The sequence below is a fragment of the Antechinus flavipes genome, chromosome 1 (assembly GCF_016432865.1).
Source record: "Antechinus flavipes isolate AdamAnt ecotype Samford, QLD, Australia chromosome 1, AdamAnt_v2, whole genome shotgun sequence".
NCBI lineage: Eukaryota > Metazoa > Chordata > Mammalia > Dasyuromorphia > Dasyuridae > Antechinus > Antechinus flavipes.
In genome coordinates this window covers 333,771,141-333,843,229 of record NC_067398.1, presented here as the reverse complement: position 1 = coordinate 333,843,229, position 72,089 = coordinate 333,771,141, and the positions used below count along the sequence as shown (strand labels likewise).

General features: G+C 35.0%; 1 protein-coding gene and 1 pseudogene across 2 annotated transcripts; both read right to left on the bottom strand.

Moving 5' to 3' along the window:
• Positions 1-31,708: 31,708 nt before the first annotated feature.
• LOC127542456 (voltage-dependent anion-selective channel protein 2-like) lies at positions 31,709-38,218 on the bottom strand (annotated as a pseudogene).
• Positions 38,219-38,309: 91 nt separating this feature from the next.
• ZNF200 (zinc finger protein 200) lies at positions 38,310-69,019 on the bottom strand. 2 transcript variants are annotated; one of them, XM_051968051.1, is made up of 5 exons: positions 66,697-69,019; positions 61,630-61,989; positions 60,793-60,881; positions 60,356-60,485; positions 38,310-40,184 (listed from the first exon to the last, which is right to left on the bottom strand). In XM_051968051.1, exons 2-5 carry the CDS (start codon positions 61,877-61,879, stop codon positions 39,442-39,444), a joined length of 1,212 nt encoding a protein of 403 aa, XP_051824011.1. In that variant the 5' UTR covers positions 61,880-61,989; positions 66,697-69,019; the 3' UTR covers positions 38,310-39,441. The 2 variants fall into 2 exon arrangements, with proteins under 2 accessions (XP_051824011.1, XP_051824001.1); XM_051968041.1 differs by having other exon boundaries at positions 38,310-40,187; positions 66,697-69,017.
• Between the last annotated feature and the right edge of the window lie 3,070 nt (positions 69,020-72,089).

The following is a 72,089-nucleotide window of genomic DNA, read 5'->3' as shown; positions in this document are numbered from 1 at the left end:
TTAAATAAAGAAACTTCATAGCCCTGGGTGAGGGGGATAAAGCCTCAGCTGCTGCATCTGGCCCGCGGGCGTAGTTTGAGGACTATAGAATCTATAGCGTGCCACTCTCCCTCTCCCCTCCCCAAAATATCTCCTAATTTCTGTCTAAACTCATGTTGCTTTGCTTCCATGATAGTATCCATGTCATCCTCTCCTGGTCTCTTTTCCTCTTGCCTTCAATCTTTTTCAACACCAGAATCTTTTCCAATTTGTCCTGTTTTCTCATTATGTGGCCAAAGTATTTAAGCTTCAGCTTCAGTATTTGACCTTTCAATGAGTAGTCAAATAAAGTATTGATTGATTTCATTTCCTTGCTGTCCAAGACTTTCAAAAGTCTCTTCCAGTATCACAATTTAAAAGCATCAGTTCTGTAGCAATCAGCTTTCCTTGTAGTCTAACTCTCAAAACTGTGCATTACTACTGGAAAAACCATAGCTTTGATACTATGGATCTTTGTCAGCAAGGAGATATCTCTACTTTTTAGTATATTGTCCAGATTTGCCATACCTTTCCTTCCCTTGAGCAAGGATTTTTAAATTTTATGGGTACAGCCATCATTATGGTTACAGCCAATTTATGACAATAGCTAGTTATAGCTAGCATCATCAAGTGGTTAACCTTGAGCTCAAAAATATAAAATCTGACATTGCTCCCATTTCTTCTTCCTCTAATTTGCCAGGAAGTAATGGGACCAGTGGCCAAGATCTTAGATTTTGTTTTATTTTTATGTTAAGCTTCAAGCCAGTTTTTAAAATCTTCTCTTTTACCCTCATCAAGAGACTTTTTAATTCTTTTTTTTCAGTTTTTGCCATCAAACTGGCATTATTTGTATATCTGAGATTGTTGATATTTTTCCCAGTAATCTTAATTCTATTTTGATTCATCCAGCTTGATATTTGTATATGAGGCAGCTAGATGACACAGTGGATAGAGCACTGGGCTTGGAATTAGGAAAATTCATTTTCTGAATTTAAATCTGTTCTCAGACACTTATTAACTGTGTGACCCTAGGTAAGTCATTTACTCTTTTTGACTCAACTCCTCATTTGTGAAATGAGTTGAAGAAGGAAATGGTAAACTACTCCATTATTTTTGCCAAGAAAACTCCAAATAGAGTCATGAAGAGTCTGAAACAACTAAACAACAACAACAAAACACTAGGCATACAAGGTAAATAAGGTCATGATATATAGCTTTATTGTACTTCTTTTCCGATCTTAAATAAGCCAGTTGTCCATGTTTGGTACTAACCATTCTATCTTAATTCACTTACAGGTACCTTAAGAGACAAGTAAGATGATATAGTACTCCATCTCTTTGAAGATTTGCCACATTTTGTTGTGATCCACAGTTAAAGGCTGCAATGTCATGAAGGAAACAGAAGTAGATGGTTGTTTTTGTTTTTGTTTTCTAGAAGCTTGCTTTCTTCATTATCCAGTGAATTTGGCAATTGGTTTCTAGTTCCTCTACCTCTTTTGAAAAAACAAAACAAAACAGCTTTTATAATGTTAATTAGTCTATGCCTAGTTTTTGCCAAATCACTTTTCAGTTTTCTCAGCAACTTTTATCAAAAGGTATATTCTTACCCCCAAAATCTTGAATCTTTTGGTTTATCAAATACTAGATTACTATGGTTATTTACTATTTTATACTGTATACCTCACCTGTTCCACTGTTCTTCCATTTTATTTCCTTTTTTTTTCTGCTGAGGTAACTGGGGTTAAGTGACTTTCCCAGGGTCACACAGCTAGGAAGTGTTAAGTATCTGAGGTCATAATTGAACTCAGGTTCCTCCTGACTTCCGGGCTGGTGCTCTATCCACTGCCCCACCAAGATGATCCTCCATTTTATTTCTTAACCATGATGATTACCACTTGATAACATGGTTTGAAATCTGGTACATGTATCAAATTGTGCATACCCTTTGATCCAGCAGTGTTTCTACTGGGCTTATACCCCAAAGAGATACTAAAGAAGGGAAAGGGACCTGTATGTGCCAAAATGTTTGTGGCAGCCCTGTTTGTAGTGGCTAGAAGCTGGAAAATGAATGGATGCCCATCAATTGGAGAATGGTTGAGTAAATTGTGGTATATGAATGTTATGGAATATTATTGTTCTGTAAGAAATGACCAGTGGGATGAATACAGAGAAGCTTGGAGAGACCTACATGAACTGATGCTAAGTGAAATGAGCAGAACCAGGAGATCATTATACACTTCAACAACAATACTGTATGAGGATGTATTCTGATGGAAGTGGATCTCTTCGACAAAGAGATCTAACTCAGTTTCAATTGATCAATGATGTACAGAAGCTGCTACACCCAAAGAAAGAACACTGGGAGATGAATATAAACTGCTTGCATTCTTGTTTTTCTTCCTGGATTATTTATACCTTCTGAATTCAATTCTCCCTGTGCAACAAGAGAACTGTTCGGTTCTGCACACGTATATTGTATCCAGGATATACTGTAACCTATTCAACATGTAAAGGATTGCTTGCCATCTGGGGGAGGGGGTGGAAGGAGGGAGGGGAAAAATCGGAACAGAAGTGAATGCAAGGGATAATGTTGTAAAAAATTACCCTGGCATGAGTTCTATCAATAAAAAGTTATTAAAAAAAAAAAAAAGAAATCTGGTACATGGTAGGCCACTTTACTTCACATTTAAAAAATTGATTCTTTTGAGTCAATGAAATACTGTTGGGTTTTGTTGGTGGTATATAGAAATGCTGATGATTTATGTGGTTTTATTTTTATATCCTGCAACTTTGATAAAGTTCACAATATTCACACTATTGAATAATAATAGTGATAATGGACATCTTTGCTTCACCCCTAACTGTATTAAAAACACTTTTAGTTTTATCTCCATTACAGATAATGCTTGCTCTTAGGTTTAGAAAGCTACTACTTATCATTTTTAGAAAAGCTCCACTTTGCTTTTTAGTTTTTGTAATAGGAATTGATTTTGTAGTTTGTCAAAAGCTTCATCTTTTATATAAAAATAACATCTATTGTTTTGGTCAATTAAAGTTTTCTTAATATTGATTCTTAAAATAAATCCAGCTCAGTCATAATATCTTTGGTATATGTTGTTGAAATTTCCTTTTTTGTATTTTATTTAAGTGGCTATGTGCCATGATAATATATGTTCCTGGGTGAAGGTAAAGTAACTTGAAGAGTCTTAGCCCTTCTCTGCAGCAATGAAAACCTAGCTGAATGCTGAATGAAAGAGTGCTTCATTGACTCAAGGACGCAGATAGCCGCTGTGCTAAGTGCTTTCCTTGGTGCAAGAAGCAGTGTTGAGTCTAGTCTCGGAGAACACTGAGTTCTTTGGCGCTACCACAAGCTCTGAGTACTTCTACCTAGTGCTGGAGCATGAGCTCTCTTACGCGGCTGCTGCAGAACCAAGTCCCCAGACAATGACTACCAACTGGCGTGCTGGGATTGCCTCAGGGGAGCCCCTGGAGGAGGAGGTGCTAGAAGTTGAGGCAGTAGGGAAACATCCTCGGAAGAAAAAATCCACCACCATCCCCCCAGTGACCTCGGTGTCCAAAGTGAAGTTTGAGAAGATGGATGAAGAGGACAAGAAGGAAGGTGTATGAGGTGTCTTTGCCAGCCTACGGAAGAGGTCAGTTGTGAGGACATGGTATAGGGTAGCTCAAGATGATGGACCTCAGCATCTTCTGACGAAAGTCCCTGCATTCCCTGCACCTGTGGTAGGTTCCCCAGCAAGAGCTGAATGGGGCAGCATACAACCCCTATTTCCCAGATCCCATTCGGATGGCTATGCTGAATCTAATATGGTGCTGACCCAGGCTAAATCTGAAGCCCTGCATCAAGAGCACATTTGAATGATGCTGAGGCACCTGGTCCTGAGCCGCAGGAGCCCATAAAAAACAAGCAGGGCTTAGTGTGGCAGGACCTCGGGGAGTTTGAGGTTGACCCAGTCAGCTTCCTGTGGATCACCATAAGAAAGGACCAGCTGGATATCAATGTCCAGATCAACGATCCCTACCTGCTATTTTTCAAATAGGTTATCTAATATTGGAATTAATTGTTCTTTAAATATTTGGTAGAATGCACTCATAAATCCATCTGGTTCTAGGGTTGTTTTCTTTTTTACCTTAGGAACTCATTTATGACTTGTTAAATTTCTTTTTCTGAGATAGAATTAAATATTCCATTCATTTTCTGTTAATCTGAGTAATTAATATTTGCATAAACATTCATCCATTTAATTTAGATCGTCAATTTTATTGACATATAATTGGGCAAAATAGCTTCTAATAATTGCTTTAATTTCATTGTCATGGGTTGTATATTCGCTCTTTTCATTTTTTAATATTCCTAGTTTTGTTTTCTTCTTTAAAAAAAATTAAAAGTAGGAGCAGCTAAGTGGTTCAGTGGAAAGAGGACCAGCCCTGAAGTCAGGAAGACCTGAGTTCAAATCCAGAGCAAGTCACTTAACCCCAATTGCCTCAGCAAAAAAACTAATTAATTAATTAATTAAAGTCACCAATGGTTTATCATATTCTATTGTGTTTTTTAAAAATAGCTCCTAGTTTTATTTATTACTTCAATGGGATTTTTAAACTTTCAATTTTATTAAACTCTTCTTTGATTTTCTGGATTTCAATTTTGGTGTTTAATTTGGGATTTTTAATTTGCTCTTTTTCAAGGTTTTTTGAGGGGAAGAGGGTAAGGGAGATTGCATATCCCATTCATTCATCTTCTCTTTCTCTCTTTTATTGATATATAAACATTTAGAGATATACATATTCCCCTAAGTACTGCTTTGACTATACCCTATAAACTTTGGTATGTCATCTCATTGTTGTCATTAACTTTAATGACATTTAATGTCATTAACTTTAATGAAATTATTTCTGTGACTTGTTCTTTGACCCACTCATTCTTTAAGATTTGATTATTTAGTTCCTAATTAATTTTAATCTCTTCTTCCAAAGCCCTTTAATGAATGTGATTTTTGTTGCATTGAAAACAATGCATTCTGAAATAACGCATTCATTATTTCTGCTGAGGTCACATCCATTGTCTGAAAAGACATGCATTCAATATTTCTGCTTTTCTGTATTTGTTTGCATGGTTTTTATGCCTTAATAGATGAGTCAATTTTTAAAAAATAGGTGCTCTGCTTTTATGTTCTACTGTTTTCATAATTAAATAATGAAAGTTTTTGGTGATTCCATGATGGTGGATCATGCTCCAATCCTTACCCATATAACCACAATTCCTCTCATATTTGGAACATCTACCAGTAATCAGGAAGGGCCTCTGCTCCTTAGTGACTATAAATGTTCTCCTTTCCATCTTGAAACTGTAACCTGGAATTGGATAATGGACAGTAGAAGTGCTAAAAGTCAGAGTGACCTAAAAGTCAGAGAAGTTTGGCCGAAAGTAATACCCCCTTTCTTTAATCTTTCACAATTCTCTTTGGACTTTTCGTGTACTTAGCATAATGTAGAATTATAATAATTTTATGTAAATTATAAGTTATTTGGGTCCTAGCCACTATTATAATAGACAGATATAGTTTGGGGAAGTTTTTCTCTCTGTCTGTCTGTCTGTCACACACACACACACACACACACACACACACACACACAGACACACACACACACCCCAGAAAATTGCAGACCTCCAGTGAGGGGAATTCAATCCCTCCTGAGATAGTCTACTCGACTTTAAGGTAGCTTTAATTATTAGGGAAAGAACTTTTCCCCCTGAAATTGAATGTCAATTTGCCCCTTGAAAATTTTTATCTATTGCTTCCAGTTCTTCCCTCTGGATTCAAAGAGAAAAAGGTGAATCTCTCTTTCACATGACAGTCTCTCAGATACTCAAAGGTAGGTCTTCTGTCCCTGTCCAGGTCTTCCATTTTCCATGATAAATACCTCCACTTTCTTCAGTTGATTCTCACAGAACAAAGATGAGAGGCTCTTCAGGCTCCTGGATGCCTTCCTAAATATGCTTCCTAAAATGTGGTACTCAGAACTGAAAAGAATACTCTGGTTATGATCTGATCATTGCAGAAGACAATATGATTATCTTTGTGTCTAGGTGACTAGATGAAAGGAAAGATTCTTTGCCTCAATTGCTAACTAGCTTTAATCCCTGAATGGATGTGATCTCAATCAAATAGACCAGTTTAAGTTAGCTTAAAAGGCTAAGGTCTCCCACTGCATCCGGGGCCATCTCTGGTCGTCCTGACCACTACATTTGGCCACTGGAAGGGAAGGAGAGGCAGGTGATCCTGCTCAGCTCTCCCTCCCTTCATGGCATTATCCCCCTGGTGTCATGGTCCTCTTTGAGAACAGAGGGCAAACAACGAGCACTTCCCTCTCCTCCCTTCCCTGCCAGAATGCAATATTCAGTGCTTCAGACACAGGCAGGCAACAGTTATGATGTGGTCACTCAATACCTCATGATCAATGGTTAATCTATTATCCAGATCATCTGAATTTCTGCTATTTCCCTGAGACTTTCAAAGCTGGAATAATAGAAAGAAAAGGGGTAAATACTAAATTGAGGCCCCTCCACCTTGACTAGTCTCCCTCAGACTTAGATACCTTAGCAGTATTTTTCAATGGTGTACCCTAAATTGTCTTTCTCAACTCTTGGATTTTGACCAAGCATTTCTCCACATGGATTGATCTCTGGTACCAATTATACAGCTGAACCTGGTAGATGGGGCTTTATGGAGTTCAGTTTCTTAACTTTCCTATGTTCTTAACCTCTTTGGTAGAAAGCCTAACTGCTGGCTCTCCACCAGCTATCTCATGTTTTCCTGTTTATCCATGTTTTCTAAGATTTTATAATAGATCTCAATTTCCTACCTATAGTTCTAAGATCGAACTTATACAATGTAAGCACCCTTCCTGGGTTACTCTCAGCTTACACTCAGAGACTGTGTTCCTATGGGAGTGACTATTCTCAGAGTTCCAGGATAACCTTGTGGAATTATATAGCTCATGAGCCTGCACTCGTATGTTTCCCATGAACTATCAGCCAATAGACACAATAAGATCTTAGCAAAGAAATGGCAGAGTAAAAAACAAATCAGAACAAAAGAATAGTTACAAGATATTCTCTCCATAAAATTGTGTATACTTTCCCACAAATACCCTCCTAGAAATAGTGGGCTTAAATTTAAAGTAATATGATGATGAGGAAACATGTAAGAAATATATAGGATATATAGGAGGCAATCACAAAAGCACAGCTCCAGCACTTCAAAGACTCTTCTTCAGAGAGACCTCACATAGCTTCCCTTGAGTGAGACATCTCTTTTCAGCTGATTGCTCAGCTGAGTTCCCAGCGTTTACTTCTTTCCTAGTCGGTTTTCTTCTTTGATGCCAGGTTTTATTCCTTGATGCTACTCCATCCATCAAGTGACTCCTTTTCAAAATATATACATGTATAATTTTTGACATTCACAACTACAAAACCCTGTGTTATATTTTTCCCCCCTCCCTTCCTCCCTTCCTCCCATCTTCTCCCCAAGTCGGCAAGTGATCCAATATATGTTAAACATGTGCAATTCCTCTATACATATTTCCACAAACAGCATCTATTTTCTAAGATGGCAATGTAAAAATAATAGGTATGAAAATCTCCAATAAACTAGGAATACACTCTTTCTCAAACACTAGAATATAATATTTTCTGGAAGAATGGGATCAGACATAAAGCACAATAATAGTGAGATATATGATAGACATGTATGACAAAGTCAACACAGTTCTTGGTATCTCAAGGCCAGGTAGAGCTTTCCTCATTCATCCAGTTCCCTTTGGGTGCAGTGTTATTCTGCTGTGCTCCTGGGGTCTAGTCTTCTCATTTGCCAAGGCTAGTCCTTGAAACTGCTTCCTTCCTCAATGTGACTCACTTTTGTTATCCATTGTAGTTTAGGGTATATATTTCTGCTCTTCATTTTTTGCAACTTCTCCCACCCATCCAGGAATTAACCTGTCAATGCTATATGGCTGATGTACTAATGGAAACATTCCCTCTCCCCTCTCTGCAATGATGTCTTATACATGCAGCTCCTGGCCTGCAGAAGAACTCAAATTGTCCAAGTGCTGGGTGACTTATTTTCATATGGGACCAAAAGGGCATGAAAGATTTACTTAGTCCCTCACTAGATGTTTCTTTAACCCAATGGCCAAGGCCCAATCTCAAATTGATTAAATATTTTCACATAATGTCATCAGGTTTTCCTTCTTAGTCTTTTTTTTTTTTTTTTAACTTTGTATTTATATTCTGGGCCTTCTGTGACTATAACTAAAATGTGTTGTGTAGAATGGGAGAAAATCTCCTTTATGACTCTATTGCTTGTTCCTTTTTGTGTCCTCTAAGTTGATGCCATAACTAGATGACTGACATCCCTCAACTGTTCTGGTGATGAACTCATGATGTACTAATAATAATTAGTCTCTAGAGGTTCTTTACCCTCAGAGACTCAAAAGCATTCAGTAGGTAGTCTGGTCCTCCAGTCAGGTTTCAATGTCCTTTGTTTTCAGCAGAGCAGAGTCAAGTGATTCTAGGTGAAGATCTTTTTGCAGGTTATATGGCATAATTCTAGATTTTTTTTTTTGCATACAGTTTCTTTTATTTTTAAATTTTGACTATGAATATACAAATTAACAATAAAGGATATATAAAGAACACTATCTGCATCCGGAGGAAAAAACCTGATAAATAGAAATATGTTTAGAGCAATTATATATATATATTCACATATACACACGCCTATTTGTGTCTAATGGTAGCCATTCTAGAGTAGGGGGAAAGAAGAGGAGGAAAAATAAATTTTTTTATTTTTTCTTGTACATTTGGAAGGAATAGCAGATTGTACATGGCAGATTTGTAACTTCATGTGCAATCATCTTTTTAATTATACATGTCATGGAAATGCTTGTTTTGTTCTGTAAATTTATATTTTTAATACAATTATACTCTGACTTAATATAATACATAATACTATTATATGATATATATCATGTAATAATTTAAAATTTCAGTTTATACTGAATGCAAGATGTTAATTTCATAGACTTTGACTTAACCTTATTTTTCTCAGTTCTTAATCTATAAAATGAGCTGGAGAAAAAAAAGGCAAACCATTCTAGTACCTTTGCCAAAAAAAAAAAAAAAAAACCCAAAAACCCAAAACATCAAATGGAGCCATAGAGTGTCAAACGTGACTGAAACAAATGAACATCAATTCACGTATTTAGATCGTCTTATCCACATGCTTTCAGCTACCATGTGTAGACAATTTTAAATGTGGTTATCAAACCATAATTCTAGATTTTAAGAACTGTTAGCATGAGTGTCACCTTTTGTGATTTCAAAATTTTGACTTTGGTCAAAATGAAATCTGATAAAGAAGCTGAGAAACAACTCTCCATATGGATGCTTTCCCCATAAAGTTTGACCACTGTGAAAGCCCTCTAGTGTTGATTGGGTGAACCTATGTATACCAGGTGGAATGGTCTGATATCACTATATTTTTCTGATTCCATTCCAATCTATGCATACCAGGTCTAAAGGATGGCAGCTGCACAGTTTGTGAAGGTAAATAGCTTAAGTTGCATTTTCCTTTGCACATTTTAGGCAGAGATATACTTCTTGCATACCTATACCATCATGTGTGGCCAGCAGTATTCAATTCTAGTCAGATGCTTTTCTTTGTCCATGTGTCCAAAATCATTTTTATCAATTAACTTACATTTAGTAAGAGCTAAATTCTAGGAATACAAATTTTATAAAGATAGCTTCTGCTCTCAAAGAAGTTTATATTCTTCTGGATTTAATAAAACTGCAGATCTCTATCATATAAAGCTTGCTTTTCAAGTATATGTCATTCAATGTGTAGTTTTCAGAATTTTCCTGCTTATCTATGCTTCTTTTTGATATTCCTTCTGTTTTCTTTTCCCCTGGATTTTAATAAAAGAAGTTTTAATAATGATTCTTTTTCTTTTTCTTTTTCTTTTTTTGGCCAGCCTATCACTGCTTTCCCATCAACCTCCCATATCCATCCCCATTATAAAAGGGGAAAATAAATAAATCTTTTGTAATACATATGTATGGCCAAGTAAAACAAGTTCTCATATTGTCTGTGTCCAAAAATACATGTTTTATTGACATTACTTTGAATTTTTTATCATGAGATGGGTAGCATGTAGCAAGTTTTATTACCAGTCTTCTGGAATCATAAGCACTAATCTAAGTCTAAAGTCTTTCGAAGTTGTTTGCTTTACAATGTTTTTAATTATTGAATAAATTATAGTTCTGCTCATTTCCATTTGAATAATTTTGTGCAGGTCTTCAAAGGTTTCTCTGAAACTGTCCATTTCATCATTTCTTAGGGCTCAATATTGTTCTTAAAACATTATTTGTTTTAATAAGTCAAGATCTACCACCCCTAATTATGAATATGAGAAAAACAAAATCTACTACAAAAAAAATATATAGTAAATCAAAACAGATTTCCACATTAGCTATATATAAAAAAAGTCTCATTCTATATTTTGAGTCCTTCACCTCTCTATGAGGGATAGGAGCATATTTCATTATGAAGTCTCTTGAACTCTTGTTAGTCATTATGCAGCCATGAGTTCAGTAAAATGGTATTCCAACACATTTATATTTAACTTATATATAAAACTTGATACATATATCTGTATATCTATATAACTTATATAACTTGTTTATAGCCATTCCCCAAATTATAGATAGATGCCCATTCTCTGCCACCTCAAAAAGTTACATTCTTAGACTTTGCTTTACTTGAGACTACTCCCTCCCATAATTTACCTTTCCTCTAATTCCCCTCCTCCCTTCTCCCTTTCTCTTTCTGTTTTCTTGTTTAGTGAAATGGATCTCAATTCTCAACTTTGTGTGTCTAGTCTCTCTTTTTTGGACCTGATGAAGATGAGGTTCACATGTCAAACTCTACTCCCCATCTTTTCCTTCATGTTTGTATAGATGTTTATTTTTGCACCCTGATTATATAAATATAAATATTATATATTTATAAGCATAAACATATTTATATAAATAAATATAAATATGATTATGTTTTCTCTAACCTTCTTTTCCCTTCTTCATCTACCCCTCAATGTCTTCTTCTTCCCCTCTTTCTTGAGATTATCAGGACAGAATAAAATCTTTTTTAGGCCTTATCTAATTGGATATACAATTCATAAACGGAACCTGAAAATGATAGGGTTCAAGGAGTATACTTGTATTAGCATCTCCCCATATTTCAATTTGAGCAATTTATTCTTGTTTAATCCTTTATAATTATTCATTCATATTGATCTTTTTATATTTTTCTTCAATCTGTGTTTGAAGTTCAGTTTCTCTGCAGCTCTGTTCCTTTCATCAGGAATGCTTGAAAGTTCTCTATTTTATTAAAAGACTATTTTCCCCAGTTGCATTATACTTAATTTTGCAGAGTAACCTGTATTTTTTTTTCTGTATTTTCAGTGTCCTTCCCTCAATTCAATTATGATGATGAGAGTGCAAAAGCCTCTCATCTCATCTAATTTCCTCTCATATCAGAGACCGATGTTAAGGATAGGTCTAACTTAGGTTGGTATCTTGTTGGTTCAGGCTTGATATTAGGACTAAATGAGATAATCATACATCATTCCAAAGTTAACAAAAGGAGTTTATTTGCCATTGAATGAAAGAATATTCAACATGGATATTTAGTTTAGTTAGACCCCACCACTATCTTCATATGGAAACTTGTCTGATCATCAGGAAAGAATGTGGTGACTTGTGTGATCTTGGGATATCCGCTAAATCTGAATGACCCTCACTCCATTTTTTCCCTTGGGAGATTATCCTTAGTTTGGTCAGATGAGATTATTGTCTATTTGTAGTATGTGTCCAAGAAGAGGCACAGAAGAGATCAGCTCTCTGAATTACTCCCCCTAATGCATATTATATTTTGGAAAATAAGCATTCTTTATTCACTTGGCCTTTTTCCCCATGTAGATAAAAATAACAGCTCACATTTACAGAACACTTCACTAGATCAAACTTTTTGAAATATTATACCTGGGAAGATTTACATGAACTGATACAAATTGAAGTGACAAGGAAAATATTGTACATCATAATAGTAATATTATAACAACGATCAACTGTGAAAGCCTTAGCTATTCTGATCAATACAATGATCCAAGATAATTTCAAAGCATCCATGATGAAAAAATGCTACCCACTTCCAGGAAGAGAATTGATTAATTCTGAGGGTAGAGTAAAGCATACTTTTCCCCCCTTTATTTCTCTTGTCCCCTTTTTTGATTAATATGAAAATGTTTTCATTAATTAACATGCATAATTTATTATTTGCCTTCTTGATGGGTCTAGGAATGTCTAGAAAGAGGGTAGAATTTGGAACTTAAAATTAACAAAATGAATGTTAAAATGAATAATAATAAATGAAAAAATGAATAATAATAAAATGAATAATAATTTTAAAACTATTTTTAAAAGATTACAAATCTCATTTAGTAAGATTCTTAATGTTTCAGGGTTTGATACAGTCAATACCATGTCATCTCTAAGCAGAAATATTTGAGAATTCACAATCTATTGTGGGGTTCATAACTCCAGATTTTGTGAAATTGTTTTCAAAAATATTTTGAAAACTGCATTTTTATATAAATGATTTGTTTTTTTTTTTCTACTTTAACCATTAAAAAATTTATTCTGAGAAGTCATAGGCTTATCCAGATTGCCAAAGGGGTTCATGGCCCACTGACCTTCTTTTTCAACTCCATGATGACATTGCATATGACACTGACAAATAACTTTGGTGAACATACATCTCCCTTTTTTATATCTTGGGAGATATTAATAAAGAAGTTTGACAAAATATTCTCTTTTGTTTAGTATTTCAAAGAATCTTAGATTATTTTGATATATGCATAGAAGCTACCTTATTGAAGAGGAGAGGAGAACCTTTAAGGTAATTTTACTCAGCTGAATTAAATGCTTTCAAAAAATATTAACAATAGTCATCTACAGTGGGATCTTGTATTTACTTTTCAATTTGGCCAATTTAGCTAGAAAGGCTAGGAAAATGTGATTTTCTATAGAATATCACTTACCAAACACGCTTATGATTTCAAACCTTCATTAAGGATATCCTTTATATGTGTAATAATAACACCTACTTCACAGAAGATATGGTGAGGATGGGCAGTTTTACTGATTAGGAGCAACACCATGAATATAGCCCCCAGAGACAATACAATTATCAACAAGAATGTTTCAAGGCCTCATTTCCGTCGTTGTAACATTTGCTGGGACCAAAAGAATTTCAGAGTTAAAAACCAGAGAACTCTGGATATTTTGTTATTATCAGGTAATCTGTCTATTGCCTGTCTGTCTAGCCTGAAGAAATGAAGATTTGGTCAATGTACTGATAGATCACGATAAGTTAGAGTGTAATCTGTCACTGTGGAGCCCCAGCCCTGACATCATGTTGGATCAAAGAGAAGACCCTAGAGCTCTACAGAAAGAAAGAGAGGCTTATATCTCTGCAAGGCCATTTGCTGCTTGAAGTAGGGTGAGGTGGAGAAGGTGAAAAACCCTCTTAGTACTGGCAAGGGAAAAAGAATTGGAGAAGCTTCTGCAAATAGCAGGTTAATGATTTCTTAGCAGTCATTCAACATAGTAAATCTTTAAGAATCAGTGATTCTGGGGAGAATAGTAACATGTTCCTTACTATGACAGTGATTTAAATTTATGTCTACTTTCCCTATAAATGCTTTATGTGAAGGACAGAATGCCCTCAGTGAGTAAAATATGATATATGCTTATTCTTGCTTTGTCCTTGAGGTTAAACTGAGGCAACTGGATGATTTAAGGGAAAGCACTCTGGTGAGAGCTCAGAAGTTCCTATAGCCACCCACAGTATTATCTTACAACCCTTAGAGTATAAGTAGCCATCCCCTCTGGGAAATTAATCTCTTATCTAACTAGGTACAAGTTGTGTGAATGTGCTGGGGGGAGAAGGGGAGAGTCTACACAGATATTTTCTTTTTAAAATTTTTTTTCTAAATTTCTAAATTTTCTAAATAAGTAGCTACCCCCTTACAGTCAAACAAGACAAATTTCTGTATTGGTTATAGCTAACAGGAAATATATACAAATATGTGCATGTAAATATACACGTGTATACACATACACACGTCTCATTCTGCACTGAATTCTTTACCTCTTTATTAGAGATTGTATGGATCATCATTGGCATTATGCTGAACAGTAAGTATTTCCAAGTTGTTTGTTTTTACAATATCATTCTCATCATATAAATTGTTCTCTTGGTTCTCTTCACTTCATTCTGTATCTATTCCTACAAAATTTCCCAAGTATCTCTGAAAACAGCCCCTTCATTATTTTTTAAGAGTACAATAGAGTTCCTTCACATTTATATATTATAACTTGTTCAGCCATTTCCCCAACTGATGCGTGTTCCCTTAAATTTCTGTGCTTTGCCATGTCAAAAAAACCTCTACAACCTATTTGTATTTTGAGTTTGTCATATTTAGGACTCATCCTTTCCCTAATTTATTCTTCTATAATTCACCTTCTCCCTTTTCTTGTTAGATACAGGAATATATTTTCTTAAAATGTATTTCTCTTCACAACTATGTAGGTATGTTCTCCTCATTTGAACAGTTCATATGAGAATGAGATTCAAGTGTCAGTTACCCCACCCCATTCCTCTTTATATAGACTTCAACTTGAGCACCAATTCTGTGAGACAATTTCCCCTTACCTTCCTTTATCTTACCCTTACTATTCCCATTCATTAGGATATAATAACTACTTCAAGGCATTATTCTTTTTTTTTATTTTAATTTTATTTTATTTAATAATAACTTTATATTGACAGAATCCATGCCAGGGTAATTTTTTATATAACATTATCCCTTGCACTCACTTATGTTTCGATTTTTCTCCTCCCTCCCTCCACCCCTTCCCCAAGATGGCAAGCAGTCTTATATATGTTAGATATGTTGCAGTATATCCTAGATACAATACATATTTGCAGAACCGAACGGTTCTCCTGTTGCACAGGGAGAATTGGATTCAGAAGGTAAAAATAACTCGGGAAGAAAAACAAAAATGCAAATAGTTCACATTCGTTTCCCAATGTTCCTTCTCTGGGTGTAGCTGTTTCTGTCCATCATTTATTCATTGAAACTCAGGTCTCTTTGTCATAGAAATCCACTTCCATCAGAATACATCCTCATACAGTATTGTTGTCGAAGTGTATAATGATCTCCTGGTTCTGCTCATCTCACTTAGCATCAGTCCATGTAAGTCTCTCCAAGCCTGTCTGTATTCATCCTGCTGGTCATTCCTTACAGAACAATAATATTCCATAACATTCATATACCACAATTTACCCAGCCATTCTCCAATTGATGGGCATCCATTCATTTTCCAGTTTTTAGCCACTACAAACAGGGCTGCCACAAACATTTTGGCACATACAAGTCCCTTTCCCTTCTTTAGTATCTCTTTGGGGTATAAGCCCAGTAGAAACACTGCTGGATCAAAGGGTATGCACAGTTTGATAACTTTTTGGGCATAATTCCAGATTGCTCTCCAGAATGGTTGGGTTCGTTCACAACTCCACCAACAATGCATCAGTGTCCCCGTTTTCCCGCATCCCCTCCAACATTCATCATTATTTTTTCCTGTCATCTTAGCCAATCTGACAGGTGTGTAGTGATATCTCAGAGTTGTCTTAATTTGCATTTCTCTGATCAATAGTGATTTGGAACACTCTTTCATATGAGTGGTAATAGTTTCAATTTCATCATCTGAAAATTGTCTGTTCATATCCTTTGGCCATTTATCAATTGGAGAATGGCTTGGTTTCTTATAAATTAGGGTCAGTTCTCTATATATTTTGGAAATGAGGCCTTTATCAGAACCTTTAACTGTAAAGATGTTTTCCCAGTTTGTTGCTTCCCTACTAATCTTGTTTGCATTCGTTCTGTTTGTACAAAGGCTTTTTAATTTGATATAATCAAAATTTTCTATTTTGTGATCAGTAATGGTCTCTAGTTCATCTTTGGTCACAAATTTCTTTCTCCTCCACAAGTCTGAGAGATAAACTATCCTATGTTCCTCTAATTTATTTATAATCTCGTTCTTTAAAGGCATTATTTTTAATTGTATAAATTGCTCTTCTGGTTCTGCTCACTCCATTCTTTATCATTCCATACTTCCCAGGATTTTCTGAAACTATTTCTTTCATAATTTCTGAAAGGTATAATATTCTATTACATTCACATATTATAATTTATTTAGCAATTCCTCAATTTTTTAAGAGTACTCTAAAGTATGGCCTTAAAGCCTAATTTTTTGCTTTTGTTTTCTTTTTTAAAAATCCCTTTTAATCTTCTACATCAGGATCAGGAAATTTGTTTTGCTTCTGATTATTTCTTCCCCAGTATTATCTTTCCTGTTAATTTTCTACCTCCCCATCCTCATTTGTTTTCTTGTTGAATTTGGTGCATTTCTACACCAAAGTTTGTGATGATGGGAGTGTGTTCAATCCTTTAACCTTTTCAGTGAAGAGTGAAGCTCATTTGGTGTTCATTATTCCTACATTTTCCTCTACATTTGTATAATCTCATACACTCCAATTACAAAAAATAGAAAGTTCCTTCCTCTTCTTCTTTATCCTTTCTACCCTCATATATTACACTGACTCTCCTCTTACTTTCCATTCTCCAAGCCATGAAAACATAACCAACTTAGCTGGGTTTTTTTTAGTACCCTTTGAAGAAATTAATATTCTGAAGGGACACTTGTTTCTTTTCCCACTTTAGAATGTCCTAAAAAATTATTCAAATTATTGTTTTGAGAGAAACCTTCCTAAGTTTCTCTATACTCATGCTTATATTTCAACCTTATTAGTTCTTTTCATAAAACAATTCAAAGTCCTCTAGCCCATTAAAACTCCATCTTTTCCACTATAGGATTAGACTACTTCATAAAATAAGTTATTGGTTGTAAGTCTCTTTTAATTTTTGAAATATTGTATCTCAAAATCTGCTTTAATACAAGTCACTAAGTTTTGTGTACTCTTCACTATGTTCCTCAAAGAAATAGCTGGGACTTTTTATTTTGGTGTTCCTTTCAGGAGGTAAGTGATGAATTCTTTTTATCTTTATTTAGCTTTCTAGTTCTAACAGATTTGGAAGATTTTTATAATTTTTTGACAAATTGTGTTCAGATTTTTATTTTATTTTTAAAAACATTTTATTTACTTTTAAACATTCTTTTTTTTTAAACTTTCAGTTCCAAATTCTCTCCATTCCTTGCAACCCCTCTCCCACATCAAACTTGTGAAATCATGCAAAACACATTTCTGTATTAGTCATATATTTTAAAAAAGCAATAAAAAGAAACTGAGAAAATTATACATCAATTTGTATCCAGAATTCACAAATTCACTCTTTTTCATCATGAGTCCTTTGGGATTGTCCTGAATCATTGTCCTGAATCAGTACTGAATCAGAGTAGTTATGTCTTTCACAGTTGATTATTACAACACTGCTGCTGTACACAATGATCTAGTTCTTCTCACTTCATTTTGTATCAGTTCATATAATTCTTGCCATATTTTTCCCTCTGAAACCACCTCCTTGTCATTTCTCACAGCACAATAGTACTCCATCAACTGATGAATATGCCCTCAATTTCCAATTCTTTATCAGTACACACACACAAAAGCTGGTATAAACATTTTTGTACCTTTGTATCTTTTCCTTTTTCTATGAGCTCTGGTGTACTAGGTTTTTTGCTAGGTCAAAGGATATATGCAATTTTATAACACTTTAGGCAACATTCCAAATTTTTTCCAGAATGATTTGATACTTTCACTATTGTACCAACAAAGTACATCTGTATGTTTGTTTACGTTAGTATAACTATTTTTCTCTGACCCCTTCCAGCATTTATCATCTTTAATAGATGTGAGATGGTACCCAGAATTATTTTAATTTGCATTTATCTAATCAACCATGATTTAGAGCATTTTTTGAAATGACTTTAGATAGGTTTTATTCTTTGACTATTTATCAATTGAGGAATGTCCATTAAAAAAAAAACTACATAAATTCTGACCTAGTTCTATACCCATTATATATCTGAGAAATGACACCTTTATCATAAAAACATGCTATAAGTTTTTAAAAAAATATATTATTCTTCGAACTGTTCAGTTCTGCACACATATATTGTATCTAGGATATACTGTGACATATTTAACATGTATAGGACTGCTTGCCATCTGGGGGAGGAGGTGGAGGGAAAGAGGGGAAAAGTTGGAACAGAAGTGAGTGCAAGGGATAATGTTGCAAAAAATTACCCAGGCATGGGTTCTGTCAATAAAAAGTTATAATTATTTTTTTTAAAAAGGAGAAAAAAGAAAAAAATAATATTACTCTTCATGGTCTATGGTACCTTTTAGAACAATATAGTTTCCCTGACTTCTTTTAATTAGGTCTATTTTTGCTTTACAATTTGATCAATTCTGTATACTTTCGTGAACTTGGGTGAAATCCTGTGCTACTTCCTGTTTTTTTAACTTCAGCAGAAGCATATTAGATTCTGCTCCTGTCCTTTATTTTAACTCTATGTGTATTTTTTGTTTCATTTGTCTCTTATAAACCATGTGTTGTTAGATTCTGCTTTCTAATCCATTCTATTTGTTTTGTTTAATATGTGAGTTCATCCCATTCACACAGTTATGATTCCCATTCTTTTTCTATTTTCTTTGAAGTTTCTTCATCTTTTTTTATCCTGTCTCTCCTCAAGTCTATTTTGTTTCTGACTGCTGTCTCTTTTAATCTACCCTTTCATTTGTTATCTCTCCTTCCCTTTTATCCCCTTTTCCTATTTTCCTATGGGGTAAATTACATTTCTATACACAACTGTGTATGTATGTATTCTTGTTTGAGCTAATTCTAATGAGAGTGAGGTTCAAGCATTGTTCACTATGTACAATCTCTTCTTTATGCACCTTTTATGTGAAAAAATTCGCCTTTTTTTAACTTCTTTTCTTCTAGTGTATCTCTCTTTCCTAATCATTTCAGGGTTTTTTATAATCATCCCAATATAATCAACTCATACCCATGACCTCTTTCTATGTAAATGCCTCTTTTTTTTTTTGGCTGAGGCAATTGAGGTTAAGTGACTTGCCCAGGGTCACACAGCTAGGAAGTATTAAGTGTTTGAGGTCATATTTGAACTCAAGTCCTCTTGACTTCAAAGGCTGGTGCTCTATCTACTGTACCATCTAGCTGTCCCTTAAACTCCTTTTAAGGATCCTAATAATGATAAATCTCTTAAGAGTTACATGTATCATATTCCTACATAGGAATATAAATAGTTTAACTTTATTTTTCCTTTTGGCAAATCTTTCATTTTTACCTTTTAGTGTGTTTTTTGAATTTTGTGTTTGAACATCAAATTTTTTTATTTAATTCTGTTTTCATTAGGAATACTTAGAAGTTCCCAATTTCATTAGATATACATTTTTTCCCAAAATATTATACGTAGATAAGTTATTTTTGGCTGTCACCCTAGTTTGTCTATCTTCTGGAATATCATATTCCTCCACTTATTTAATGTAAAAGCTGCCAAATTTTATGGGATCCTGACTATGGTTCCACAATATTTGAATTATTTATTTATTTTTTGTGAGTACTTGAAAATTTTTCTTTCTTGACCTGGGAGCTTTAGAATTTGGCTATAATATTTCTGGGAGTTTTCCTTTGGGGATCTCTTTCAGGAGGTGATCAATAGATTCTTTCAATTTCTACCTTGCTCTCTAGATCAAAGAAATCAGGAAAGCTTTCCTTGATAATTTCTTCAAATATGATATCTAGGCTCTTTCTTTGATCATGGCTTTCAGGTAGTCCAAAAAGTCTTAAGTTATCTCTCTTCAATCTATTTTCCAGATCAGCTGTTTTTCCAATGAAATATTTCAGATTCTATTTTCTTTTGACTTTGTTTTATTGTTTTTTGTTGTCTCATGGGGTCATTAGCTTCCATTACCCAATTCTAATTTTAAAGGAATTATTTTCTTCAGTAAGATTTTCTACCTCTTACTTCCATTTGGCCAATTCTACTTTTTTAAAGTTCTCAGTGAATTTTTGTGCTTCTTTACTATTTGACCAATTCTTTTTTTAAGATATTATTTTCTACAGGATTGTTTTGTGCTTCTTTAATTAAATTGTTCATTCTCTTTTCATAATTTTTTTTTGCATTGCCCTCATTTCTTTCCCCAGTTTTTCTTTTACCACTTTTATCTCTAATTTTCTATGAATTCTTATTGGATTTGGGTTCAATTAACATTATTCTTTGTGGCTTTTTTGGTAACTAATTTCACATTTTTATCCTCTGAGCTTGGTCTTTCCTGTCACTAAGTAGTTCATGGTCAAATTGTGTATGTGTTTGCTCATTTTTCCAGCCCATTTCTTTACTTTGGATTTTATATTAAAAATTGGGCTCTGTTCACCTAGATTTCTTACTTTTTCATGCTGTTATTTTCAGAGCCAGGAATAAGGGGGTGTCTGTTAGTTTCTAGTGCTTCCAAAGTTCTGTAATCCTGGGGAAAGTATGATTATTATTTTCCTGTTCTGCACTCTGTTCTTTACTCAGAAAGGGCCTTTGGTCACCTGTAGCTTGTTTTGGAACTTTGACCAAGACCCTCGATCTCTTATGACTGACCAACAGGACTCCTTCCCACCCTGTAACTGCAACCTAGAACTGTGTATGGCAACAGAGTTGTCAATCAGAGCCAGCTGAAGCCAGAACCAGCAAAGGGTGCCCTAAAATCTCCTTCTGATCAGTTGTCTGATTTCCATACCATCCCTAAGCTGAGGGCTCCAGAAGCTGCTTCTGCAGATGCTATTGTCACTGTATTATGTGTGTGGGCACAGTCCTTCACCCTGATGCCATAGACTGTTCTTAATCAACTCCCAAGCTTTCTTAGGCTGGGAAAAAATATCTAACCCTGATTTTTTGTTGACTTTGTCATTCCAAGATTTGATTTAAAGCAACATTTTAAAGTTAACTAAAGTGGAATGTTTTGTCAGCAAGGTGGCCGACACTGATTTGCCATCTTGCTTTTGTTTTTTTTAAAGAAAAATCATTCTCCAGAGAGCCCATTGATTTTCAAATGATCTTTTCTTGATTTTTTTTCTAGGTCAGTTGTTTGGTTAGTTGTTTGTTTTGTATTAGATAGTTTATATTTTCTTTCATTTTTTTCAATCTTTTTTGTTTCAATATTTCTTGCTGATTCATAGACATTATAATATTTTGTTGGATGTATTCTAATTTTCAGAGTTTAGTTTAGTTCACTGAAATAAAGTTTAGTATTTTCTCTTCTAAACTACTTATTCCCCTTACAATTCTCTCTTCAGGAGTTTTTAATTTCATCATAAAATCTTGCTTCAAGAAATCAATTTTTTTTTCTTTTGAGAGTTTAAAGTTATTATGAAGTTACTCTCTCCTACTTTGGAGGGGTCTAGATTTTCAATACTTTGTTTTATGTCAGCATTTTCTTTGATTTATTCATGTCTTTAGTTCTTTAATTGGGGCTTTATGATGAGGTTTGACTTCAAATCTTGCTACACTTTTTAGGGGGCAGTCAGCTCTGCTTGGTCTCTCCCCAGATTCCCTAGACTTTTTCATTTACCTCAAACAGTATTAACTCACCCCCCCAACCAATCTTAAAAGTTCAGAATTATGAAACTTCATTGCTCTGTCTGATCTCTCAGATTAGTGTTGGTGACATCAGAGTCTCTGAGTCTTTTTTGTCAATACGTGGAGGAGCACTGCATTGATTATTGTAACTTTCTAGGGTTTACAAGGTCCCCTAAACTAAGGCTTTCTTGCCACCCTGGAGCTTTTTCAGGGGAACTATCCATTCTATCTGGTTACCTATCTGGTCTTTGGTTTCACTGTTAAATAAGCCAGCATTGGTATCAGCTTTGCTGGCACCTTCTTTCCTAAGCAACAAATATTTTATTAAGCCAAAAATAATAGGCTATTGAATGAGTTGAATTCAATACCTATTAAATGCTAGGGATATAAATACAAGCTATAAATACAGTCCTCTGTCTTCAAGAGGCTTATATTCTAAACTGGGAAGACAATAAACAAAAGGGAGCTAAAAAGGAGATAGGGAAAGAATGAACATATCCCAGTCATGGGAAGGTTTAAAAGTCTAAAAAGTCAGAAATACAGCCAGAAGGAGATGAAGTTTGGCTGGCTTGAGCTCCACCCCAAAGGTTCTTAGAGGAATTTACCACTGGGAGAAAGGGGACTACATGCTAAAGGGAAGTTCCATGATGATGATGATGTAAACTGGCTCCCTGATTTTGGGGAGGGAAGGGTTGGAAAGGCCCTTATATAAACTGTGTCCCCTTTAATCTTTGGAGGAAGGATGGTCCTGGGTCTCAAATTCTCCCAGCCTCTCGAAGGGTTCCCCTCCCACCGCCCCCCACCCCCCCACCCCTGTACTCCCAGATAATAATCTCCTATTCCTTTGGGGATCTTAGCCAGGGGCATGATCACCACTCTCTTTTGCAAGGTCCCTAGCTCCAGGCCAAAAACATCTAATATAATTGAACTTTTGCAAAAGTCCTAAGAGGATTTTGCCTGTGAGAAGATATTTTCTCGTCTCAGTGTAATAAACCCATTCTTGCCACAAACCTTGAGCCTGGATTATATTGGGGTTTGCAAATTCTTTCACAAAACCTGCGACTGGACAAAAGGATTTCATTGCTGTCAGGGGATCTCTCAACCCTCATTTCTCACACCTCAACATTTGGTGGCCCATTACCAGGATCCCCAAAATTCTGGCCGAGGTAACCCTTCTTTTGCTGTTGTCTATTCTATAGCTGGGACATCCAACTACCCAGGGAAATTTGAGCTGTCAGGAGCTCCATGCTCCAGCAGAATTCCCTGGCTGGGGATGCCTGGACTCAGAATTCCTGCGTTTCTGACAAAAGTCCCCTTAATCAGGGAACTTGTGTCACCTCTCTCTCTCCCTCTCTAGGGATGCCTAGGAGGACAAGCACAAGAGAATCTGGGAAATATAAGACTTGTGGCAAAATGGGACAATCTACCTCTGTCTCTATCCCTCAGGATTCTCCCTTAAGCTGTTTCTTAAACAGAGACAAATTCGGCTTAAAATACCTTAAAATTAAAAAGCTTAAATTAAAACAGCACTGGAGGATGCTGTTTAAATTTGATGGAGGGAAATCAAAATTAGATATTAACTTTTTAAATAACCCCTTCCTTTCCATTCCTTTAGGAACACAGGATCCCTCTGAATCCCTTTCAAAACCATCTCCTTACCAAAGGCAGGATCTTATGATCAACAATATTTCTTTAACTCTATCCCCTTCCCCTCATGAACCAGATCCTGAGACTTCCCAGCCCCCAATCCTCAATCCCTCTGATACAAGAAGTGGGACCCCTTTTTCTCCTGCTCAGGACACTGATTATAATCTCTACCCCCTGGGAGAAGCAGCAGATTCTCAGGGAAAGACAATCAGAGCAGAGGTGCCTCTTTCGATGTCAAATCTCTCCCAGATTAAGGAAAAACCTGGCCATTGCTCTGAAGACCCCACCCAATTTTCTGAGGAGTCTAAAGCCATTGCCCTCCAATTAGCTTTCCTGGGGAGGTGGTAATATTAAACAATCTGCCCCAGATACACGGAGGAAGCTGCAGAAGTCAGCTTTCAGCTCTCAAACTTCTCCCACTCAGCTGTTAGAAATAGTTGTTGAAGTCTTTAATAATAGAGAGCAAACTGCAGCAGAGGAAAAAGACCGCAGAGTTAAAGTGAGAAATGGAGAATAGTCCCAAATTCTGGCTACTGATATTTCCGGGAAACCTAGGGTTCGTGCTTCAGGTTCATGGACAGGGCCATTGGGCCCGAAAACTGTCCGCTGAAGAAACTCCCCAGTCCTTGTCCTCAGTTCAAGCAGGAGGAACACTAGAGGAGGGACTGCCTACAGGGCCTCCAGCAGGAGTTTAGAGCTTGGTCAAGCTCCACCTTGCGCTACCAAGACAGCCCAACCCCCAACAGCCCAAAACCCTGATGTGGCCAGTAAGACCACTGAATTTCTTTTTGATACAGGACTTCTTCCTTCTAGCTCTGTCACTCTAGTCTCACTTGTCCCTCCCCCCATAGAATGGTAATAGCTGGGGAACTTAAGAATTGTTTGGAGACTTTTCCTCTGCCTTGCCAGGTTGGTAACTTATTATTTAAACACTCGTTTCTTATTATTCCCTCCTATCCTGCTCCCTTATTGGGGTGTTATTTGATGGTGAAATTGGGGACCTAATTTTCTCTTCTCAGACCTCTAGATGGTCTATTTTGTGCTGCTCTCAAAGCCCTCCCATATTCCCTCTAAAATCTGGGAGAAAATAGATTCTTCTGTCAGGATTGAGAAATTTCTTAAGCACAAACTTTTAGCTAAAGAGATAAGAGATTTGGAGCCGCTTAACTGCAATTTTATCTTAATCTGCAATCCCATCTAAGAGGCTTTTCTAGATGCAGCCATTAAAACCCTTAATTTTACCCTAAAAGCCAAACTGACTTCTGCCCCTACCCTGGCTCTATCTGATTAAGAAAAGCCTTTTACTCTAGGCCCTGGGGGTCTTAACTCTGGGACCAGATCCCAGCCCAGTTGCCTATTTCTCAAAGGAACTGGACTCATGCCTTAGAGCAGTGGCTGCTATAGCTCTACTCATTGAAGAAGCCTCAAAACTTACCTTAGGGCACCAGAGCATTTTAGAAATCAAAGGGCATCTGTGGCTTATTAGTGGGAGGCTTACTCTCAATAGCACCCTGGAACACTGACCTCCTAGGACTTCTACTCAAAAGGCTGAACTCACTGTCCTAACCAGAGCTTTGGAATTGGGGAAGAGGATGAGAGTGAACATCTATACTGACTCCAAATATGCTTTTCATATTTTGCATGCTCTTGGAGCTATATGGAAAGAAAGGGGACTTTTGACAGCAAAGAGCTCTCCTATTAAATATGCAGAAGAAATTCTACAGCTACTACAGGCTGGGTTGATAAACCCAGAGAGGTTTCTGTCATGTTTTGTAAAGGACACCAGAAGGGAGATTCACTTCAAGCCAAGGGAAATAGGCTTGCAGATTTAGCTGCTAAAGCTGCTGCTCATTCACCCCTGACAATAGCACATTTAATTTTCCAGCTCCCTGATTCTTACACCCCTTCTTAAAGAACACAGGAACAAACCCTTTCTCCTTCTGGCTGATTTCAAACACCTTCAAGCCAACTGTTAATCCCAGAGGCAAGTCAGTGGAAACTGATTTTTGGTCTTCATCAGGACACACCTGGAAAGAAATGCTCTTCAATCCCTTGTGAAATGCATTTTTAAAAAAATATATAGCTTTTTACTTACAAGTTATATGCATGGGTAATGTTATAGCATTGACAAGTGAAATGCATTTTTACTGGTCACAAGTTGGGAGAAACAATCAGGCAGGTCTGCCCAGGTTACTCCTGAAGGAGCTGTTAGACCTCCCCCTCTCCTGTAGCTCTCAGAGAAGGGACACATATCCAGGGGAAGATTGGCAAATGGACTTTACACACATGCTCCCCTGCAGAGGCTTCAAGTTGCCTTTGGTCTTTGTTGACACCTTTACTAACTGGGTAGAAGCTTTTCCCTGCAGGACTGAGAAGGCTCAGGAGGTATCAAGGCGCTTGCTAAAAGAGATCATACCTCTCCTAAGCCTGCCTAGCTCCTTGCAGCACAACAAATAGTCCAGCTTTTACTTCTCAGGTATTTCAGTATACTCCTATGAGCACTATGGAGAAAAAAGGGTGAAATTGTCTGCATTCTTCTTTCCCTCACTCTTCCTAAGTCTTCTCACTCCAAGGATGAGAACTTTGCTCCTAGCATTTTCTCTTGACTTTCTTTGATGTCATTCTATAGCCCCTGCTAGGGAGCTCTGTGGGCAGTGGGGGTGTTCAGGATTGTTGGGTGGGCCATCAGCACCCTCGAAGCAGCCCACAGATGGGACCTGATGCTTTATTTGTGAAGGCCCCATTCCCAAATGTCACCATCTCCACCCTGGATGCCTCCCCATTTTTAACCTGATTTGTTTCCTCCAGGCTCCAAGCTACAAACTTCCAAATACTCATTCACTCTGAAGATCATGGGACATCTGACTGGGACACTCATTATCCTCTGGATGTTCCTGCTGCCACCTTCACATCAAACTTCCACTCCTGGCCTGAACCCTCATTGAATATAGAAACAACTCTACAACCCTTGTCAGCTTGAAGTAGCTACAGAAGATGAGACCTTCGTCCCTTTGCCCCAAATGAATTTGGGGTGGCTGCTTAAGGGGGTAACTGTCCCCCTGATCTTTGGGGGAAAAGGGTTGGAAAGGCCCTGATGTAAACTGTGTCCCCTTTAATCTTTGGGGGAAGGGTAATCCTGGGTCTCAAACCCTCCCAGCCTCTCGAAGGGTCCCCATCCTCCTGTTCATAGGGAAAACTCCCAGATAGTAATCTCCTATTCAAGTGGAGATCTTGGCCAGGGGCATGATCACTACCCTCTATTTGGAAAGTCCCCAACTCCGGGCCAAGAAAATCTAATATAATTGAACTGTATGCCCAGATCTTTTGCAAAAGTCCTAACAGGATTTTGCCTGCTGATGAAGATATTTTCTCTTCTCAGTGTAATAAACCCATTCTTGCCACAAACCTTGAGCCTGTTTTCATTGGGATTTGTGAATTCTTTCGCAAAACCTGCGACTGGCCAAGGGGATCCCATTGCTATCAGGGGATCTTTCAACCCTCATTTCTCACATCTCAACATTGAGACTGCAAAAAAAGTATGGCATTAAAGTTGTCTGGAAGGTTCTGGATGACTTATGGGGAGAAAATTCTGTGAAAGATGTTCCGTCATTTCTCATTGAATTTTTTCATTCTTAATTAGTTATGTGAGACTAGCAATCTTTTGCCAAAACAAATATGTGGTGCTTGACGCTTTCCCTCCTATTTAGGCAGTTAACATATGTGGGAGTCCTCCTTTGTATTCCCTATATAGCTTGGATATTACTTGAGATGTTAAAATAAAACTAACTTCTGTCAAACTACTTTTCATTTTTCTGAGTTAGTTTTTTTTGAATAGTGAATTTTTATCCAAGCAATTGGAGTCCTCAAGTTTATAATATTACTGTGTTTAATTGCTTCTGGATTTTGTATATCTAATCTGTTCCATTGGTCAACTCTTTTATTTTTTAATTAGCCATAAATAATTTTGAAGATCATAACTTGATACTGTAATTTGAGATCATGTCCTAGATCTTTCCCACTCTTTGTCATTTTTCTTTTGATTTGTGAACTTTTGTTCCTCCAAGTGAATTGCCACTACAAAAAGAGCAGTTTTTCTTTCTTTGATCTCCTTTGGACATAAAAGTAGTCCTAGGTGATGTAGTACAAAGCTTCTTAAACTGTAAATCACAATCCCATGTGGGTTATGAAATTACAATTTGTTATCAATAAATGTTTGACTAAGATACCTATTTTACATATCTACATACTTAGGGCTGCATAAAAATTTCTCATAAGCAGAAAAAGTTTAAGAAGCTCTGATATAATAGATAGAGTATTCAAATCTGGCTTCAGATACTTACTAGTTTTGTAACCCTGGGCAGGTGATCTAAATCAATTCTGTACATTATAAATTGGGAATAATAGCACCTGATGCATAGAGTTGTTGTGATAGAAAATATTTGTGAAGTGCTTAGCACAGTGCTCAATTTTGCTCTTTTTCTCTTTGATTATTTACTTTTTTGATTAAAGTGTTTAGATCAGAGGTATTAAATCTGCAAACTCTCAAGTGAGAACTGAACTAGATTAAAATGTTGGATTTTTTGTTTTGTTTTTTTGATGAGACAATTGGGTTTAAGATTTGAACTCAGATCCTCCTGATTTCAGGGCTAGTATACTATCCACTGTCCCATCTAGCTGCCCCCTGAACCACATTAAAATGTAATTGGGAAATGGCTAACAAAATATTAAAGTACAATAGAACAGAGATAATATCAATTTGTGGTTTGTAGAAGTAAAATATCCTTTTAAAGTATTGCTTTGGCCACATAATAAGAATTTTGGTATATCATTGATGTTATCAATTTTAATGAAATTATTATTTATTCTCTGACTCATCCATTTTTAAGATAGTTTTGTTTCCGATTAACTTTTAAATTCAATATATATTCTGTTTTAAATTCCCTCCCTCCTTCCCCTTTCCCATTCCTTAAAAAAAATGAGAAAAAAAGATCTATATGTAAATACATAAGCAAAACAAATTTCCACATTAGTCATGTCCAAAAAAAATGGGAAAAGGAAAAAAAAAAGAGAGAGAAAAAGAAAGGTAGAAAGGGAGGAAGGAAAAAGATGCTTTAAACTGCTTTCAAAGGACTTCTGTCTGAAGGTGGGCAGCAGGTTTTCATCATGAATCCATTGGAATTGTATCTTTGTATATGTCAAAATTACTAAGTTTTTCAAAGTTGATCAATATTGCTGTTAACAGAATAAATTGTTTTCCTGATTCGTCCACATCACTTTCCATCAGTATTTGTAGGTCTTCCTGAGTTTTTCTGAAATCATTCTTTGCATTTCTTATAACACATTAGTATTCCATTGCATTCATATGCCAGTTTCCAATTCATCACCATCACAAAAAGAGTTGCTATATAGATCATTCCCCCCCCCCCTTTTTTTTGAACTCTTTAGGGTGAAGGCCTAGTAACAGTATTGCTGAGTTAGAGAGTAAGTATGCACAGTTCAATACCTTTGGGGCATGATTCTATAGTCCTTTCCAGAATGGTTGAACTAGTTCACAGTTCTACCAACTGCACTAGTATATCTCTTTTCCAATACCCCTCCAACATATGTCAAATTCCATATTTTTGTCACTTTAGCCAATCCAAGGAGTGTGAGATAGTACCTTAAGAATTGTTTAAATTGGCAATTCTCTAATTATTAGAGATTTTGGAGTTTTTTTTTTAATATGGATATTGATAGTTCTGATTTCTTTCTCTAAAACCTGACTCATCTTTACCTTTTTATGCTTCTCTTGATTCCTGTGGCTGTATACCCAATTTTCTTTTCAGCTTTGATCTTTTCATCAGAAATGTTTGGAAATTTTCAATTTTGTTAAAAGTTCATTTTCCTCTGTAGGATTATATTGTTTTGCTGGCTGGTTTATTTTTGGTTCTAAGTCTAGATTGCTTATCTCTCTTGGGAATATCATTCCAAGCTTATTGTCCTTTATTGTAGTGGTTGCTAAATCATGTCTGGCTACTTGTAGTGATTTTTCTTTGACTTGGAAATTCTGAATACTTTGTTATAATTTCTGGAAATTTTTATTTTGGATTTCTTTCAAGATGAATAGTGCCTTCTTTCAATTTCTACTTCACCTCCAGTTTTAGGTAGTTTTATTTCTTGAAGTTTATTTCTTGAAACATAGCATTTCTGAGTTTGGGAGGTTTTATTTTGGTTATGGCTTTCATTTTTCAAATGATTCTTAAAATATCTTTTCATAATCTATTTTTCAAATGTTTTTGCTAAGAGATCGTTGACATTTCCTTTTTTTCTTCTTAAGTTTTTTGATTTTATTTATTTCTTGATAGATAAGTTATATTTAGTACATTCTCATTCTCAGAGACTTGTTTTCTCGGGCAAAGTTTTATACCTCTTATTTCAAGCTATAAATTTTCTTTTCATATCTTTCTTCCCTATTCCTTGTTTCTTTTTATAAATTCTCAAAATAATTTTTTAGTTTTTTAAAACTTTTGCTTTAACTCTTTCAAGAAACATTATTGGACTTTATATGCAACCCGAATTTTTCTTGTAGCTTGTAAATGTTTTGGGGTCATTCTCTTCCTCTGAATTTGTCTTAAGCTTCTTTGATACCGTAATATTTATTTGTTCTTCCAGCCTACTCCTTTACTTTAGATTTTATCTTAGTGCTGGGTTCTGTATATTTCTGGCGGTGGTGAATATCTGGTCTAAATTTCTGTCCTCCTATATGCCTCTGTTGCTTTTGCAATTCAGGTTGGGGGCCTGTAGGCTTTTAGGGTTCTAAAACTGATGTGACTGGGCAAAAACTATTTACTGACTTCCTATTCTGAGGACTGCAAGTTTCGGAGCTAGATTTGTTTCTGCTGGCTTGTCCCTGAATGGGATTTTGGTAGTCTAATGAGGGTATTAAACACTATTAGTCTGTTGGGAGGCTCTAGCAGGGGTCCTCAAACTACGGGCCAGATGCGCGGCAGCTGAGGATGATTATCCCCCTCAGCCAGGGCTATGAAGTTGCTTTATTTAAAGGCCCACAAAACAAAGTTTTTGTTTTTACTATAGTCCGGCCCTCCAACAGTCTGAGGGACAGTGAACTGGTCCCCTTTTTGAAAAGTTTAAGGATCCCTGCAAGAGTCTAAGTTACTGAACTGCAAACTCTGCTTTAAGCTGATATGTCTTCTCTGGTCATTTCATTTCCTTCCATTGTTGGCTGAAGTCTACAGGGGAGTGTCCACTTTGGTGGGATCAGAACCATATAGCTACTGTTTAACTTTCAAACTTGTTCTTTGTTTCTCCTTCTCTCTATCACACTAATTTGCAGATTGTCCCCTCATTCCAACTCAGAACTGAGAAGTGGGCTACAAATTTTCCAGATGGCATTCACTCCTGCACTAATCCAGGGATTCACTATTATCTCTCACTACCCCAGTACCACTCTGAGTTTTCATTTTCCACAGGTTGCAATGTTCTGCGGGCAGTGGTGAACTCCTGGTCAGATCCTGTCCTCAGTGTTCATCTCTAGTGTCTACAGACCTTTATCTCTTAACCACCTTGGTCTGGAAAAATGCTTCAATGTGACTTTTTCTTAGACTTCCTTATCAGAAATTGGTCTTGTGCAATTTCTAGATCATTGTGGTGTTTGGGGGGGAAAGTGGGTACTTCTTGCTTCTCTGCCATTAATACCGCATCTTTATAATATAGTATTAAAGTTTTTCATTTAGTCATGTATTTCAGGCTGTTTATTTTTTTTCCTCTGAAACTTGTTATACTTTGAGTCTCCTGACTTTGTTCTAATATTTTCATTTCACTGAATCATTGTTTGTTCATAGTGTTTAAATCTGTCTACTTTAAATCTGTCTACCTTTTAAATTGTTTCTTTTTTCAATATGTCCTTATATTTTAAATTGAGATTATTTTAAAACCAGATATGAATGAAAAACATATGGAAAATTAATTATGATCTAGATAAGGAGACCAAAGGGAATGCTTGCAAATCAACTCATTTTACTTAATTATAAAACCTTTAACTGTAGAACTACTTGGAAGCACAGCTATACATGTTTTATTCACAATCTGTAGTCTTCTAGGATACCAAAAGTATCTCTAATGAAAATGATTTAATAAAATTTTTGTATCTCATCTCAAAATGTCCACAATCCATTTCATAAAATGGTAATATCAAATATTAAAAGAAACAAAAAACAAACATGCACACAATTGCAATTTTCAAAAAGATCTATTTCATTATAGGTAGGTAGCAACTTAACAGTTAAATACATTTAAATAATGTATAAGTAACTGCACTACTACAGCATTGGTAACTAGATAACCAAATTAACTAGAAACCAACTAACAAGTAATTGTCTATAAAATACAGCTTTTGTTTGGCTCATTTCATTCATCCCTCTTGGGGAAAAAAAAGTTACAAAGTCACATAAGAAATATATTTTATGGCCAAATCTTCTGATATCCATTCCCTAAAAGTTTCTTTAGATGCACTAAACAAGCCCAAGTTGATGACTTCTGGGCATTATTGCCCATCTACCAAGACAGACAGCATAAGTCTCATACTGAGCCTAAAGAATCTGAATGTGGCCCACATTAATGAAACTAGAACAGTGACTTTTGCAGAAATAAAAGCAGTGGAATACAACTGATATTAAGTGCAATATCAAAATGAATGCAGGTAGTATTTGATGTACAACCTAATTTTACAGAAGTATCAAGATCATCACATACTTTCTAAATTGAACCTCCAAATTCTGTTCCAATCATTGACAAGAGTGTACAGGAAGACTCCAATCTTTAACCCTTTGCAGTCATTTCTTCTCAACTTTGATTTGGCACTGAGGTCATCTAGTAACCAGCAAGCTGGCCTTTGTAACCAAAAACTGATGCCCTGTGAAATATAAGTCCAGCAAAATAAAAGTTGATATTACAGTCAAGGTTTATATTTTTCCATTTATGAGCAGATTTATTTTTTTAATCACTTTTCTTAACTGTTTAGTGAAAAGGTATTATCAAATATCAGCTTCAAATCATGACAAATCTAATCTTCAATTGCAATTTAAGTTCCCAGAGTAATCAGCGCTTTTTTTCCCCCCTCTAAGGTGAAAGACCATGCTTACAAAATTTATATTTGGTCTCTAACTTTAACTCTGGTCCCATTAACTTTACTAGTGTCTGCACTAGTTGTAACAGAAGACAATTTTATTCCATTACAAGACTTCATTTTCATATCCACCTCCACCAACCAGAAATCAAATCTTTAGCTGAAAATATCTCTGGCAACTTTGCCAAGGTCACAACATAAAGAAATAGACATTGTCAGATGCTGACAAGATTGTAAAATGACATGACAAGACTGCAGGAGGGAGTGACCTGGTGGTCAGTGCACTAATGCTCTAGGCAGCTGCTGAGGCTGGAAGACAAAGTAAAAGAGACAGCATCATTCTCTCTTCTGTCTACCAGGAATCCATCACTCCTCCACTTTTCCCTTCCCCCGTGGTTTTACACTGTACTGGTCCAAACATAGCACCCTCCAAGACATTTTTGACACCATGAGAAATAGCCATTCAGGCTTGCCTCCTCCATAAAGCTACTTCTGTCTGTCTCTTGGATGCCAAAAGGGCACAGGCGAGGAAAGCAGAGATAGTAATAATCAGCAGTGGTAAGAACAGCCTGTGCTCAAAGGAACTGAGGGATAGGAGTCCCAAACAATTTCTTCCTGTATTTTTTCTTCAACAAGTTTCATTTTTAAAAATTTTTTGCCTTATGTCTTGAATTCTTCTGGGGACATTCTTTTTTTCTGGAACATTAATTATATTTTATGTATACTCTATTTTTTGTGGAGTTATTCAATTTTTCTTTTTTTCTTCCCCATTATAGTCTTTTTGTTCTATAGTTTGTGCCATTTGCAAATTGAATATCTTGCTTGTCTTTTTTTTTTCCTCCAGAAACTCTTTAAGTGCCCCCTCTTGTTGAATGACTATCTCTTTTTATTGGTAAGTTCAGGTTTGCAAAGTATATTGCTTTCCATTTGGAGCTTGAGTTCCTTTGCTTTGTAGAATATAGTATTCCAGTCTCTCCAGCAATTTCTTGTGCATGTGGAATAATCTTTTCATCCAAATTTTCTTTCCTTTACAAAATATTTCTTCTGTTTAAAGGATTTGCTATTAAATACAGAAATTATTAAATTTAACCACTGTAACTTGGAGTTTAAAGCAAGTCTTTAAACTTTCTGAACCCAAGGTGATTCTTGAAATTGGATGTTTTTGACTTCTGTATTCAGAAATTCTGAGTTTTCTTGCATTACTTACTACATTGTGGTGTTCACTTTGGTTTTTTTGTCATGTTCTTTTGGGAGATCTTTAATACTTAACTTAACCCCAAGTATCCTTGCTTCTAGGTCAAATCACATTAGTGTGTATTTTACATTGCTGTCTTTTACTTCTTTTATGCCACATTATCTTCCTCTCCAAGTTTTGGTTTGTTTTGAACTGGTTAATCTCTTTTCCTTCTTTAGACTCTTAATCCTTGATTCAACTTTTTCTAAACTGTCAAATATTTAAGTTCTGCACATAGAACTATAAATTCTGAATTAATTTCATAAGTACTTTACTGATATCACAATTTAACTTCACAACAACTCTGTGACATAGGTTCTACTATTATTCTTATTTTATGCTTGAGAAAATTGAAGCAAACAGAATAAATGATTTGTCCAGAGTCATATAGCTAGTTCAAGAGTCTGAGGCTGTTTTTGAACTTTCGGTCTCTACTCCCAGCACTCTAATCACTATATGAGTTTCTTCTTGTTCCATGCTTTCACAGGAACTCCTAAAATTATGTATTTTGACAGGCATTTGTTTACTTCTCTTTGAGGATTTAGTGTTCATTCTTTCTTCTGGCTTAGAATGCTCTAAATTATTTATTTGTGCTCTCAAGCTTTTATTGAGGAACTTTTATATAGTATTGTATTTTTAAAAAAGCTTCCATCTCCCCTTATCCAACTTTTTTTTGATCTTCCCCTTTTGCAAGATTACAAGGCTGCTTCGGGGTCATAGATTTCAGGGGATATAGATTTTGCCAGCTTATTTCCCTTCCCTGAGTACACCTTGGCAGGGCAGGACTGATTCCCTTCCCTAATTCCTGTCTGGGCTCATCATTTTTTCCCCAGTTGGACTTATTTTTGTCAGATGGAGAAAAAATGATGAGGATGTTCAGGAGAAAGTCCTTGCAGTCTTACAAGTTCCCTTACCTATAGGCTTGGGATCCAGTCAGAAAGCTTCACATTTTCAGCCCCTTCCTGCCATCCCTGAAGCCAGAATCAATCTCTGTTATTTTTCAGTGAGAGAACAAAGAGAGTGTGTTGACAGTCCCTGCAGCAGACCATTAGACACAGGCCCACATGCAGGTTTGTACTGGGAGTTCATTAGGAGGTCTCTTTGAGTTTTCTCTTTGCCCTGTTTATTCAATAATAATTGTTAGACATTTGTGCATATAATTCTTTTAGGGTGGTAATACTAGGCCATTAAAAGTATCTGAAAAAAATGACTTATCTGCTATCTTCCTCATTACACTATTTCTACTCACATCTCTAGTTTGTTCTTAGATTGGTGTTCAACATCAGGAGTTCTTTGTAAGTTCTCCCTCACCCACATTCTTGGATGAGATGAAGAGATCCAGGTGCTATAAGGCAGTGACAATACCACAGCCATTGCCTGCTAGAGTTCTCCACGAGGTGACTGGTTCCTGTTTTTCCTTCCTGTAACATTGCAATTTGTCTTTCTTTAACATTGGATTGGGACAAAGAGCCAAATCTGTAGATAGGAGCAAGCCCCATCTTCAGCCTCAAACCCTGGCTTCTGCTTCCTGTTGGCCCATGTGTATGTTGGCCTCTATCTCATTTTTCCCCTTTCCCAATAACCCACTATTCTACCTTTCATCCTAATGTGGCCCAGGCCAGTCCTAATCAGAGATAAGCTATACAGAGATATCTGCCTTCTCATGCAGATCTAGCAGGTCAATAGAGATGGAACTGGTTTCAGGGACCTTAGAGGACCCTGTAGCACATGCCTGCAATGTGCCTCTGCCCCTTCTCCCAGAGGAATTGTCTCTGCTGCAGCTCTTACAAGCCAGTAGTGAGATATCACTGGCTGCAAGCTAGCCAGCAAGAAAATCCATGGGCTTCTGTGCTATTTTCTTTTGTAGTACTGGACTGGGACTTACTAGAGGAGCTAACTAGTTTTTCTCTGGTTTTACTGAATTATAACTTTAGGGCATTCTCATTAATATATCAGAAACCTAAGTTCTCCAACAATTTTGTTCAAGTGAGTAAAACCTTTATAGTTATGTTACTTTTATCAAGTTATAAGAGGAATATTAACTCCCAATTTTTAGTGAATTGCTATCTTTTAAAATTTTTTCAGTCATCAATAAGTATTTATCAAATATTTATAATGTACCGGATACTAAATAGTGAGGTTACCAAAAAGAAGGAGGGAGGAGATGAAATAGTCTCTGTAGTCAAAGAGTTTTTAATTCTAATGGGGGAGATAGCATGTACAACATAATCCTGGGAAGGAAGACACTAGTACCTTGGGCAATCAGGAAAGGTCTTGCACAGAGGTAATATTTGAGTCATGTCCTGAAAGAAACTAAAGACTGCAAGTGGTAGAGTTGAGGAGAGAAAGCATTCTAGGTAGTAGGCTCAGCAAATATCAAGGCACAAAGACAGGGAACAGAACATTGTGAGCAAGAATATGGATAAAATGTAAGAAGGAAAATAATTTATAAGAAGATTGGCAAGGTAGGAAGGAGTCAGGCTGTGAAAAAATGTTAAAGATCAAATAGTTTACATTTGATTTTTTTCCCCTGAGGCAATTGGGGTTAAGTGACTTGCCCAGGGTCACACAGCTAGGAAGTATTAAGTGTCTGAGACCAGATTTGAACTCGGGTCTTCTTGACTTCAGGGCTGGCGCTCTATATACTGTGCCACCTAGCTGCCCTACATTCAATCTTAAAGGAAAAAGGGACCCAGTGGAATTTATTTGGGTGTGAGGAGAGGATAGATTTGGTTAGACCTATGCTCTAGAATAATCTGCATTGTTATCTTTTAAAAATTTTCAGTTAAGAACCAATCAATAAGCATTTATCGAATACTTATTATGTAGCAGATACTAAAAAAAAAAAGGGGGGGGAGGGAGCAAAATAGTCTCTGCAGTCAAGTTTTTTACTCTAATGGGGAAGATGGCACATAGAAGATAACCTTGGAAAGGAAGATACTAGCATCTTGGGCAATCAGTAACGGCTTTGCACAGAAGCCTTTATGAAGAATGGACTGGTTCAAACGAGGGTGGTGAAAAGTTGAGAAAAAGGTGGGGGAGCTAGATATTTTATGGACCTAGAAATTACCGGATTTGGCAACTAACTAGATGAGAGTTCAGACTGAGAACTTAGCTTGTGAACCTAGAAGACTTAAGGATGGTGATGATAGCAATAAGGAAGCTTGGAAGAGGCATACGTTTGCTGACAGGAAGGAGGAGATAATGAGATGTCTTAGAAATATTAAGTTTGAGATCTCTATGGAGCATTCAGTTTGAAATGTATAACAGGCAGTTTATGATGTGGAACTGGAATGAAGGAATTTATTCTAGGTTTAGAATTCATATATCTGAAAGTAATCAGTATAGAGATAATAATGAAATCTACAGGAATTGATAGTCACTAGATGAAATGGTATAGCAAGAAGATAGAATTTCAAAACAGAACTTAGGGGACACCCTATCCAGCAAAGAAAACTGAGGAGTGGTCAGCAGAGCCAAAGAGAACTGTGCCATCAAAAATTGGAGAAAAAATTATCAGGAAAAGTGATCAAATGCCAAATGTAGAAAGGTCAAAAAGGATTAGGATTGAGAAAAGGTTATTAAATTTGACAATTAAGACATCACTGGTGACTTTGGGGAGAGAAGCTTCAGTTAAGGGAAAAGTTTTCAAGCCATATTACAAAGAAGAGAGGGAGTAAAAGCATTAAATATAGACTGCTTTCTCAGAAAGTTTTGCTGAAAATGGAAAGAGATATAGAAAAAGATATCTAGCAAAGATGGTGGGATGAAATTAAGCTTTTAATTGAATGGGGGAGATTTGAGTGTATTTGTGTGCATCAGGGAAGGAAGACATAGAGACTGAAGTTAAGTTGGGTATCATCAAAGGCTGTGTAAGACTCTATAAAATGTCCCTATTTTAACATAGTTTCATCAAATTCTGTGAGTTCAATTATCACCGATTCAAATGATCCAAATAAATATATCTCACCTAATTTCTTTCTTGAACTGGTGACATGAATTCTCATTTGGTCATCTCCATCTAAGCTTCTCAAATTCAGATACTAATCACTTCTTTCTCAAACTATTCTAAAAGCTTTTAAATTGGTCTCCTGGCTTCTTGTTTTACTTATCTATCATTCACAAAGCTGCTAAAATAACATTCATAAAACAAGTTTGATGTCACTTCCCTATTCAAAACCCTGTTTCCTACTGCCTTTTATTACAAAAATGCAAGTTCCTCAACTTGGTGTTACAGTCCCTTCATAATCTGGTCCCAACCAATCTTTCTAGTCTTATTTCAGATTACTTCCCTTCAAATAGTTTCCATAATCAGTTTCCACAGGCTGTACCCCATGTCAAGAAAGTTTTCCTTCCTCACCTTTGCTTATTAGATTCTTCATCTTTTCTCAAAGCTCAAGCTATGTGTCAAACCCTCTATCTCTGCAGTTGTCCCTGATCATCCTCCAAATTTAATGTTCTCTCTCTTCTCATTTTGTTTTTTTTTGTTTCTTTTTTCACAGATTTATGTACACCCTGAATTTCCAAAAGAATAAAAGTTCTTTGAAGGCAAAGATTGTCTTGTTTTGTTTTTGCTTTTATATCCCCAGTACCTAGGAGTGTATCTTGTATATAGTAAATAATATTTATTGAATTAAATTGTATATTCTCACAACTTCTCATACAAAAATAACACTAAAGAACAACCATCAGTATTCCAAGTTGTTTTCTTATTACATGTGAACTTCATTTTATATAATGGATTTCTGTGTATCATTATCAGCTCAACTTCAATGAAATACTGAAATGAGTGCTGATGGGAAAAGTAAAGACCTGTTTCAGACAAAAATAAGAATGCAGAAAACTTTTTTAATCACATAAGAGGAAAAAATGGCATCTTTCTGATAAAACATGAATATTCAAAATAAGTCACAGAATACAAATATTGTACTGAAATGGTAAAAGCTATACATGACCAGAAACTGCACTTAGGTGTAATCCAAATGGGAGTGATCCACTTTGTAGACCCTTTATATTAATCCATAGTAGTTCCTTGTCTAAACTGAAATTTTCTTTTTAGAATTTCAAGCTTTTAGTCACTTACTTATTTAATAGACCTAATAAGAGTTATTGGTTCACTATATCCAAGACAAGTATATAGTACATGTCAGTTACACTTGATTCATTTTTATATTGCCATATTTTAATGCCGATTTTCATGTAGAGGAAAGCAGGATAAACTACATTAGTAATGAATTCCTACTAAGCCTTCACTCTGGTCACTCCTAAGAGAAACCTGTAGATAGAAAGAAAAATACAGAGGAAGGTTTTCTTTGAAAGAAAGATTTGGAGACTTTACAGTTCTCTTTGCATTGTTTTACATGGAAATTATCCTTAGTCCTTTGTCTGAACTACAAAGGCTTGGCCCATTCATATAAGTTTTTTTTTTCTTTATACATTCTTCAAAGAGTAAATAATGCCTGAGCTGTGATGGTTGGATATTTATCTCATTTGGACTATTAAAGTTTCACTATGTGAGTTCAGAATTTCAAATAATTTTTCTTACATTCTTAGCATTTAGAGGGTCACCACAGGGAGAATCATGTCAAGGTAAACAAGGTCTGATTAACTCGATAACACTTGCTTTTGTGGTTTAGGTATGAAATGGGCCTTTTCATGTCTGGTACAATTTGATTGTCGACTGAATCTTCTTCCACATCTACTACATCTATAGGGTCTCTCTTCTTCATGAGTCTCTTGATGAAGCAAGAATTCTTCATCTCCTAAGAAGCTTTTCCCACATTCTTGACATTTAAGGAGTTTTTCTTTTACATGAATTACTTCATGGCGACTCCGGTGAGAGTTCTGACGAAAGTTTTTTCCACACTGAGAGCATGTATAAGGTTTTTCTCCAGTATGGATTCGTTCATGTTTATTAAGATTTGTTTTATGATTGAAGCTTTTCCCACAGTGGATACAATCATAAGGTTTTTCTCCAGTATGTGTTCTCTGATGAGAAATAAGGTAAGAACTTTCAGTAAAGTGTTTTCCACACTGGGGACATGTATAGAATCTTCGTGTTCTCCGATTTTGAGAAAGTGCAAGAATGCTCATGTCCACATATTTTGAAAGGTCTTCTAATGGGGCATCATTTTCAACAGTAATTAAAAGACTTCGTAATCTCTTTTCTTGTGGGATCGAAGTATTTAGTCTTTTTCCTTCATGGTTACCTGGATGTTTCTCATAGCCTTTTGCCTGCTTAAAAATCGGGGAGCCATCCCTTTCACAGTAACTTGATGACATTTCATGATGCTCTATATCCTCTGGATTTTCTGGCTGATGATCATCTTCCTTATTCTCATTGCAATCTACTGTTGAGACAAAGACAGAATTCATATAATATATCCTCTTAAGCTTAGGGAAAAAATATAGGAGGAAATACCAAATATATGCCCCAAGTGTTATTTTCTTAGAAGACTACAAATCAAGGACCTCTATCAGGACTTGTGGGAAATTTGAGGGCTGAAAATAATAACAACTAAATTTTTACACCACTTTATTACTTAATTTGGCTGAAAAACCAGAGAAAAAATTACCCTGATAATGGGAAAAGAACTGAGAAAATCTATATTTACTTTTCATGTCACTGTCAACAATTATTCATTTAATAAACACATATTAACCCTTAAGTTGTACAGAGTATTAAAGAATAGAAAAGAAAAACAAAATACTTATGAGGACTTAGACATGATCACTGACAACTACTATACTCTATACACTGAAATTAAATCATTTCTAAGTCAATTTAGTTGGTACATTGATGTTCATGGATAGATAAGCTTTTAATAAAATGTTTGTTTTTTTTTAAAGAAGAGTTATAGAAGATAATTTTTATCCTTGAGGAATTTACAGTATTAGTAATCTTTAGGCTTTGAGATTTGGAATCCATGTTTATAAGACAAAGAAGGGGAAAATTTTTTCACATATTGTACAAAATGGATGTTACCATTGACATATGTACTTTTTCTAATATTGTGACTGTGCCTTTACTGTTTACTCCCAATTCCCAAATCTGTAGAGAGGACATATGATTAAGGAATCCACTAGAAAATTTCCCAATCAATAGTTAGTTGTAGTACTTCTGCCTGAGATTTCCTAAATTTTCCTAATATAAAACATATCAAGAGAAGATAAACAAATATGGTCAATGGACTGTTTGCTCATTGTTCACCAGCTAAATTTTCATAAGTGCAACCAATAAGACAAGTAGAAATTTTCATTTGCAGTAAATAGAAAGAGCAAAGGAAATTCTAAAGAGACCTTCAAGCTGCATGCCTTTTGCTAATGCTAAAGAATACATGTATATAAAAGAGGTTTCTTATTCCATTTTCTAGGGAAAATGTAAAAAGAATGAAAGAAATACTTCAAAGTAAAAACAAAGAATAAAAAGGTTATTAAGAAAAAGAAAATATTCCTGACTTGCATTAGGAGTTTAGAAGGCAAAAAAATGTAACAAAGAGAAAAAGAATTATAGTATATTTGAAGTTAAAAGAATCTAGAATTGGTGGCACAGTGGATAGAGCACCAGCCCTGAAGTCAGGAGGACCTGAGGTAAAATCTGGCCTCAGACACTTAACACGTCCTAGCTGTGTGACCCTAGGCAAGTCACTTATCCCCTCACTGCCTCAGCAAAAAAAAAAAAAAGAAAGAAAGAAAGAAAGAAAGAAAGGAAAGAAAAAGAAAAACGGTATTCTCGTAAGATATAGAGTAGGTCAGAAAACTCCAAACTTTCCAGATATCTACAAACAAGACAAAATAGTATTTTAGGGCAAACATAGAGCAATTAAAAATAAACAAGATCAGGGTAGAAGAGTGATCCTCCAGGGACAACCAGAGAATATCCAAAGAAAGATCAAGACAAACTGCTTGTGTAAATTGTAAACGCCTCCAGATTAGTTTCTCTGAAACAGCAAGCAGTGAGCCCTGGGACTACCTGGATTGGGAAGTAGCCACAGGAATTTTCACTTCCTAGACAATATGGAGGTGGAAGGTGGGATGAGGGAACCTCTACTGAGAAGAGATGTCAAAAGGGCCCTGGGTGAGAAAGAACCATCATATGTCCAGTAAATACAGAAGCACTGGTGCAGGGACACTGCGGCTGTATGGGCACTAACCTGAGGGCAGGGTTCTTGGTTTTAGATTACAGACCAGAGGAGAGAAATGAAGGAAGACCTGAGGCTAGAAGTACTCTCCTCCATACTCTAGGACTAGAAGTGATTTCACTTTTTAAAGAAGGGAAAAAGACTTATATGTGCAAGAATGTTTGTGGCAGTCCTCTTTGTAGTGGCCAGAAACTGGAAACTGAGTGGATGCCCATCAATTGGAGAATGGCTGAATAATTGTTATTTATGAATATTTTGGAATGTTATTATTCTGTAAGAAATGACCAGCAGATGATTTCAGAGAGGCTTGGAGAGAGTTACATGAACTGATGCTGAGTGAAATAAACAGGACCAGGAGATCATTACATACTTCAACAACAATACTATATGATGACCAATTCTGATGGACATGGCCATCTTCAACAATGAGATGAACCAAATCCAACAGAGCAGTAATGAAATGAACCAGTTACACCCAGCGAAAGAACTCTGGGAGATGACTATGAACCACTACATAGAATTCCCAATCCCTCTATTTTTGTCCACCTGCATTTTTGATTTCCTTCACAGGCTAATTGTACATTATTTCAAAGTCTGATTCTTTTTGTACAGCAAAATAACTGTTTGGACATATATACATATATTGTATTTAATTTATACTTTAACATATTTAACATATTGGTCAATCTGCCATCTGGGGAACGGGGTTGGGGGAAGGAGAGGAAAAGTTGGAACAAAATGTTTTGCAATTGTCAATGCTGAAAAATTACCCATGCATGTATCTTGTAAATAAAAAGCTATAATAAAAAAGAGAGAGAGAGAAGAGAATATGAAAAAATATACTTATTATCTCTGTGTAAAAAAAACAAACAAAAAGAAATGATTTCACTGATAAAATTGTTATAAATTTAAAAAAGAAAAAAAAAGAGTAGACAAAGGAAAAAGTTACCAACCATAGAAAGGTACTAGGGGAATAAAAACGAGGTTTGTCTTCAAAGGAGGATACTGAATTTTAAAAAGTCTCTCCCACTCCAAAGAGTAATGTTAAATGGTGACCTGCCTCAAAAGAATTCATGAAAAATTAAAAAAGATTTTAAAAATCAAATGAGATGGAAGACTTTTTTTTCCTTTAAAAAACAGGACAATTTAGGAAAAAATTAAGAAAAGAAAGTCAACCAACTAGAAAAGGAGATCAAAAATTTTAAAGAAGAAAATGACTCCCTAAAAACAAGAACTGGGCAAGGGGAAGCCAGCAAAGTTACAACAGACCAAGAAATAACAAAACAAAGTATAAAGAATGAAAAAATAAAAGATAGAAATAAAAGTTAGAAATAGAAAAATTCACCAATCATCTGAAAGAAATCCTAAAGAAGGAAAACTTACAGGAACATCAAAGTTAAATTCTGAAACTCACAGGAAAAGGAGAAAATATTATAAGCAACAATAATAAAAAAATCAAATATGACAGAGCCACAATTAGAATCACAAACCCCAGCAACAGCTACATTAAATGACAACAAGCCTTGGAATCTATCTAGGAAAGAACAAAAAAATAACACCCAGCAAAGTTAAGCATAATCCTGAATGGGGGGGGAGAAGGGGGGAACATATTAAATAAAGTACCAGACTTTCAGGATTTTATTGCAAAAAATGATAAATAAAACATGATATAGAAGAGCCAAGAGAAATAAGGTAAACATCAAAGATTAATTACAAGAGACTCAATAAGAACAAAGTATTAATATTTTATACATGAAAATATAAACCATTTATCTAAAACTGCCTTGAGTAAATGGGTAGTTCAAAAGAAAGACTGGGGAGAGATGAGTATGACATGATTCTAAAGAGTAAAGCCGGTGTAGGAAAATATAAAAAGAGTAATTATCATCAGTGAACGAGGTGCAAGAGGAAGAACTGACATAGAAGAATTAGATGGGGAAGGAAGGCTAATAGTTCTAGAACCCCACTCTCATCAGGAATGAGTTAAAGAGAAAACAATACATATATATCTAGAAGAGTGCAAAAGTTTTCAAAATTCAGAAAGAAAAAAGAGGGCAAGGAGATAGGAAGATGGGAGAGAATAAGAGATTTTTAGAGGGAACCTTATACATCATATCTGGGTCAAAGAGAGAATAATATATACATTTAGAAGGGGAAATCTGAATTTATAAAGAAATAAAAGAGAAAGGGAATAGAAAGGGAGTATAAGAAAATATGTTAGAGGGAATGGGATAAAGTGTATAGATTAATAGGAATGGGACAAAGAGGAAAGAAAAAGGTGGGATTCTTGGAGGGAATGTAGGTTAAGTGTTACTAGGAAGGCAAGGTAATGGGGAGAAATAAAGCAAAGGAGTCAGCAGGGATAGGAAATAAGAGACATATACAAATATAATAATAAAGATCAGGAGTTGAATTTATTAGGTTAAAAAAGCAGGGATAATAATTATTTATCTGAATGTTAAAGTTAAAATAGATTGTCAAAAGAGAAAAATTGGGAAACTACACTATAAGTCAATTTTGCTTTAAACTATTTTAAAATTAGACATTGTAAGACTGAAATATTGCTGTGGTATAAGAAATGAGTTAGTAAACTTAGAAAAATATGGAAAGATTGGATTTACAAAGGAAGATGTTAACCATCTTCAGCGAAAGAGAAAAACAAATGTAGCATGGTCTTACATAGATGTATATGTGTGAGCATATATGTGTGTTTATATGTATGATTATAAACATATATATGTATGTAGATATGCATATATATTATATATAAATATATCTGAGCTTAATTGTAGAAGGGGAAAGAAAGGGGGGGAAAAGAATAAAGTAAAAAGTGCACAGCAGCTTTATTTTAAATTAAAATGAAAAAAGGTATGAGGCTTTTCTCTTAGGGAAGAGTGTTGAACATTTTCAAAAGGAAACAGGTTTTTTGTGTGTGTTCCAAGGAATGTTCATATGGATCTAAAAGTTACAAATGGAGATAAATCATCCAGGAAAGGTCAGAGGAAGAAGAATTAGTAATAGTTTGTAATTCTTTGCTTAGGAATATAGTAGTATTTGATCTTCTCAAAGATCATGTTTTGGATGTGATAGAGAATTTGAAGAAGACTTATCAAACCTGGTAACCCTCTATCCAGCTCTGATGATTCATGTGGGGACATAGCTACAAAAAGATTCCTAGAAAGCATTATAAGGGCTTATAAAATTGTGAGCAAAAAAAAAAGACTTTATGAACACATATTGCCAACCAACAAGAAAATAATTTCTGTTTATATACCAAAATCCATTGCAAAATATAAGAGAAATCCTAGAAAGATTCTGCAAATTAATCTACACGGACATTTAATACTGAGTAACTTCAAAGCAAAGGCATAGAGGCAAAAAAATAAAAAAATAAAAAAATAAATAAAAGAAAAATATAGTTCAGGAATAAAAAAACAAGAAAAGTCAAAGACCAGTAGACTATATATAAGTCTTAGCCCCAAATATCACAAATCCTCTACTTGAAAAAAATAAGAAATGCTGAACTTGGCAAGTACCAAAGAAGTATTTGTTTTTTAATTAATTATAGATGCCTGATTACACATGTGGAAAAATAAGATGGATTACTGACTTGGTAAGGAAAAAACAAAATTATTTCCAAATTAGAAATAAAAATGAAATGGCCATGCATATAACTGAGGCAACTGTAGCCTGATGTTCTGAACCAAGCTATTGATCCAAAAATAGAAAAGTGAATAAAAGAATTGACAGTGACATTGTCAACACTTTCCAAATAAATTTAGTTGATATTAACAAGAAAACCTAGAAATAACAAACTGCCTCAGCTAATGAATATTTGATCTCTTTTTCAAGCAGAAAAATTTGACCAAAAAAAAAAAAATAAATAAGAAAGCTTGTTTCAAGATCCAAGTACTTAATGATACAGTCAGAACAGAAAATAAGAGATTTGTAAAACTTGAAAAAAAGATCTGAAAAGGATAAATTTTTATTATACAGAGGGGAAGGATACCAAGGATGATAGAAAAATTCAAACCTTTTTATCACTCTTCCTTTAAAAAAAAAAAAGACAATATAAGTTTTATTTACACACACACACACCCCCCCATCACTAGTCTTCACAAAACTGACTAAAAGAATTGTAATGAATATGAGATTGCAATATAATTATTGTCTGACTTTTAAAGAAGCATTTGATTAATATTCTCTTTCAGTGTTACCCTCTCTTTATCTCCCTCACCTATTTCCCTAACAAGACTTTATATCTCTCTGCAGGGACCTTGTCACTAAGGAATTCAGCCTTTCTATTCATGCATAGCAAAGGTTGACTTTTCCTCTGAAAATGTAAAATTTATCCAAAACTATTTTAAAAGACTTATGTTTGTTTGATGATCATCTGATTATTAACATCAAATAAGGAATAAAACAGGAGGACATATATGCTAATTAAAGGTTAGCCACTAGATGTTCAAGGAGAACATCTAGAATACAATTCAAAAGGAAGAGAAATTCCCTATAGCTTACAAATTTTAGTGTTGAAAGTGACCTTAGACTTTACTTAATCTCTTTCATTTAGCAGATTAGATAAGTGTGTTTTAGAGACATTAAATAACTTGCACATGAAAACTAGAATTTTGATTCTGGCCCTCTGACTCTTTATTTCGTGCTTTTTCACTGCACAACTTGCTCAAAATAAAAATAATACTTCAGCAGAACTAATATCTCAATTTTCTAAAAATGGGAAGAAAATGGAATTATAAGCAAAGAGCAATTAGTGAGCTGACTAAATTCCTGACAAATCCTAGAATGCACTGTTAAAGGGATGGCTCTGACTATTTAGAAAGGGAGATTAGTGATAAAGAGGAGCCAAGATGGGCTCTTCAAGAACAAAGCATCACATTTTTCTTTTCATTTCTTTTTCTGACAGGGTTATTAGCCTGGTAAGTTGAAGGAACACTATAAGCACTTGACAAACCCTCATGCTACCCTTATAGACAGGTCATAAACATACACTAGGTAAAAGTATAGTTGTTAAAGTTGATATATGTTTAACAAAAGAATTCAGAGAGTAGTCACAATGGGTCTATGTAATTTTGGAATGGAGTTCCTAGGGTATAAGTGGTTTGTATTATCAAATTTGCAAACAACATGAAGCTAAAAGGAATGGCCAATACAATGGAAGACAAAATTAGTATCAAAAAAGACTTCCACGGAATCTACACAAGACACTGGACCTACTAAGATGAAATTTGATAAAAATAAATTTAAAGTCTTAAATTTGGGCTAAAAAAAATAAATTTCAAATTTCACAAGTGCAAGATATGGAAAGTATGCCTACATAGTAGTTTTACCTCAGAAATATACAGAGGGCAGCTAGGTGGCGCAGTGTTTTGAAAGAGTACCAGCACTGAAGTCAGAAGGATCTGAGTTCAAATCTAGTTTCAGACATTTAACACTTACTGGCTGTGTGACCCTGGGCAAGTCACTTAACCCTAACTGTCTCAGCAAAAAAAAAAAAAAAAGAAAGAAAGAAAGGAATATATGGAGATTTTAATGAAATGCTACCTCAATGAGTCAACAGCATTATATGGCAACTAAACAAGCTAATGCTATCCTAGGGTACATGAAGAAAAGGCAAAGCAAGCTGAAAGACTGTACATAGTGATAGTAGTGATGCATCTGGTTAGAAATTTGGAATATTTTATGTGATTCTGACATTTAAGAAAAGGCAATAATATGCTGGAATTTATCTCAAAATGGAAGATTAGGATAGTAAAAGATGCTATGTTTTAAAAAATTGGTTTAATGAACTAGGAATGTTTAGCTTAGAGTTAAACTAAATTCGGGTTTTGGGGAGAGGCCTGACAAAAGAAGATTATGAAAAAGAGGTATGAATTTGTTCTTTTTGGCAATAAGAGACAGAACTAGTAACAATGGATAAAAGTTAATAGAGACAGATTTAGGATTAATATGTGGAAGAACCTCCTCTAACAACCAGAAATATTCAAGAGTGGAATGAGCGACCTATAAGATAATGGATTTCTTCTCTAGACATTGACTGCTTCTCTGTGACATTATAAAAGCAATTTCTGAAATTGTGCAAAAATGGTAGCGTTTCCAGAATAGAGAAAACACTGTTTTCTATATAAACCAATTAAAAATAATGTGGATTTTCAGTGGAGAAGAAAATAATTAGAAAGAATATAGTTATTCTATTTAAATATAAACGGTTGTTTTGTAAAAAAAATAACATCAAATTTAATAACATATGTTCATTAGAAGGAAAAGTTTCTCAATAATTAGTTGATATGTAATAAGCAGCCCAATGAAGGAATTAATAAGCATTTTTTTCCCTCAATAATCTTCGAGGACAGTGTGAATGATCACTAGTTTGGAATGATTCTTGCATAAAGCAACAGAATGAACTAGAAGATCTCAGCAATTTTTTCACACTAAAATTTTTTGTTCCACATTGTGACTTAACCATTTCACGAATCTGTGTCTTATTTCTTCAACTAAATTGTGTTCTTGAAGAGGGAGTATCACTGTTATACTCTTTTCTATTATCTTCCTCTATATCAAACGTAGTATTCTTTATACTATAAACATTCAATAAATATTTGTATGTTGAATGAACAAAGGATCAAGTAACTTCAGGGAAGGAGAATAGGGTTTTGTAGTTTTGAAAAACTAATGGTGAGAAAGATAAACTGATTACAATTCACAACTATACGCTTGTGACATACAGATATTCAATATCAAATGGAATACCCTGACACCAAGAGAGTAAGAAGGTCAAACACACTCATTTTACAAATAAAGAAAGTGAATCCCTATCATGTTAAATAATTTGCCTATGGTCACATTGATAACAGCAAGTGACAACCAGGACCAAATCAGTTTCCCTTGTTCTTTGAATCTTCCTTTTAAAAGTGGTGGTTCTTAAAGGGTGGTTAGGAGGCCATTCAACTCTCTTTCAAGGTTCCTCTTGGAAGTTCCCAAGGCTAATAAACACACAAGATAAGTATAAATGTTGTCTGAGTGAGATGCATAGCCAAAAGATGGAGAAAAGTTCACTATCAATGATTAAAAATATCTTTAAACAAAAAAAATGAAAATTTGTAAGAACGGCAGTTTATGAATATTAAGCAAAGAATCTGAAGAAGAAAGTTCCCCAGCTGGTTTAACTTGCCCTTCATTTAAGACAAGAAAAAGGTTCAAGTATAGAGAGTAAAGAAAATAGAAGGAAGAAAAAGCACAGAAAGACTTACTAAAGGAAAACCCCACATGGCAACCTTTTGGGCTACTACATTTCCTCCAAGAACATACTACTCACTCTAAGGCCCTTTTATTCTTGATAAATGCCTCTCCTAAAACATCTACCCCTTGCTACTAGAATTACCTACCTGGAAAATAGAACTTTTCCTTGATCCCTTACAGTCAATGTACTCTTCACAAAATCTCTCATATTAAGAGAATTCTTTGAACCTCCCACAAGAAATGTTAAGGAATAAAAAGAATACTAGCTAAGAATTAGCAGACTCCAGCTTTAGTCTGGTCCCTGCTACTAATTTGTGGTGTGACCCTGATCTGCCTAATCTTATAATAAAGGGGAATGATAAGTTCTCTTAATGTCCTTCTAGCTCTGACATTACATGACTTTATGATTAATATTAAAAGGTGGTCTGTCTAGTGGAAGACACCATAAATCAATGTGAAGAAGGACAAATGAGCATTACCGTGAGACACAGTTCCAAGCATATATCACTTTAGGATCACACACATATACTGACCTTTATTCCCATGCACTTGTTTACATGTTTCTCTGGATAGACAAAAAAAAATGCATACTCATTTACAGTGTGAGGACACAAAAGAATCTGTGTACTAGACACAATGGCCCATGAAGGTCCCAAGTTCCTAGGAAGAAACCATGGTTTTAATTAGCATTTTCATCAGCAGAGGCCCAAAACTGTTAATTAAATAAGTAGGACAGTTTCTGTGAGCTTTGAACCAGGATAGTGTAATGCAATGGTGTCAAACTCAAATAGAAACAAATCTCAGTGGGATGTATATATTGACTTAGAAAATAATAAATTAACACTGTTTATGGGTTTGGGTTTGTTTTTTGTTTGTTTTTTTTGGCATATTTAGAAACATTTTTAAATCACACATTAATCTAATTTGGACCACACTTGAAGTTTAGCAAGTCACCTATGGCTTTTGGTGTAGAGGATAGAAAGCTGAATTTCTTAAAATCTGGGCTCAGACACTTAAAAACTGTATGATTCAAAATCAATGAATATTTACAAAAATATAAATTATCTAGATTAACAGATCAGGAAATAGAAAGCCAAAAAGAAAGCCAAAATAACCCTATCTAAATTACTTGGGAAAAATTGATGAAAAAGGAGTTCTACCTAACTTATTTTATGACATAAACATGGTACTGGGAGATTTAAAACAGTGAAAGAAAATTATAAACCAATCTCCCTAATAAATACTGATGCAAAACTTTTGAACAAAACACAAGAAAGATGACTACAACAATATATCACAAGGATTACATTCTATAACTGGGTGAGATTTATACCAGGAATATAGGAAGGCAAATTAGGAAAACTATCATCATAACTGACCATCTCAAACCAAATCATATGATTAAATCAACAAATGCTGAAAAGGCATTAGAGAAAGCAAAGCATCCATTTCTGTTAAAACAGCAGACAGCATAGGAATAAAGGGAATATTTCTTAAAATAATAAGCATTATCTAACTAAAACCATCAGCAAGCACAATATAGTGGTAATAAACTAAAATCTATCTCAATTAAATCAAGAGTGAAAGTTGCTCGCTATCACTACTATTTAAAATAGTAGTAGAAGCATAATAAAAGAAAAAAAAAAGAAATTAGAATAGACAATGAGGAAGCAAAATTATCACAGTTTGCAGGTGATATGATAGTATACTTAGAGAACCCTAGAGCAACAACTAAAAAATTACTTAAAATAATTAACAACTTTAGCCAAGTTACAGAATATAAGCTCATATAAATCATTACCCATTTCCTTATATGACTAATAACCAGCAACAAAGAAAGAGAAATTCCATTGAAAATAACTATAAACAATACTTCAGACTCTACCTGCCAAGACAAAGCCAGGAACTATATGAAAACAATTATAAACACATTTCACACAAATAGTCACAACTAAACAACTGGAAAAACATCAGCTGTTCATAGAGAGGCCAAACCAATTTAATAAAAATGACAATTCTGCCTAAACTAATTTATTCAGTGGCACAAATTGTGTGACTTTGGATAAATCATTTAAACTCTATCTAGCTCAGCTTCTTCAGTAAAATAAGAGTAATAGCACTTATTTCCCAGGATTACTAGGTGAACAAATGAGATATTTGTGAAGTACCCAGTTCAGTGCCTGGCACACAGTAGACATGTAATAAATTCTTCCTTTCTGACCCTGGAACCCTCCTTCCCAATTACTAAGATATGAAACATAAGCCTCACTTTAAATATAGAATAGAAAATACCATCTGAATCCAGAGAGATAACTATGAAGACTGAATGTAAATCAGCACAGGCTATGTTCATTTTTTTCCTTTATTTTTTTTTTCCTTCATGATTTTTCCCCTTTATTCTGATTTTTCTCTTCCAATATGATTCACAAAGAAATATATTTTAAAAAGTAATGTACACGTATAACTAGAAAAAAGAAAACAAAAAAATTTATTTTACAAAACAAAGATTTAAAATTGTATGTGTGTGTGTGTAAGAGAGAGACAGATTGAAAGATGCTTTTCAATTCAAAGGTAGAATGGAAAAGGTTGTTCTTAGACCAAAAGTAATAATCACCAAAATAATATGGTATTGGTTAAGAAAGAAAAAGGATACTCAAAGAAACCGATTAAATTATTTAATATACATAAGCAAATGAACATAGTGATCTAATGATAAGTCCAAAGACCCCAGTTACTAGGGTAAGAACTAATTATCTGACAAAAAGTGTTGGAAAAACTGGAAGGCAGTCCAGAAGAAACTAGATATAAACCAACTTATCTTAACACCACATATCAATATAAGCTCCAAATGAGTATGACTAAAACATAAAAGTTATATCATTTATAAAAATTAGAAAAGAAAAAATTTCTGCCGGACCTATGGATAGGGGAACAATCCACAACTAAATGTTTATAAAAGATTGCATAAGATAAAATGGACAACCTGAATTATATAAAGTTAAAAAGGTTTTGTACAAATGAAACAATGAAGCTAAGATCTGAATGGAAACAGTAATTGAAGAAAAATCTTGACTGAAAATTTCTGTCTCATTTCTAAGATATATGTAAGGAACTAACTTAAATTTATATAAGCCACTGCCTCATAAATTGGTCAAAAGTTTTGAACAAGGAGTTCTCAAGAGAAGAAATTCAAGCTATTAGCAGCCACATTTCTAAAAATAGTCCAAATCATTTATAATTAGGGAAATGCAAATGAAAACAATTCTGAGGTTCACTTCCAGGCCCACAGTACTGACAAAGACACTAAGTAAGGAAAATGATAGGAAAACAAGCACATGGATACATTGTTAGGACTGCTTTCCATTGTCATCATAGAAAATAATTTGGAACTATGATCAAAAAGTTACTAATTTGATACCCTTTGATACAGCAATTCCACTATTGGAACTATATTCCCAAAAGAGATCAAAGAAAAATAGTAACTTTTTTGTAGTAGTAAAGAACTGAAAATTGACGAACTAGAGAGTGGTTGGACAAATTAAGTGTATGAATAAATGGAATACTGTTGTAGTGTTAAAAGACTTTCTATGAAACCTGGGAACAACTGTATGAACTAATGCTAAGTTAAAGAACAGAATCAGAGCAAAGAGAACAATTTATACTATTAAATCAAAATATGGGGCAGCTAGGTGATGTAGTGGTTAGAGCACCAGCCCTGAAGTCAAGAGGACCTGAGTTCAAATCTGGCTTTAGACACAATACCTCCTAGCTATGTGACCCTGGGCAAATCACTTAACCCCAGTTGCCTCATCAACAAATAAATAAATAAATAAAAATGAACAATTTTGAGAATTTAGAGCTGATCAATGCAATTATTCCAGAGGTCTAGTAATGAAGAATGCACTCATCCTCAGACATAGAAGTATATAGAATAATAATCATGATGAAAAAAGGCATTTTTGGACATTTGGAAACTTGTTTTGTTCCTTGACTATGCTTACTTATTATAATGGTTGTTTTTATTGTTGTTTCTTCCCCAATATGGAGAAAGTAGAAAAAAAATAATTAATTCTTTAAAAAATGAAATTTAATTTTTAAAAAATGAAGCAGGCAAATGGAAAAAATATTTGCAGCAAGTTTAAGATCTCACTTAACAAGTTATATAAAGAACTGATGCCAATTTATAAGCCATCTGCCAATTGATAAAGATCAAAGCATATTCAGTTCTCAAAGAAAGAAATCCAAGCTACTCCAATTATATGAAAAAATTATCCAAATCCCTAACAACCAGTGAAATGAAAATTAAAGCAATTCTAAAGGTTTTTCCTCATATCTATCAAATTGACCAAACTGACAAAAAAAAAAAAAAAAAAAAAGAAAATTTCCTGGTCATATGGGAAGATAGGCACATTAATACACTTTTGGTAGAGGTATGAATTAAGTCTAGTCATTCTGAAAAGTAGCTGGGAATTCTAGCTTTTCAGTTTTTTCACTCAGCCTATAAGAAAAGGACTAATATGTACAAAACATTTATAGAAACTCTTTTTGTAGTAACAAAGAACATGAAACTAAACAGTGCCCATTAACTGAGGAATGGCTGAACAAAACACAGATGGAGGTGACAGAACATTATTTTACCATAAAAAAATGAAGAGATGTTTTCCGTGAAAACTGTAAAGATGAGCTAATATATATATATATGTGTAAAAAGAGCAGAACAAGGAGAAAAAAAAAAAATCACATGATAATAACAACACTAAAAACAAACTGCAAGAGACTTAAGAATTCTGACCAACACAATGACCAAGCATAAGTCCAAAGATCAATGATGAACCATGCTACCAATTCCCTGATGAAGAGGCGATGGTGTAGAAGGACACATGTATTTTTGGACATGGCTAATGGAGAGAGAAAATCTGTTGTTAATGAAAAAAATTTATTTAAAAAAAAAAAGGGGGGGGAGGTTGGAGGCCAAAACAAAAGCAAACTCATCTTCCCCAAACATTCTGAACCACTAAATAAACAGTTCTCTAAACCAGTCTTCATATGGTATGGTTTCTATCCCCTTACCAAAACCTGGTTACACACTTCTAAATGCATTATAGTTTGTGAAATGTCTAAAAGATGGAAGCCAGAAGTGCGCATACTACTACAGATGTGATTTGACAAGATCATCACCTCCCTCTTTCTGAAAACCAGATCTCATTCATACAGTCTATTATATTATATTAGCTTTTATGGCTATCACAGCCATAAAAACTCTCTGACTCTTCCCGAAACACTAAAATTCACAATGAATCTATGAAAATCCTCAAAGTTGTTTTCCTCACGTAATCTTCCAAGATCTCTCTCACATCTCCTCCTAGCCTCTAGTCTTGTGCCACAGGCATCTTACAACTTTCTGGATGCTTTGAAACAAGAAGTCAGGGGGAAAAATGTTATCAACTACTTGAAATACTTTAGATACAGTTCTCACCTAAGGAATAGGAGGGAAAAAAGGTAGGAATTTGTGGGGCAAGGCTATCCAATCTGAGCCAAAAAATATAAAAATTAACAACACATCCTGAACAGTGAAGACAGACTTCTTTGTTAAATAAAAGAAGCAACCAACATGTCCATGATGCATGAGTTGGACATGCCTATTTAATCATTTACTGAATATCTGCCAAATGTACTGGTACCATGCACAACTTAAAAGGGAGGAAGGGATAGAAGCTAACAGATTTGATACAAGGGAAGCAAGGAAAGGAGCTCTTCAAAAATAGAATGAGTGGAGAAATAGTTGGCCTACCCTCAACAGAGGTTTTCAAGGAGTTGGTTAAGATACTTGTTAAGATACTGTAGAGATGATTCTTGTTCTAGAATAGGATGAATTAGATAACTTCTGATATCTATTCTAGTTCTGAGATTCTATGATACAGTGCAATGATGGAAGATAGGGTGGAACAAGTTCATGGATAAAATGTTGCTTGAGGGACCAGAAAATAATTTATTACACTAGTCATTCTTCAAAAAGCCTAGACTAACTCAAGTTTCTATAATGCTTATCAAATAGTAACTTGAAGAAAAGGACATAAGCAAACTCTCTCCAAACAGAAGACTTCAGAAATGCTGCCTAAATTGAATCGGAAACTTAATAATATTATCATCACCAACATTTTAATAGCAATTTAAGGTATGCAAAGCACTTTACAAGTATTCTTATCTAATGATTCTTATCATAACTCTGTGAAGCTACTCTTCTTAAATTTTATCCCAATTATGTACTGCCTGCTCCTCTCACACCTAGAAAGCACTTAATTCTCAATGTTACAAATATTTAGTCAACTCATTAATAAGTAGTTTGCTTTTACTCTGTCTAAATGTCCTCAACATTTTAAGTCCAGGTCATTCTGTTTATGTCAGAGGGAGGGAACTTTTGTACAAGTAACAGAGTATTCAATAAATGCTTTGGCTGACAAACATGACATCACAACATCCACTAAGTCAGGAATGGAAGAAAATGATATAAATTCTTAGATTTTCTTTCTGTCTTAACTGGCTTGTTCATGTTCTTTCTATCTCCTAAATGGTAGTACACACTGACTTATTTTCTAGCCTTTATTCTTTTCTCTACAGTTTATTCTCCAATGACTTTACTGAATTCCACCACTTCAACAATCAATCACCTTTATACAAATGATTGCTAAAGTTACATCTCTACAATCCCATGATACAATGTAGCTATAGATATTCAAATAGCCACTGAGCATTCTGACCGGAATGTTTTACAATAATTTAAAATTAAAACTTTAATATGAATTTAATCTGAATAAGTACTTTAAAATTTTTTGGAGTTACTTAAATTTTACTTATCTATGGACAAGCTTTATTCCTTAATAGACTCTAAGCTTGAGAACAGGGCTCATTCTTTGATTTTATATCCCCAATACTTTGACTCCAACACTGTAAGATTATTGAACCTATTCTAGTACAAAGAAAAAATATCTCTAATATCTAGTATATAATGATTAGCTTGTTGAATTAAGCTGAACCTTCCTTGCTCCTCTTCTTAATTTCTATACTGCTATTAAACCATTTTCCTAGTTTAATTATAGCCCAATATCAGTATTCTATTACTTTTGATTACTTTTTGATTACCTTTTTTTACTTTTGTATTACCTTTGATTACTTTTATTTATATACAATGACCAAATTCTACTGGATTTTTTCTTAGTGATATTTTTCAAATCCATCCTTTGCAAAAATCCTGCCAGATTGATTATTTAAAAATACTAATTTTATCAATCTTAATCAGTTCAAGTCAACATACATTTATTGAAGCTTATGTGCAAGATGTTGTAAAGAAAACAAAGATGAATAAAAAACATAGTGATCTCTGTCTTCAAGAAGCTTACAACTTTGTAGGGGGAAAATAAGTAAACATTACATAAAGATGATCCTTCCTAGTTCTAAAGTTCTATGACATATGTGAGCATCAAAGTTCAGTAAGAAAGGTACAAACTCTGAGGTTTTAAATCAGGAAAGTGATCACTCTCAGAGGATTATCAGGGAAGGTGTTATAAAGGAACATTCTCATCAGACAGAGTATCAAAAAGTAGAGTTATGGAGAAAGATTGAGGAACATAGCATGAACATGCAAAGAGGTGGAAAAGTAGAAGACATTTTAGATACATGGTAAGTTGAATGATTTGATTAAGAGCACACTAGCACAATGAAAAAGAGTATTTAAAAAGATTTTGAATTCCAAATGAATGAGCTAAGACATTATTTGACAGGCAATACTACATCAAACCCATATATTTGTCCTCAACTTACCTTTCTATCCCTTTCTCCATCATACTATTCAAGAAAAATGCTATGATACAACCAAATTAGTCTTCCACACATTCAATGCATCATTCACAGAATCAGATTTTCAGATTTGGAAGAGACCTTCAAGGACATCCTATCAAGGGATATCTTCCATCATACCATTAAAAAGCAGATATCTAATTTATCTCTTGAAACCTCGGGGACTCAAAATGTCTCCAGTAGCAGTTCACATAGACCTCAGTTTTTACCTTACATGGAGCCAAAATGTATGTCTCAGCAATTTCCAGTGACTGTTTCAAATTCTGCCCTCTGAGATCAAACAAATCAAATTCCTCTTTTCTATGACAATACATGAAGAAGTCCTTCAATCATTCTTTTAGGCATTGTTTCCAATCTCCTTATCAAATTCATATATCTGGATCCCAGCTTATAAATATTCTTCCTAAAATATAGTGCTCAAAAATGACCTGATACTCTAGACATAATCTGATCAGGGTAGATCACAAGATATTATACTTTCATTAACATAGCCTAATAACACATAAGGGTTTTTTTTAGCTATACATAATACTCAACTCATGTTGAACTTAAAAGAGCATACCAAAAGCATGATCTCTTTCCATATGAAGTTTTAGTCATGTCTTTTCCATTCTGATCTAGAATTAAAAAATTCAACTGCACTTGCCCTTTCAATTTTTATATTCATAATTCTGTTCCAGAAGAAAGGTTCTCAAAAGCATAGTCCATGTTGGGGGTTCACAAAATCAAAACTATCTTAATAATAATACTAAGACATTTTAATTTCTACTATGTTAAAAAATCAACAGCTATAAGCCAAATAAACAAAAATTATTTGGGGAGGGAAACTCAATTTTTAACGGTATAAAGGAATCCTAAAACAAAAAGGTTGGAAACTACCAGGAAGCTATTATAAGTCTTTCTGCATTCTGACTCTCATTCAATGTGTTAGTTCTCTCTCCCAGGTTAACAGACTGAGTATTTGAGAAGCATACCATTTATTCTTTCACCAATTACACTGATCCTTATATCACTATTCTAAGTCTGGTCATTTAATCAGTTCTGAATTCTTCCAAATCAACTGTTATCTAGCTAATATCTCTCCATCTGTTCCATGGAATGCATCATGAAAGAATTTTTCAAATTGTTTCTCAAAATGTAAGTATATTCAGTGAATGATTTGTCCTGATTTATTAGTCCAGTAATCCTGTCAAAAAGAAATTCAGTCAATTTTGTATGATAGGATTGGGTTATTTTTGAGGAGCGAATGGTGTCTGAGGGGAAGTACCCATGTTGATTCATTATTGCCTCCTTTTCTAAATGCTCACAAAACATCCTGTTAATGTGTTCCAGGATTTTTCTGGGAATGGAAATCAAATTCACCAGCCTTATTTCTTTCTCCTTTAGAAAAAGATTCACTTTTCTCCAGTCCTCTTTACTCCATTATTTTTCAAAGATTACCAATAATACTAAGAAATCACATCTACAAATTAGATTAATGCCTGTTATATAATGAGGCCTGCCTAATTTGAACTCATTTGTCTTTGTTTTAATTCCCATTCTGAAAATTTTTGCTGATTACAAGTTGAGTAGGAACCAACAGTACTAATACTTTTTAAAACCAGACATTAATATAAGATTACATCAGAATGTGATAAATAACAATTCTGACATATCTTGTTATAGTTAAACAATCTAGAACACTGTGGTTCACATGCCTAGGTTCTACAACAGAAGAATAATGACAAAGGAGAATATATTTGAGGACAAGTGATTAGGAATTCCAGAAATCATCTTGTAAAAGAAACTTGAAGAAACCAGAATTATTTAGCCAGGAGAACAATAATAAGAGGCAAAATATGCTGACATAACGTAAGCGCTATTATGAAGAAGTTGTTTTGTGCTATTTCAAAAAGGATTAGTGCCAAGGAACAGAAGTTATAAAACAGGCAGAACTGAGTTCAAGATAAGGATTATTTTTTAAAAATCAATCATAACAGTTACTAAAAAGCAGATGTGACTTAGCATGGGAAATAAATAAAGAGAAATAAAGAGAAACTAAGAATCTACTTTCAAGGGATTCTTGCATAGGGATATATCCTAAGGTACTCAGACTGGAGGATGTGTTTTCAATTCTCACTTCAGTCTGACCACTAGACCAAGTTTCATCTTTTCTAGACTCACTAAGTCACATAGGCCTAACTAGCACAAATATTCATTTATTCTGCCACCCTACCCACCCCACCCAATTTTTTTTACTTCTTACCCACCACTGCCTCGACCCAAAAGGCACATTTCCTGGCCACCAATCCCCAATATGTATTAAAGTCTCCAGTAGAATATAAAGGCAAAGATGAGAATACCCTTGTTTTTAAAAAAGAAAAACAAAAAACAAATAAAAAGAAAACAAGGGATATTGACTGGTTAACTGATTAAAGTCTGAACTAAATAACCAAATGACTTCTTACTTGCCCAAATCCTTACTCAGTTTCCAGGATCTAGCTTAAGTGAATCTTTCTTCAGGTCTAGTTAAATTTAATCTCTCCCTCTCTTTTGATCATCCATAACTTTTACTTTATTCTTCTCTTTAAGCACTTATCACACTCCTTTGTTTGCTTATTTATTGATTGGTCTGTAAACTCTTGAAGCCAAGAGCTTAGCTTATATTCCTCCACAAATAACTATGCCAAGTATTCAGGGTACACAGTAAGTTCCCAATGTTTATGGAGTGTGAGGAGATGAATCTCATCATACCAAACTATGTTTTTAGAAACAGTCTACCTAAAATTCCCATTAGTTTTTGTTACCATTTGTATTTCTGCTTCTGGACCATATAAAACTAGAATGTTAATTGTTAGTGTAAAAAAAAAAAATTGTTAGTGTATGACTTTTATCTGGAAATTCCATAGAAGCAATAGTTTCCCACATCTCAAAATATCTTTTAAACATCAAATTAAGCTCAATGTGCCCTCTAGAAAGGATGGAAGATGAAAGGGTATGTGTACACAATGCAAACTCTTCCAGGGGCCCTTAGAACTAAGGAGAGATGATATTTTCACAAAGTAGCATAGCAGGAAATGAAATTATTCAGGTGCTTTAGGATTCAAGGAGGCACTGATTTGGGAGGTCCAAATTATAATTTCATATCTAATATCAGGGAGAGTAGCTCAGGGGTAAGTTCTTTTATTTCTCTGAATCTAAGTTTCTTCAGAAAAATGAGGGGGTTGCCCAAGACAATCTCTAAAATCAATTATCCTACAGCTCTCAAAATTCAAGGAAATTCTTACCTTCTAACACCATGTCACCAACATCCTCCTCTCCATGATTCCTAGAGAAGGGGGACCTCTGAGAAAGATCCAGGCCCACATACTCCTCTTGGGAGTGATATACATTTAGATCCTCAAATACCACAGGCTCCTGAAACAATGACACACTCTTTAATTAGTCCTTATTTTCTCTGAGATGGTTCTAATTTCTTTGATGAAAAATGGAGATATTAAGGTAAAGGGAGAAAGATGTAGTTGAGTTAAAAGGAACTTGTAAGTAATAGTATCAACAGAGACAGAGAACAGCCAGGGATGGGAGCAGTGAAAAAGCAGCCTACAAAGAATATCTAGCACTGGATCACTTGATTTTCTCTCTGAAACTAAACATGAAGCTGTTGGTTTTCTGAAAAGAGGAAAGAGAAAGTTGCATTTGAGAAAAAGAAGGAACTGCAGCTTACCTGAAGTTCAGATGGAAAGGTCTGTGGTACTTCCCGTTTATGGACACGCCTATCCTTGGGAAAAATAGTCACCCAGGAAGCAGGATGAGCTAAGAGGAGAGAAAGTAGCAATGACAGCCAATAATGAGACTCCAAATTATCAGAGTTCAGATTCTCCCTAAGTCTAGTATGCCCCCTTCTTTTCAATATAAGATTTAGGAGCATCAATCTTCTTTAGAAACCAAGCCATAAATATTAGAATCACAGTATTCTCAAAGGTCATCTAATCCAATCCTTACCTACATTATGAATCCACTCTATAACATTCCTCCCAAGGTGATCATCCAGCTTCTACTTAAATATTTTCAGTAAGGGAGGGTAACTGCGGCTACCTCCAAGGCTGCTCATTCCAATTTTAGGCAACTTCAAGTATTAGAAACATAAGCCTAAATCTGCCTCTCTTCAACTTCTACCCACTGATATTAAGAATAAGTCTAATGACAACTTTTCATGTATCAGAGCTTTATTCCTTTAAATCTTCTCTCCAGAGTAAATATCCTCAGTTCTTCAATTCTTTATTTGAAGTGACTTTAAATTGGCCCTTCCCAGTTACTCTCTACACCTACTACTGTAAATGTAATTTGACCAAAGCTGAGTACAATGGAATGATCACTTTCATAACACCTTTTATGCTGAGAACAGAGTTACTCTCTTGATTACATAGTCTTTTGGTAGAGAGACAAAAAGAAAAAAAAAAAAACTAATATCTACTATCCAAAGAAAGAAAATACCTATTGCTCCCTACCATCTTTTGGGGGGAGGGAGGGAAGAATAGTTCTAAGATTCTCCCTTTCTTACCTCTATTCTGCAAAGTTGAAGTAACATCTTTCACTAAAATTATGGTGTCTTCCTTGCCAGTCTTATGATTTTGTGATTGATTCTTCTCTGGCAGAAAAGTAAAGAAGTGCTCCAGTACCAATTGGTGGATGGTCTTGGGAGGTACAGCAGATTCTTGTAGAGCATCCTGACCCATTTTAGGGCCTGGCACCAGTTTCAGTATGAGGGATCCAGTTTGCTTTGGGGGAGTTAGGACCGCTTCTGCAGCCATTGTCAGTCTCAGATTTTCCAGTTTCAGCTATATATTAAATCTCTTGTCTGAAGGGAGGCCCTTTCAACCAGGATCTGGACTTCTACCAGACGATTATGTCATACAAAACCCTAAGAAAACAGAGAAGACAACATTACTATCAAAACAAGAAAACAAGCATTAAGTATCTAATATGCGTTACTTTACAAACATCCCATTTGATCTTCACAGACCAAATTGAGGGTTGCTCAGAGGTAGGTGCTATTATGCTTATTTTACAGTTGAAGAAACTAAGACAAAACAGAAATTGAGTGACTTGCCTGGGGTCACATAGCTAGTAAATGTCCAGGTTTAAATTCAGGTTCTTGATTCTAGGTCCATTATTGTATCACTTAGATCTATACAGATCTTATCTCCTTCCCCAACCTATGAATCATCCTCCCATATTTTCTCATATCTCTGAACAAAGAACTCAACAATGAAAGGCAAAACTGAATCTGGGGGAGTCATGTAAAATGGAAAACTCAGAAACAGCATAATTGAAAATATCAGCTGATAAAATTTAGAAGCATCAATTTAACCTCCTCATTTTCCTTCAAAAGTCAGAGAAAAGATTTGAGGCTTTAAAAACAAAGACTAGATTATGACTGGTTAGTTCTTTGTGTTGCTTTATCTATGTCTGAGTTGAATTGAGAGAAAATACTTCCCCAGGTCTATAAGTATCATTGTTTAATGTTTATTACAATACTATTTGAAATTGAACATTAGACCCCCTAGTATGTTTAATACACTTTGCTAATGAAACATGGTCCTTATCCTCAAAGAACTCAATCTTAGTGGGAGAGTAATAATACATATTAAAAATGATAATAAAACTACATTGTGGTGTTTTTTCCAAAATATTTGTAATTCATGGATTGCTTCAATGTGTTTTCAAAAGTTTTTGAATAATTATGAAACTCATTTAGGAGGTTCTACAATGTTCTAAGGCTTGATAAAATCAAAACAAAGTTCTCTGCAAACTGTAGTATTTGGCATCATTTGGATACTTCCATTTGGATTCTAAGTATCTTCCATGATGGTGGCAAACACTTTTAGTGAGTTTATTTCCCAGTTTTATGCCTGGATTGATGATAATAATAAAGTTTCTTTCTATTGTCTTTCAAGGAATCTTATGATTTTTACAAATGCACAGGAAACATCTTTTTGGAGAGGCTTTAAAAGTAGCACTTTGTTCAACTATCAGTAAGATAATATACTGAGAGATTTTGTATTTTGTCTACCTCTCAGTCACTTATGTGACTATACAGATAAAATCAGTAAAGAATATAATTTACAAAAGTTTACTTGTTTCTTCTTCCTCGTATGTTCATGTAGGTTATCTTTAATATTATTTACAAACTTTTCTCAAAAGTTTTTATAGAGGATTCCACCACTGTAGGAAATTGCTATAAAAGAAATTCCTCTACCAATGAAGACAGTAACTGTTATGCAATGTATGGCCTTAAAGAAGTGCCTAAAGCATCGAGTTAATTTGCCCAGTCACACAACCACTATGTGACTACACGTAGAACTTGAATTTGAATCTTCCTGACTCTGAAGCAGGTTCTCTTATCCATCATGCCTGGTCTTTTCTTTCTTTCTTTTTTTTTTTTCCTAGTATCTTTCTGAAATCTTTAGAATCAATCCTTCAAAATCTTGTCATGTATCCTAAAGGAAGTACTTTGTATATATTGTATACAAAAGTATACAAATAGGAAGACTGTTTTCTTTAGTACTACTTCTGATTTTTCATGCAGCACATGAGACATTTATTATAATCCAAATGTGATGATCCCAATGTTACTGAAAAAGAAAGAAGTTTGTTGTAAATAATAATAATAATAATAAAGTTGATGTATCTTTTCCATATATTCACCTTTCTTCCAGGATTGATCTAAATGATTATATTACCATGCATTTTGCACACATCTTCTCTATTATTTTTGGAGATGATACTGCTCATAGTCTACCATCACTCTTTTATATTATATTTTGCAAATGAAGTTATATTCTTAACATGCACTTCTTTTGGCTGACATCACTAAAAGAAGAGCAAGTATTTGAGTTGAGGTAGCTTCTTTTTTGATTTTCTCATTGTGGTCAATGGTTTAATCAAACTTCTGAAGGAAAGAGTGATTGTCTAAGTTGCTATCTGTTCTTTTATCTACTTCCTATTTTTCAATGTCAACTTGTTGGTCAGACTGAAATCCTTTTAGTGTTATTCCATGTGTTCACACTTAACACCAATTTTGATCTGTTTTAACAACTGAATGATCTTACAGTACAAATAACACTGACTTGAAAAATGAATCTCCTATTAGTAACTAGTTGTTTTCCAATATATGAAATCAACTTCATTTTGTTGTGATATTACTTAGTGATCTCTATAACATCTTTTTTTAGGGAAACTACTTATGGGATAGAGCAGGGCTGAAATAATTTACAAGCCTTTGATTTCTTGTTTATTGTTTCCCAAGCCATATTCTCCACTATGAAGTATAGAATGTATAAAGTGTTATAACATTAGTTAAAGAAAATGAATTATTCCCCCCCATCTTTAAGTGAATGATTCAATATGGCATTTTTAAACTTAGCCTTGAACCATGAGTTAAAGTCAAAAGATGGAGATAAGAGAAAAACAGTTACCAACAAAGATATAGAGGTAGAAAGAATTCAGGAGAAATCCAGGAGGTTGCAATTAGTTCAGTATGATTAAAGTACATAATACATAGCACTTAGGTTAAGATTGAAAAGGTAGACTGAAATTCCACTGAGTCTTAAATGCAAGAACAAAGCTTTTTTTTGCCTTCTTGATAGATGATAAAGAAGCTATCAAAAGTTTTGAATAGTAGAATGAACTTTTCAAGTTATTTGTGCTTTAGAAATATTAGTCTGGAAGCATATAAACATATGTAGGATATATGGGCATCTGGAAAACCTGTTAGAAGTTCACTTTAATAGTCTAGATTAAGATGAATTCAATAATTATTCTGAGAAATAATAGGGATTGGCATATTAACATTATCTATGTTGTAAGGCATAAAATAAAGAGTCAAAAGATATTCTATAAATCACAATCATGAGTGACTGGAATGAATGGTAGTATACTGACAGACATAGGAAATCAAGAAAAGAAGATTAAGGGAGAACAGAGTTCAATTTGGGATTTATTGAGCTTGAGCTTGATGTGCCAACATATTGAAAAAGAAAAATCTAGAAAGCAAATGAAAATGAAAGTATGGAACTGGAGAGAAGAATTGGAGATTTTGGTGTTGCCCATAGATTACCAAGTGAGAGGACATAGAAAATACAAGAGAATTTAACAAGTAATTTATTAAATAGCTGCTACTTGCTTTAAAAGCAAAAGGCTCTACCTTCAAGGAGCTTATATATTACTGGAGTCAGAGAAAATAAATGGCAAAAAAGAATTGTAAAAAAATGGAAAAAAAAAAAAAAGGAATGGGATGTCATAAAAATCAAGGCAATAGAAAACATCATAAAGTGCCAAATACTTGAGAAATTCATAAAGATGAAAAGTGACAAATATGGTTTAATAATGATCAAAGAGAATAAAGTGTATTATTAAGCACTATATAGTAAGTCAAAAGACCAGTATTTTAATCTTAAGGGGGCTGGGAACTAAGGTCTAGAGAACGGTTCATGGGTTGTTTTTAAACCGAGGACCCAAGTTTAGATTTAAGCAATGAATTTGGATGGGGAAGAAAATTACATTTTTATATTTTTCCACGCTAACCTTAGAGATTTAGCATATACTTCAAATTACTGAGGTGGGGCAGCTAGGTGGCGCAGTAGATAGAACACCAGCCCTGCAATCAGGAGGACCTGAGTTCAAATATGGCCTCGTCTTAGCTGTGTGACCCTGGGCAAGTCACTTAACCCCAATTGCCTCGGCCAAAAAAAAAAAAAAAAAAAGCAATTACTGACGTAAGCTTCATCAGAATGACACAAAAAGTGTTGTTCGAGGAGTTCTGATACCAGCTTCCCCAAACTCATTGAATATGGTCTTTAGCAAGCCATTTAGAGTTCCTTTAGAGTTCAGTTCTCATTCCAAAAAAGCCAAAAGGGGTTAATTGCTTTATCTCTAGGATCTCAGGTAACTCACTCAGTATCTTTTAACAGCTTAAAAAAAAGGGGGGAGGAGGGAGATGGAAGAAAAGGTCAGCAAGCTATATCTCAGACGCAGACCAGAATACTAAAATAATACATTTGGGCAAATATTACTTCATAGTCTTTGAGAATCAATGAGTCATGTAGTTCTACCTGGCTTTGGTTGACTCATGAACCTTCTACTCTCCGGGGAATTCTCACAACATATCGCAAATGTTGTCCCAAGTCTCCCTCTCGTGACCCGGTACGTGGCTTTATTACCCAGCCCTTTTGTCTCACTTTCTCTCACGATATTCCCGAGGTCCCATGGGCGGAGGGAAATGCGGACGCTGGGGTCTCCAGAGCCTCTGCGGAGTTGCACCTCACAGCGCATGTCAGGGCTCGGTTACGGCTCACGGCGCAGGCCCGATTCTAGCGATCTTCCCCGGTCTCCCCCCAGGCGCTCCAGATGTCCGATCCGACCTAAATAGCCAAACCTCACGCTCCGCTGCCCTTGCCTGGCCCTGCCCAGCATTTCCTAACTCAGCCCCGCCCGGCAGCTTCTCCCTCCCGGGGGATCACCTGTGCTGCATTTTCCTCCATCCTAGCCGAACTCATTGTCCCAAGAAATCCCGCCAGGGGAGACCAGCTGGAATGAGGGAGGGGCCGCAGCCCACAAATCCACTCACCTCAAGGGTCGGGGAATCAGGTATTCCAGAAGAGACCAGGAAATAGAACTAAATGGGAAAAACCCACCGCTTCTCGCCTGTGATTGGTCTCGTTTCGCGCCCGCGCGGAAGAACCCTCTCCATCTATTGGTTGAGGCTGCTGTCCCCCGGAAATGGCGGTGGTGACGCGTGTTTTTTGGAAGATAGTGAAGTCTTAGCTGGCTGTGGCGTCACTCCCGGTGCCTCGTTTCCACTTCGGATGTCTGGTCTCCCCGCTCGGAGCTGCTCTTTGAGCCAGGAACTCGAGTCACGAAACGGTGGAAAAGGCAAGGTCGAGAATGCAGATGAGCTGATTAATAGAGCAGAAGTGCTGTTCCACCTACCAGCGACCTCTCAAAGGAGAGTCGGGAGACAACCAGAGTCCCATGAAGGGCTGAAGCTGCTGCATGCTGGGAGTTAGAAGCAGCGGACTCGCGTAAAGGCTTCCGGGAAATGGAGTTCCCGCTCCCTTCCCACCCACGCGTGGGAGGCGTGGGGCGGAGACAGAAGAGGAAATGAAATTTAACCTCTGACGTTTGTGCTTTATCCTTGTTTCCCGAAAAGCCTGGAGTGAGGGAAGTTGTGGTGGCGGTGTTGAAGTTTTCGCCAATGTTAAAGAGGAAGGGACTGAGAGAGCAGTGCAGCCTCTGCGCAGTCTCTGTCTTGGATTTTAGTGACCTCCATAGTAGGTCGTAACCTGAGTCACTCATCCTTAAGAGTTCGACCCTTATCAGGCAAGGCAATGGAGAATGCGAATGGATCCTTTAAAAATGATTACTTCTATTGGAGTAACCATTCTATCTCCATCCCCTTGTGATAATGATAACTCACTTTTTTTTTAATGCTGTCAGTATAGATTCTCTCTTCTACACGTTTTCCCGTAAACTTGGATTGCAGAAAGTCTGAGTGCATTGTACTTTTTTTTTCCCAGTGCAACTCAACAAATGAATATGGATGCATGATTAGAAAAATATATTTAATTTGTATGTATATGCACTTGCAGATTCGTAAAAGAAGATTCTCTCTTTTTTTAGGAGATCCCATTTTAAAGATCCTATTTTAAAAGGGAAGTCTTATAATGAGAACAATGTAGACATATACACTTCCTGTGATACATGACTTGTTCTGTGGTTTAGATTAAATATTCGTTGGGCAATGAGAGATTAAACAATTTGTCCATAATAACTGCTGGTATTTATACTACTTAAGTACTCTACTAGCTACTACTATCCACTGTGATTCAACTAATATGTATCAGTTAAAAGACTTGTTTGTATCCAACTGTTTCTGGATTCAAGGCCATTCCCTAATCATGTAGTTAAAGCCATTCTTGTTGCAGATGAGTACACTAAGACTCAGACAGAAAAAGTGTGTTCCTGGAGAGAAATACACTTTGTTTATCATAGCAGAGACTAAAACTTGATAGTATTTTTATACGAACCACAGAAGTTAATTTGGAATTAGTTAAAACAAAGTCTAATTTCTAATCTATATAACTAAAAGTCTAGTCTTTAGTCTAATAAATAAAAGTTCTGGGGCAAAAAAAAAAAAAGGCATGTTATCAAAAGTGGATTTTTGTTTTATTCTTAAAAATCAGAAATTTCAGGGGTTTATAATTTATAAAATTCCTCCAAATCTTGTGAGTTAGATAGAAGAAGCAGTTTCCCCATCCTTTTACAAAATAAAAATAAAAACAAAAACTGAAGGAGACATTAAATGACATGCTTTTTCATTTCAGGTCAATTAGTCTGTGGTGGATCCTGTATTCAGTCTTAAATCTCCCAAAATCTTCCCTATCATACAACATGCAGAACTGTCTTCCTAAGCTGCTGCTTCTTCCATTTTTGCTCCTATTTGTAGTGTATTCTACTATCAGATAACCAGTATCTATTCTTAACTTCTGCCACCATCAATCAGCATTTATTAAGCACTTAACTTGCCAGTTGCTATAGTACGGACTTAAAATAGAAAGACAAAAATATTTACTCTCTAGATGTTCACAATCTACTGAGTTGTGTAATGGAAAAAATGCACATGTATTGGTTATGTATAAAATAAAGTAAAAGATGGTTTTGAGAGAGATCACTAGCAGCTAGGGAGTGGAAACATATAGAAAGGCTTAATATAGAACTAATTTTTAAAAGAATCTAAAAATTCTAAGAAGCAAAGGGGATGGAGGAATACATTCTGGGTATCAAAGGCTTAATGCTGGGAGATGAAACATCATGTGTAAGTAATGAATAAAAAAAAAATATTAAACACTGCATGCTCTAAGTAAGTTCTAAGTGCTAGGAATAAAAACAAACAAAATAAAAGAGTTTCTACTTTCAAAAGTTGACATTTTATTTTTTATTTTATTTATTTTTTTTATAGCTTTTTATTTACAAGTTATATGTATGGGTAATTTTTATAGCATTGACAATTGCCAAACCTTTTGTTCCAATTTTTCCCCTCCTTCCCCCCCTTCCCCTAGATGGCAGGATGACCAGTAGATGTTAAATATATTAAAGTATAAATTAGATACACAATAAGTATACATGACCAAACCGTTATTTTGCTGTAAAAAGAATCAGACTCTGAAATATTGTGCAATTAGCCTGTGAAGGAAATCCAAAATGCAAACAGGCAAAAATATAGGGATTGGGAATTCAATGTAATGGTTCTTAGTCATCTCCCAGAGTTCTTTCGCTGGGCATAGCTGGTTCAGTTCATCACTGCTCCATAAGAACTGATTTGGTTCATCTCATTGCTGAAGATGGCCAGGTCCATCAGAATTGATCATCATATAGTATTGTTGTTGAAGTATATAAGGATCTCCTGGCCCTGCTCGTTTCATTCAGCATCAGTTCGTGTAAGTCTCTCCAGGCCTTTCTGAAATCATCCTGTTGGTCATTTCTTACAGAACAATAATATTCCATAACATTCATATACCACAATATATTCAACCATTCTCCAATTGATGGGTATCTATTCAGTTTCCAGTTTCTGGTCACTACAAACAGGGCTGCCACAAACATTTTGGCACATACAGTTCCCTTTCCCTTCTTTATGATATCTTTGGGATATAAGCCCAGTAATAACACTGCTGGATCAAAGGGTATGGACAGTGTGATAAAAAGTTCACATTTTAAACAGGGACACAACAAATACATAAAGAGAGTTTCACCATGGGAAAAGTCCCATGTTCTTTAGGTAAGAGGTAAAATTAAAGATACTATAAAGGTATCTATATAACAAGAGAGAAAACAAATTTCCATTAAATTACATTAAGTTTTTATTGATGAAATTCAAAATATAAAAATAATAATTGAGTATAATTATTTGTAATACAGATCTACTAATGAGAAGACTTGGGATTTGGGGGGGAGATGACCTTTCACTTAATTGGAGTTCAAAGGGAATGTTCCCCATATAATTGATCATAATCAATTGCAAATGTTCATCAATGCTAGTATTTTAAATATTTCATCTGTAAAAATGTCTTCACATAGTTACTGTTAAATATTTATATTAATCCATGAGCATATGATTTTAATTGAGTATATTCATCACTTGGAAGGCATTTATATAATTCCTTTGATTTTTTTTTTTAGTATGGCATTCTAATTGCAAATTAAGTATTTTAAATTGGAGTTTAGGTGGAAGTTCCTCAATTTCACAGTTAAATAAATTTTCAGATACAGAAATTTCCACTTGCATAGAGATCCAAAAAATGTTATTGGAACTCTAGTTTGAATATGTGCTTCATATTAAATGGGGAAATAGATATCTTGCTTCTTATTTTATCTTTTAATAGAATGAGAAGTATATAAACAGTACATTGTCATTATTTGTCATTCAAACATTACTTGTCATCAAATTAACTATGTCCGGTGTCCAAGGTCAGCAGTGAATATAGTGGAGTAATCCTATTCAGCCACCAAATAACGGGGTTGGGCACTAGGGCAAAACTATAGAGTAGATCAAATTCTCTAGATTCTGTACATGAATTTTGGAGGTCCTAAATGCAGAAGTTTAGGTCTGGAGGTCTAGATCAGGTATATAGTATGTGGAATAGTGGTTTAGTAGTAACATATTGGCAATAGTAAGATAGTCCCAGTGGAGAGCTGAATGGGACAACATCTCCGAGTTGGGAATCCCTGGACCCACTGTGACTACAGAAATGATGTTGCATACCTTCCTATCCCAAATCTTTTTGTTTTGCCTAATGTTCAGCTCTGCTGGACCTCCCACAGGTCTGTGATTTCCTTTACTAAAATTCTGGAATCTGAAAGTGACTCACCTGACACATTTGAAACTTCAAGCATAATTCAAGTAAAGCAATTCCATAGGTAGGTATTTGCAATAAGAACAAGCAGGAGTAGGAAGATATCCCCTTTTCTATGTTGAAAGACCACTAGTCCGTAGTTTGTTATGAGCCAAAACTGGCAAATTCATAAAACTGTTCCCTAAAATACTGAGATGTATTTCTTCAGTAATGATAAAGGTATTGAAAAGATGAAGTGTGCTGCCTGAAACAATATAAAATAGTGAACATTGTATAGAATAGAGGGTAGATTAGCTTCTAATCTAAGAAGGAAAAATGGTTTGAGGGGAAAAGGAACAGGTGCAGGAAGAAATTTAATGATTTCAGGCCAAAAGTGAAAATGCGATGACTCACATCACATCCCACTGCTACAGGAAACAGTGGTGACAGACCACAAACACTCAGTTATCCCAGAGCCAAGTCCAGAAGTTCATTATGAGCGTGGTGGTGACATTAAGCTAGCAGGCAAATATGATATCTTGTAGTTTAGAGTAGTGCTCTTGTGTGAGGGAACAGAGGATGTTGAATTCTAGATAGAGGTCATTCTGAATTGGGGGCAACATAAGGAAAAACCTTTGGAACTATCTTTACCATGACAAATAGTTAGTTCAAAAAAAATTCCATATTCCTGGAGGAACTGATTCAATCAGAATCATTATGAAAGACCTTGTTAAAGAGCATAATATATTTCATTATTAATAAGTATAAATTCCTTGAAGTTAAGGACTGTTTTTCCTTTCTCTTTATTCCCAGGAATGGAAATGGAGAGTACCAAATATCACACAAAAATGCAATTAATTATATTTTAACAGAAGGGAAAGGGCTCTTAATGATATAGGAGTCATTTTTCAACCATCTGTCTGTGTACAGTTAGATGACTGTTAGAACAAAGATCAAAATGATTGTAAACTAGAAGAAAAACTAAAAATTTTAAGAAGAAAAGAAAAAGATGATATGTGATTAAAATAATCCTCTGAAAAAAGGAAAATGAAAGATGGGACAATTATTGTTATTTATATAACAATCTTGCACAAAATCTATCCACTGAAAAATCTATAACCAAAAGAAA

What these genes read in the sequence shown, in the direction of transcription:
- ZNF200 (XM_051968041.1), bottom strand. Translation starts at nt 61,879, where the DNA reads ATGGCTGCAGAAGCGGTCCTAACTCCCCCAAAGCAAACTGGATCCCTC. An exon ending in CCTTTCCATCTGAACTTCAG is followed by an intron (nt 60,486 to 60,792) that starts GTAAGCTGCAGT and finishes TCATTGTTTCAG; the next exon opens with GAGCCTGTGGTATTTGAGGA. An exon ending in TGGTGACATGGTGTTAGAAG is followed by an intron (nt 40,188 to 60,355) that starts GTAAGAATTTCC and finishes TTGTCTCAACAG; the next exon opens with TAGATTGCAATGAGAATAAG.